We start from the raw sequence: 72,089 nt of genomic DNA, 5'->3' as shown, positions 1-72,089 counted from the left end.
GAAACCCTTCTCTAGAGAGGTGTTATCCGGAAGGCAGGGCCTCTGTCTTGTTTCCTCTTCCCCTCTGAGCAAAGGACAAGGCCGAGCTCTGTGAGGGAGCCAAGTTCATTCTGGCTCATGGGTCAGTAGTTACCTGATGGAACGGGCAAAAGTCAACAGGCCATCGTTTCATCCAGGGAAGTCTTTACGTGTTTCTGCCCCCGTGACAGCCACCAGGGCCCCCAAATAATGCCATGAGCATTGCTCTAATGTCCACTGATGAATGACCCGAATGACCACAAAGTACATATGTGGCCAGGGTGAACCCTCCCCAGGAAGGAACGTGAAGGTCTGGGTCTTTCCTCAGCCTCTCTCTGGCCAAGTTCCATTTGCCTTCCACCCAGTTCCGTCCACCCAGCCGCACGAGGCCTCAGAGAAGAGCATCTCGGGCAGGGAGGCGGGCAGTTGCCGTGGTGAGCCGTCGTACTTCCAGCCTGCACATCTCACAGATTCACAGAATGAGGATGCGGCTCTCGTAAAGGGCTGACCACAGAGCCTCAGAGGCCTGTGTCCTCTGCCCGGGTTACCTGAAACGCCGTGCCCAGGAGTCCGTGATGCACAGAGAGTTTCAGTAAGAACGCCTGGTGGGCAAGCTCCCTGTCCAGGTCCTTATTAAGCATATTATTTCTACTGGAGCACATCCAGTTACATAGATCTGTCAGACTAAAGCCTTAACTATGCAGCACCCAACTCCCTGAAGTGTATTTCTCCATGACTGGGGGAACGACGTTGCTTACTCTAGGAAAGAGATGTTAAGCAGCCATGTTAATGTCTTTAAAAACTTATTTTTTTATTTTTTAAAAAAGTTTATTGGAGTATAGTTGATTTACAATGTTTAAAACCTTAACTGTTTTTAAAATGAGAAAATTGCCAATCACCTATTCTCCATACTCACAGAGGGCAAAACAGAAGGAAATAGATTAGCAGTTCTGAACGGAGATTTTGAGTAGATGGATTGGAGGTTTTTCAATGTAAAGATGACTAATATACAAAACAGCTCCCGAGAACGCGTATAACACCTCCCTCACCAGAGAGATAAGACAAGGTACTTGTATATTCATTCAACAAGCATTACGATAAGCCCCAAATAAGTGCATAACACTAAGCTAGGTGCTAGGACAGACATAAAAGAAATGCAAAACAGGGGCTAATGGGAGAGATGGAATTCACACATGACACAGCAATCTCACATACATTCAACATACATGTAAGTGCCTTCCAGGCGAAAGAAATAGATTCGAGATTGGCGAGCAGGTTATAAAACTGAATCAGAGTTCTGCTTTTAGGAAGAAGGTGGACCAGAAATCCTGAAACCCTCCTGCTACAAAATCTAAAAATGTTAGATAAAATTCAGTATTTTAAGGGAATGGATGAGTTTGCAAGAAACTGAGGAAGCTCTCGTAAGAATGAAGTAGAAGCACAAGTTCGGGGAGACACACCAACATTGACCTTGTGGCTGATCCAGAGACATTTATCACCCACGTTGGTTTAGCCTCTGTTTAGCCTCGTTTAGGGACAGAGGAGACAAGACTTCTGCACCATTTGAAAGGGAGTCAAGTCAATGAACACCCCCTATAACCTAAAGACACACAAACATGCACACGCACATTGCCCAGACCCAGGAAAAGACTAGGTCCCCGGGAAAGGGTGAAGTAAGAAGAAAAAACTCTACCTCATGGGAGCATAGAACAAAGGATAGGTCTACTTCTGCTTTGGCTCTGCGAAAAGGTTTTTAAATCCCCCTTGAGTATTCCTAGCCACTGACCAGCCCTCATGTCAGCAGGGTTTGCACAGCCTGGAAAGCCACGAGTGGAGACTTTTGATTTAAAGTGGACATGATTGACAATGTCTTCACTGCCGGGAAGAAGCAAATGCAAATCCCTCTTGAAAATAAGTATACTCGAACCAACGAGGGCTTAAATAATTCCCATAGTAAAATGACAATAGCAAGGGCTCACATTAAAAAACTATAAACACACATGGAAGCAAGACACCATAAGCAAGAATGAGCAAAAAGAAGAAACAACAGGGAGCTCTCCAAAAGGACTTTGGCATTGCAATGAACAAAAAATATAATTACTATAAGCAAAATTTGAAGAGTGAATACCATATTAGACACAATTGAAGAGAAAATTGGAACCTGGAAGATAGTTCTAATATACATACCCTAGAAGGACAGAAAATGAGAAGAAGAAAACATTAAAGAAAGGCATAGTGACATAGAGTGAGAGGGACCAACATACATTCAATCAGGGTTTAAAACCAAATATAACAGAAGTAGGGATGAGGCACTATTGGAAAAGGTAAGTCTGAGAATTTCCAGAATTGATGTATATTCAATAAGTCCAACAAATCCCAGAGTAACCTTTAAATGCATACCTATAGAAACCTTATAGTAAACTTCAACATTACGAAAACTAAAAGATCTTTTAAGAAGTGAGAGAGAAAAGACAGATTATCTGCTGAGGAATGAAAATAAAATGAATAGCTATTTCTCAACAGCAAAAGTGGAAGTTAGAAAACTGTATTAATAACAATATAAATACTACAAGAAAGTGAATATCAACCTAGAATTGCCTGAAAGAAACTATCTTTTAAGAAAAAGAGAAAAATGGGGACATTTTCAAAAAAGAAAAAAAAAATGAGAATGTTTAACGTAACAGATCCTCAAAAAGAAATTCTTAAAAAACAGGCTTTAAGAAAAAGGATATGATGACAGAGAGAAGGCCTGAGATACAAGAAAGTTCAGTGAGTAGACAAAGGGTAGGGAAGCCATGTGGGAAATCTAAACTATAGACTATACGAACCGCTATACTGTTTAACATGTGAAGTTCAAAGTGATTGGACAGCATTCGTACGGGAACTGGGAGAAAAGAGACTGGTGTTAAAGCATCAGGAGTCTTTGATTTGGGAAGAAAAGAAAATTATTACTTAACTTTGGGTTTTGTAAGCTATTCACGTTAAATCATCAAGGGCAACCAATGAAAGAACCAATAACTTATCAATGGAGGGGGAAAAATGAATGACAAACATGCCCTACTTCACATGGTTGCGACTCAGAAACACAATTTTATGCCAAACCAAGTTCACACAGTAGAAGTTGATTTATATAAAGTTAAAAAAAAATAAGCAAAACTAAGCACTATCCTTGTTTAGGGATTCATAAAAAGTTGGTAAAATTATCTTTGAAGAAGGCGAAGAAGTGATCAGGATCATAATTAGCTCTGGGAAAGGAATGTAGGAAAGGTATTTGGTAAAATGCTTCGTTCTTAACTTGGGGTCATGCATATATGCTCTTCTGTTAGTTTTGATGTTAACTGTGAGTGTTATTATTATTTGAAACGCACATAGGCATTATAGGTATTGTTCTAAAATCTGAAGTGGGTTTACACTTACATTAGCTTGCTGCTGCTGAGAAACACACCCAAACTCAGTGGTTTTAAACAGGAATCATTTATAACCGCTCATGCATCTGCAGACTCTCTGGGGCTCAGCTAATCTAGGCTGGCTTGACAAGGGACAAAGAAATAGGCTCTGCTGCTTGGAGGAACTATAAAGTCAGATGGCAGAAGTTATGAATAAAGAGAGAAGTGAAAACTTGAGGTCAAGGATATATCATATCACAGCCCTGAGGGGATTCGTTCAATAAACCAACACATTTTTTTCCCTTTTTACTGTGGTAAAATACACATAACCTAAAACGTACCATCTTAACCATTTTTAAGTGTACAGTTGTGTTATTAAGTATATTTACATTATTGTGCAACCACCTCCAGGACCCCTTTCATCTTGAAAACCGAAACTCTTTCCCCATTAGGCAGTAATTCTTCATTCTTTCATTCCTCCAGCCCCAGGAGACCACCATCCCACTTTCTGTTTTTATGAATTTTATGATTCCATAAGTGGAATCACATGGCATTTTTCTTTTTGTGACTGGCTCATTTCACTTAGCATAGTGTCCTCAAGGTTCATCCGTGTTGCAGCGTGTATCAGAATTTCATTCCTTTCTAAGGTGGGATAATATTCCGTTGTGTGTATGTGCCACATTTTTTTCAGCCATTCATGTGTTGATGGACACTTGGGTTGCTTCCACCATCTGGCTATTGCGAATAATGCTACTACGTACAGGGACGTACAAATACCTCTTCAAGTTCCTGCTTGCAATTATTTTGAGTATATACCCAGAAGTGGAATTGCTGGATCACACAGTAATTCTATTTTTAATTTGAGAGGAACCACTATTCCGTTTTTCATTGCGGCTGCACCATTTTACATTCATTCCAACAGTGCCCAAGTGTTCCAGTTTTTCTGCATCCTCACCAACACTTGTTATTTCCCGGGTGTTTTTTTTTTTAATAGATGTATACATTAGCCATCCTAATGAGTTTGAGGTGGTCTCTCGTTGAGGTTTGAATTTGCATTCAATCAATGATGAGTGATCCTGAGCGCCTTTTCACGAGCTTGTTTAGCCATTTGTGTACCTTCTTTGGAGCAATGTCTCCAAGTCCTTTGCTCATTTTTTAACCAGGTTGTTTGTTTTGCTGTTGCTGAGTTGTAGGAGTTCTTTATATAATCTGGACGTTAATCTCTTATCATATAAATTATTTACAAATATTGTCTCCTATTCTGTCGGTTATGTTTTCACTGCATTGATTGTGTCCTTTGATGCACAGAAGTTTTTAACTGTGTTACAGTTAATTTATTCTTTTTCCTTTGCTGCCTGTGCTTTTGGTGTCATATCAAAGAAATTATTGCCAAATCCAATGCCATGAAGATTTTTCACTATGTTTTCTTCTAAGAGTTTTATAGTTTTAGCTCTTACATTTAGGGATTTAATTTTTGTATATGGTATAAGGTAAAGGTCTAATTTCATGCTTTGCATGTAGATATCCAGTTTTCCCAACATTTGTTGAAAAGACTGTCCTTTCCCCATTGAACGGTCTTGGCATCTTTGTCAACAATAATTTGACCATATATATAAGGGTTTATTTCTGGGCTGTCTATTCCATTCCATTGGTCTATGGGTCTGTCTGTAAGCTAGTATCACAGGTTTGATTACTGTAGCTTTGTAGTAAGATTTGAAATCAGGAAGTGTGAGGCCCCCAAGTTTAATCTTCTTTTTAAGATTGCTTTGGCTATTTGGGAATTGGACAAACTCTAGTGAGATTTCATATAAACTTTAGGATCGATTTTTCTATTTCTGCACACATGTCGTTGGAGCTTTGATAGGGATTGCAGTGAATATGTAGGTCAATTTGGGTACTGTTGACATCGTAACAATCTTAAATCTTCTGATTCATGAATGTGGATGGCCTTTCCATTTACTGTTATATTTAATTTCTTTCAGCAATGTCTTGTAGTTTTCAGTATACAAGTATTTTCCTCCTTAGTTAAGAATATTCCTAAGCCTTTTATTGTTTTCTTTTCAGTTTGTTTATTGTTAGCTGATAGATTAACTTCCTTGTTTTAGGCATAATGCCTTAAACACATGCCTAAGTAGCTAATTCATTCATTTATCAATTATTTCTTGAGTACAAAAAAGTTAATGTTGAAAGTACATATATTGTATAGTCATAGAACCCTTAAAGAAAACTAACCAATAATTGGGTATATTCCCACAAAGAAAATTCAGGACCCAAAGTTTTACAGGCAAGTTTCACCAATTATTCAAGGATTCAAACATTTGAATATACTAATTCCTTAAGAGAATATATAAAGTCAGGAAAATTACCCAACAAATCCAATGAGATTAATATGACCTCCTCCTCATCAAATCATACAAGCAGTATGAGAAAGAAAATATTAACCTTGAACACAGATGCAAAAATGTTATACAAAATATGTGCAAAATGAATCCAAGAACATATTTAAAAAACAGATCATCGGCCTTCCCTGGTGGCGCAGTGGTTGAGAGTCCGCCTGCTGATGCAGGGGACACGGGTTCGTGCCCCCGTCTGGGAAGATCCCACATGCCGCGGAACGGCTGGGCCCGTGAGCCACGGCCGCTGAGCCTGCGCGCCCGGAGCCTATGCTCCGCAACGGGAGAGGCCACAACAGTGAGGGGCCCGCGTACCGCAAAAAAAAAAAAAAAAGAAAAAAAAAAAAAAACAGATCATCACCGAATTCATTCCAGGAATGCAGCCAGATGGCTTAATTTAGAAACAGTCCCATATTTTATCACTAAATACATTAAAGGAGAAAACTATGTTTATCTTATAAAAAGGATTTGATCTTAGTAAAAACATTTGATAAAAATTCACCAACAATTCATTAAAAAAAAACACCTCAGCAAACTTGTCGGGATCCAAGCACACTCAATTGGGGCAATTTGAAAGAGTTTAATGATTTACAACAGCAGAGGCATAATGAAGGGAAACCAGTTGAGCTAGTACATACCTTAGGTCAAGTTCCCTTAAAAGTAAGACCTGAAACAGAATTCAGATGCATGGATTGTATCGAGAGTGTTTTCGGGAAAAAGGAAGGAAGGGAGGCAGGATACGGCAGGAAAAGAAACTAGCAAGAACGTGATCTACCTGGAGTCTAGTTTTGGTCGGATCCCAGAGGAATTTCTGGAGCTTCAACTGCACCAGAGTTGGTCTTACCTTTAGGCAGCCTAGGGAGTCAGCCTCAATACCACTGGGTATGTTCATTCCCATCACACATCCGGGAATCCAGGCAATCGCCATTGGGTGAGTCTGTGCACTTAGTGGACCCACTACGAGACGGACCTGGGCTAAGACTCCATTTACCACCTGATTTCCAAGTGCCCCTACTCAGGATGGCAGTATCAGCTCAACCTGCCCTGTATCCAATAGTCCTCAAAAGGTGTGACTGTACCACATTCTTCGGTATTTTGTACCCAAGTAAATTTGGGGGGGAAGGACTAGGAAAATCACTACTTTATGCAATTTCCATGATGCTTCAGGGTCCTTTATGGCGAGCCAGCCTCTCCTTCAGCTGATAAGTTTTAGGTCTAAAAGCTACTTAGAAAAAAAGCAAAAGGGCCCTAACTTTCCACTGTGGTGACTGACCTCAGGCTTCTGCTCACCTATTTTTGAGGGTCTTTGATTCTATATATTGACTCATACTCTTGAAGTCTGTCCATCTCTCTTGTCTGAGGCCCAACACGTTCTAGTAACCATCGCTATGGACCTCTGTGGATAAGAGCTATTCAAACTCTGCAGCCCTTTCTGGTCATTACACGCACCTGGCTTCTGAGGGTTAAATGCTAGGGATCCCAATTCTGGAACGATATCTCTCCCCTTCAGCCCAGGCGTACAGAAGACCACCTCCACTGAGCTTGCCAGCAAAGTCGGTGCTCCCCTAGCCAGCACATCCCTCATTATCTTAGTAAACAGGTGTCCTGCAGGGGCTCCCAAGAAGCAACCTCAGCTGGTGGTTTCCCCATCTTACATAGCAAATCACTGCAGCAGGCCCACGTCTCAGGGCGTTTGACCCCTCCCCACACGGTTGCCATGGCAGCAGCCACTCTGCTTCCCCATCACTCTTTCTGAGCGAAGCCAGGCAGCCAGGTCCTCACTCCTGGGCCCTTGCCAAGGTGGTCCCTCCTACTTAATAGGAGTCTCTCCATATTGACAAACCCTCCCTTATCCAGACACACACGGATCCACCTTGATTCTGAACCCTCAAAAGCCACTCCCAGATACAGACTTCCTGCTCCTGCCCGGGCTGAGTAGCCAGGGCCTGCAGTGACTTGAGGTACATCCTTCTCCGGCCTTAGCACACGCCAGGCTGGGATTTAGCCTCGAATGGGTCTGGTGGTCTGGAGGGGAGGGAAGGGCAGATGCTGAGGAGGACAAGCACTATCCCGACCAGCCTCTGCCTCATTTAAGGCTTCCGCACGGTCCTCGGGAGGCGAGGGGTCGCTATTCTTTAGAAGGAGGAAAGAGCCCTTTTCTTTATGAGGGGGCGTGGGCCACTTCCCGGCTGCAGACGGTTTAGGGGAATTTGTGTCTTGGTGGTTTATAAATACCAATAACCAGATTGCCCCATGCAAAGCTTTAAGGTTCTACTTCTTTCCTACCAGACCCCTGACTTTGGCAGGAGGCTTATCAGGGCTGAGAATGTGACCTTCCGTAAAGTTCTGCTACTCAACCAATTGGTTCCTGAGCTCAGAACTCAGCTTGGGATACCCTCTAACTTTAGGAGAAATTAAGATTTGTTTGATGCTGCCAAGGAAACCGTGCTTCCACACTTTGCTTTGAACTGATGACTGATGGCCCCGAGCCTGACATTTTCTTCCTTCAAAGCATCAATTCAAGCCCCCTATTCCACAGTTCTTTGATGACTAAGGTATACCGTTCAAACAGATGAGATACTGTATAAGCCAATGCATCTATTTCCACCTATATCCCAGCCCAGTGTAAGAGAGGTAAAAATCTGGGCAGCTGCATTGGTGCTGCACACCAGGGACTAGCAATACTCAGCTTCCACCGGGGCACTGCAAATAAATGTGGAAGAAATAGACCCTTCGTTAAAAGGCGCTATTCATTCAAAGGGGTAGGTATGCATTACAGCTAGAAAAGGAGAAAATGGATTCCTACATTTTATCATACACAAAGTGAATTACAGGTAGATTAGAAACTAAATGTCAGAGGCAAAACAATGAGCTTTGAAAAAATATTCTTACAACCCCAAAGTAGGAAAGGATTTTTAGACTAGATACACATCCACACACATGCAACTGAAGCCCAGAGAATCTCTTACACAGGTGCACCAAGGGACAGGAAAAGAATGTTCCTGGTAGCGTTGTTGAAAAAGCAAAAAGGCCAGAAACAACCCAGTTGTTTCTTGATGGGAGAATTGATCAATAAATCATGGTATTTTCTTATAATGGAACACCGTACATCCCAGATTCATAATGAAAATGAATGAACGACAGCCACAGACTTCAGTATGAATGAAGCCTCGAAATTTTAAAGACAAGTTGCTGCAGAACACAGACAGTCCGACCTTGTTTCCAGTTAGCTCTGGTGGCGGGAAGGATGTGGGATCAGAGCAGTCTGCAGGATGGTTCATAATCTCCGCCTCATTAAGAACAAGTGTATTTGATTCTTTTCTACATATGTAAGAGTTCACCATCTTTTAATTAAAAAAATGAAACTTATTGGACAGGATCCTTTGCCTCAAGCTGTTCGAAATCTAGGGAGGGAAATGAGACATATAAGAAAAGAAAACTCTGAGACAAAATGTTCAAGAAAACTGCACGAGGGAAGAATGACTAGAACTAATATCATAACTGGGAAGATCAGGAAAGGCTGGTGACGTTCAGGATGAGCCTTGAGAAGATTTTTAAGGACTAGAGAGAAAGGGAGGAAAGTTGTCATCCAGGGTGAGTGCAGGTTTGGAGAACTGCAGAGGATCCTGGGAAAATGAGGGCAATACTACATGACCAGATCCCCTAGGAATTCCTACCACCCACTTCTTTAGAACAGCCTCCACCATAGCCAGGGTCCACCCATTTTCTCCAGTGAAATAGAAAGAGCACGGCTTTGGAGCCTAAAGAAAGGTTTAACTGTAGCCCCGCCATGCGCCATCTCTGTGATCTGGGACGGACTCGCCTCCTTCTGTGGAAAAGGGAGATGCCACAGTTGCCCCACAGTTATTTCAAGGTACGAAAACTGCGGGCAACTATGAGAACAGCATGGAGGTTCCTTAAAAACTAAAAACAGAGCTACCATATGACCCAGCAATCCCACTCCCGGGCATATACCCTGAGAAAACCACAATTCGAAAAGATACCTGAACCCCAGTGCTCACCGCTGCACTATTCACAACAGCCAGGACATGGGAGCAACCTAAGCGTCCATCGACACATGAATGGATGAAGAAGACGTGGCACATATATACAATGGAATATGACTCAGCCATAAACAAAAATGCAATAATGCCATTTGCAGCAACATGGATGGACCTGGAGACTATCATACTAAGTGAAGTCAGACAGAGAAAGACAAATAGCATATGATATCACTTATATGTGGAATCTAAAATATGACATAAATGAATCTACATACAAAACAGAAATAGACTCAGACATAGAAAACAAACTTATGGTTACCAAAGGGGAAACGGGGGGGTGGAGGGAGAGATAAATTAGGAGGCTGGGAATATCATACACACACTACTATGTATAAAATAGATAAACAAACAAGGACCTCCTGTATAGCACAGGGAACTATACTCAATTTTATGTAATAACCTATATGGGAAAAGGATCTGAAAAAGAATATATATATATATATATATATATATATATATATACACACACACACACACACACAGATATATACGTATAACTGAATCGCTGTGCTGTACACCTGAAACTTATAGGATATTATAAATCAACTATATTTCAATAAAAAAATTTCTTAAATGTGGGTAAATGTTGGCTCTCCTTTTCTCAGGACACAGTTGTGTCAATGGCTTGATTTTTATCTTCGGCTTGACTTGTATCTTTAAATTCTACGTAGAGCAAGTATTGCTTCCTTGGGCCCAGAGAGGGGTGGCCTCAAAGCCAGCTTGGCCACGACCCGGAAGGCTTGAGGGAAGCGGTTTGTCCCTGCAACTCCTGCCCTGAGGCTCAGTTTCCAGGCTTGAAAAGCAGAAGACTGAGTCAGGGTAGGAAAAGAGTCCATCTCACTTGCCCCCCAGGGCAGCGGCTGAGTGAGGCGCACTGAGTGAGGAAGACTTCTGACTTTGCTTTTGGCCTCAGTGGAAGAGGAAGTCCTGACCTGTTCATGTCTGATCACTGGGCCAAGATCAAGGGCGGTGGTCTGTCCTGTTCTATGGTCTCGTGAAGTCAGAGGCCAAGTACCATAGCTGGCCCACCGTCCAGACCCTCTAAACAGCCCCAAGGTTACGATGAGCTCCCTGTTCACCAGACGCTTCTTTCCTCTAAGTAAACAAGTCAGTTTATGCTTTAGGCAGATTTTAACTCTAAAATGAATGTCACCAAAGAGCTTAGCGTACTTTTAGGAAACGTCCCCTTTTAAGTTCCTAGCTAGAGTGACATCAGACAGAAGCTCCCAGATGGAGAGCAAGCTTCTCTGGAGGAAAGTTGTGACCTTTCAAGAGGGGTATTAAATAGCCTCCCCTCATTTCAGCCAGGCCTGGGTGTTCCCACCTTGATAATCCAAGCCCATAACAGTCAGATGTGAACCTTTGATGTGGTGTGTGAGTCACCACAGGCCAGCATGGGACAGGGGAATACCCCGTCCACTAGACAAAACCTCACTACGGCCCGGGGGACGGGGTGAGTCAGACAACAGCTACCCTCGAGAATCTCTGGCTTGATATTTCCCCCACTTGGCTCAAGTACTTGAGGGGCTTTCTCCTTGTTTATAAAAGCAAAAGCAAAAAACAAAAAAAAAGCGCCAAGACACCAAATGGGATTTCAGAAGCTGGTTTCCAAATTGTTACATCCTGAATCCTTTGAAGGACTCTTTTGCTTGTCTGTTTTCACTTTGTGTTACGAGATATTTCCAAATTATTTAGGACAAACCGCCAGGTACTGACCACTCAGCTTCAGCAGCTGTGAATTCAAAGACCGTCTCGTTTCATCTCTACCCTCCCCACTGCCCCCACTCCATCCCCTGGGTTATTCTGAAGTAAATCCCATATATCACATCATCTCATCCGCAAATTCAATGGGGTTTTTTAACTTTTGTTTCAGAAATTAAACAAGCTATGGCCAAGCAAGTGGGCTCTGTCAGCAGTAAGAACCCATGTGTTACTACTCCCCCCTTACGGACGGTAACTTGTCCTAGGTCACGGTGGTGGTAAGTGACAGAGCTGGGGACAAACACGGGCGGTCCAGCTCAGCCAGAAGATAAACGCTTGGAACTTGGAGCCCTTGTTAAACTGCAAGTGACTCTCTAATAAGAAATACTGAGTGTGCAAGCTGGCGGCGGGCTTGCCTAATAGGCTCAATCAGTATTTTTTCAAGCACCTGCTATGTTCAGAATAAACACTTCTCCATAGCAGAGTTTTGCAATGTGCAAAGCCCTTTGGACTTCCTGATAGCCCTCCAAGAGTTATTGTTGTGCATGCTTTAGGAAGGAGTAAACTAAAGTTCTGAACAGCCAACCAAATCTCCCCAACATTGGCTGGTAAGAGGCCAGTTCCCTTCCAAGGGGCAGGCTAGGTGTTGCCATCAGCAAATGTGCCCGGGAAAGCAAGAAGCATTGTAGAAATGTAACTTGTGTGTCTCCCTCTCTACCGAAAAAGCAAGCAAACAAGCAAAGAGTGAGCAGTTCTTCCTGAAGGAGAGTGAGCACAGTGTCAAGTCCTGAACCCACTACAAGTTACCTAGGATAACTAAGGGGCTGCATGACGCGCGGATGACTGCACCCGCGATCCATGCCGTCGTAATAAACTCCAGTCTGAAAAGACGACGTGTGCCCTGGAGAAAATGAGAGCTCTGATTCGAAATTCTAAGTTACTAGAAGCCTCCGTCTCAAGCTCAGCCACTCTCCCCAGACCCTCTCCACCCTCGGGCTGCTTGGCCCACACTAACCCCGCAAGGAAAGGGTGTGTTTGGATTCAGACACAAAGTATAGGCACAAAAAGTCCATCAGAGGAGCGGCCTTAAGAGGCGGAAAAAAATGCAATAGATAAAGGAATCTCAAGAAGCCACAGGAAAGAAATACGAGCACTGAAGTTACGTTTCCTGTAGTTTCAGGGAAAACATTCACTGTCATCATTCTGTGAAGCATGTCCACAGTCCTGCTTGCGCACAGGGCAGCGAGGCTGGGGTGCTTCCTGCCATCTTCACTCTTTCTGGGAAGTCTTACAAAATCACCCATCTGCGTCTTTTTTTTTCGTTGAAGTCGAGTTGGTTTACAATGTTGTGTTAATTTCTGCTGTACAGCAAAGTGACTCAGCTACACACACACACACACACACACACACACACACACACACACACACATATTCTTTTTCATATTCTTTTCCATGATGGTTTATCACAGGATATTGAATACAGTTCCCTGTGCTGTACAGTAGGACCTTGCTGTCCATCCATCCTATGTATAATCGTTTGTATCTATTAACCCCAAACTCCCAGTCCAGCCCTCCCGAGTCTTATATCTTGAAACCTCTCAACCAAAATATTTGTCACCTATTTAATAAAGTGCTCCTTCTACATACTGAAAAACAAGGCGTGCATTAATTATTTCAGTGTACCAAAAGGAAAAAATGTTTACATGACTTACTAATTGACATGTTTGCTTGGACTACCTTTGCATGAAGTACTTAAAATCTACTTCTAAACAATCAAAGAATTACGACATGCACATTTTAAATCAATTTAGGGTTTAGTCTGTTCTAGTGAATGATTTCTTACATGATAGATTTAACCAAAAAGTCCTTTAGGAAGCCAGTGTTATTTTTTAACACAAGAGCTAAATATTCAGTCAGATTTCTGAGTATCTTTGTCAAATCATGATTTTTAATATTTGTTTTTACTTGGCTTTTTCCCAGATACAATAGAAGCCAAAAAAATCTGCTTACTTGGAGATACTTCTTAAGCTACAGTAAAATTACCAAGTCCTAGGAGGCAGAGACCAATTCCAAGTAAAATTAACAATTCCAAGGAGTCAGTTTCTCCTTTGGGAAGGGGCTAAGGGGTGTATCTTCTATTCCTCAGGCCCAGGAGGAGATGATGGGGGGAGGGGGAATCAAAGCAGCAAGGCATTATGGGAAAGTCTTTAAATGATAATGAACCTTGTGTTTGGGTGGTACCACCTTGTGTGCACCATTGATCCTAGCTTCCAGTCCTCAGAGGGTCATCCCCTGCTGATTTCCTTCAAATGGAATGTCAAAGCCATCCCAACTTCACCCCCTCGCCCTCAAAAAACTAACAACCTAGATTCAGTTTTGTGGTTCTTGTTGTTCTAAGGAATCTAACCAGACACTTTTTTTCTCACATGAGCTTTGTAAACACTCACTTACTGCTGTCCTCTGGTTCTCTTGAGCTGTGGAACCAGCTGGGGACCTCTTGTCTGAAAGAGTTCTTAAGGGCCAATAGGCAGTTAATGTGGATTCGGAGTTTAGATTCTATCCTGAAGTTTAGACGATGCTGACCACGAATTTATTTTTAAAATACACTCTTCAGGAAGAGCTGTTGTTTGTTTTGAAGAGCAGAGCTCTGATGACTAAACTAAAACATTTATTCAAGATGTACCTCTGCTCCGAAGGAACCAGAATCAATTTTCCAACCACATCTGCTTAAACTCCCCAGCAAGGAAATGAAGGAGTGATCTGGTGATGGTACACCCTCTGGGATACTGATAACTAACTGTGAGCGAGGTCGGGCCACAGCCCCAGCATTTTATGTGCATTGCCTCATTGAACCTTCATAACTCTTTGAGGCAGCAAAATTATAATCCTCATTTTACAGATAAATAAAACCAACCCATGGAGAGGTTAAATAACTGCCTAAGTCACAGAGTGAGTCACGAGTGGTCCAGCCAGGACTCAGACCTGGGCTGTCCATCCCAGGGTCCACATCGTTACCTGCTCCTCCCTGACAGCTAGCATTATCTACACAGGGGCCACGGTGAGTACTTGACGTGCATTATCGCACAGAAACCCCTCAGCAGCCCTATGAATTAGCCCCATAATTATCCCCATTTTCCATATGAAATTCTGAGGACCCCAGCTTGCTCAGAGAGCTAAGTCAACTTTTGAAGCCACGTCTATTCCTACAAAACCCAGCTCTTATCCAATGCACCCATCACAACCCACTGGGCTTGGAGAACTTTGTGCATTCAGGTAACCTAACACCAGGCACATAGATTGTTCCAGTGATATCTGTGCTCCATTTAAAAACTGAAACAAGAACAGATAGCATATGAGGAAGCACAGGAATATGGAAGTTTTACTCTTCAAAGTTTTACTTTTCAAAAGTAAAAGTTTCATTACTTTTCTGTAATTAAGGATTGCAGACTGAAGATTAAGTTGCTCCGAATAATTACTTGCTGAATCATCTGTGTGTTCATCAAAGCTTAGCATAAAGAGTAACCCTTTAGTGGCAGAATGTAGGTAATAAATACTGCATACTCTACCTACTGCCGTTCAGTGGTCCTCAACATTATACCAAAGGCTTCCTTTACTACTGAAAAATGAAACCGATAGACAATAAAACCTACACACATATCCAAAACACTTTTTAATGCATAAGGATTTGTTTTGGATTTGAGAGAAATTAGAAATCAAGTTTTTTTAATCACTCATCGTGCTCGTACAGCTGACTTCCAGTTAAAGATGGTGCGCTGAGCACATGCCTTAGTCTCCACACTCTTCTAAATCACCACTAATATAACAGCAAAGGATTTTCTAAAGGCATAAAGACCAGAAAAAAGTGGGGAGGGGGGAATTGGGAAGCAGACAAGTAGGTGGTAATTGACTTAGCGGAACAAAGAAATTGAGCACTAACCCAGTATTGGGAAAAGTCGAGAAAGTACCTTACATAAGCTACAGACTTCCAAAGGTTGAAGACGTGACATCATCGGGTACTTCTGAAGAACGGAAGACTGGAGATTTGGTTAAAAGTCTGTTTAAGCGCTTCCCTCGTGGCGCAGTGGCTGAGAGTCCGTCTGCCGACGCAGGGGACGCGGGTTCGTGCCCCGGTCCGGGAGGATCCCACATGCCGCGGAACGGCTGGGCCCGTGAGCCATGGCCGCTGAGCCTGCGCGTCAGGAGCCTGTGCTCCGCAACGGGAGAGGCCGCAGCAGTGAGAGGCCCCCACTCCTTTACTCCTAGGACTTCCCTCCCTGCCCTAGTGCAAGACTGGAGGGTTATTCTCTGGAAGGAGGAAAACAGAAGGCTTCTGGCCTGAGGGAAGCCAGGCATAATCATCAAGGGTGATGCTTAGATTCCAAGAAAAAAGGATTAATTGAAGACATACTGAACGTTGAGACTCCAACCATCTTCCATGCTTGGTTCCCAGAAGGCTGATAGCCAGGCTTGTCACCTGAAACAAAAAGTAACACACAATCTAAAAGGTGAGGATTATGTTTTATTCAGTGGGCACACTGAGGACTTCAGCCTCTCGGATAGCTCTGAGGCACTGTTCCGAAGAGGTCAGGGAGGAGCCAGGATGTATAGGAGTTTTTGCAACAAAGACCAGGTGGTCAGAACATCAAAAGATTACTGTTGGTTAATTAAAGAAAACCAGACGTCTCAAGTTAATTAATTTAGCACTTGTGTATTTATGGGAAGGCGCTGGAGTCTGGGCTCATTGAAGTCATTCTTTGATACGCACCTTAACTATCTAGGGCCAGTACCCTGTTTTTGTCCATCCTGAATGCCCTCAGAGTGCACAGTTAGGGGCAGCTGTCGTGGCTGATATGACAGGTGACATTCTTGTTCACAGGCTTATACCATCCCAACAGGAGACCAGAAACTTCAAAGTCTACTCCAAGCCTGCGCATCCGGAGCCTGTGCTCCGCAACGGGAGAGGCCACAACAGTGAGAGGCCCGCATAGCACAAAAAAAAAAAAAGAAAATCTACTCCAAAAGGAAAGACGTAAAGATACAAATATTGATACAAATATTGAGTTTTTTCCAATGAAAGAGCACTTCCAGATCATGCTATATTGTATCGCACAGTTAAAAACCATGCCTGTACGTCCAGCACAGCCAATCAGCTTTGAGCATCCAACGGTTAGACACAAGTGAACAGCCAACGATCAGCAGACATTAGAAAAGCCTCTTAATAGGAAAAACAGAGGTCAAAGCAAACGAAGCAAGAATAAAAATGTAAAGAAAAAAGAAAAGAAACATTTGTCAAAAACCTACCAATTTCCTCAGAACAAAATAAGATAGTCTATGCATAAAATAAGAACAATGTTTTAAAAGAAGTTTTCCTGAGAAAAAACATTGTGCTTTAAAATTAAAATATAATAGGAGAAAAAAATTCTGGAAGGTTTTGAAGTTAAATTGAGAAAAATGTCCCAGAAATTAAAAAGAAAAATAGGAGGAAAAAAAATCACAAGAAATTTATAGGAGCTAATTAAGAGTCCAGAGAAAGCTACCTGAGAAAATAAAAGAGAGCATAACATTAAAGGAATTATGCATATAAATTTCCCCAAGGCTGAACCTGAGTTTCCAAGTTAAGAGTCCCAGGATGCCAGAATGATGTGCCGAGACACATTACCGCAAAGTTTCAGAACACTGGAGTTAAGGGTCAAGAATCTGAATGACTTCAAAGTTGTCAAGAGCAGTACTGGAAGGCAGGAGAAAACAGAACAAAATTTTCAAGGGAAATTATTTCTTATCTAGACGCCTATACTCAGCTAACTATCAATTAAGCATGAGAGTCATTGGGGAAGAAGAAATTTCCTCTGTCTTTCTAGGTCCTTCTGTCTGGTCTAAGAATTCAATTGACATGAAACAGATCAACAGGAGAAAATCAAACAGAAGTTTAATAAAATGTCTACATGGGAGAGACCCAGAAAAACTGAGTAACTCACCAAAATGGCTGAAGCCCGCACCTTAAGTACCATCTTCAACTGAAGACCAAGGAGGATGCTGGGCTAGTGGTTTGGGACTTCAAAGGGGAGAGGACAGTCGACATGAGGATGGAAAAGCAAACGTTGGTAAACAGATATTTGCTGGGCCACGTGGAGACAATGGGACACAGAGTGGACTCTGGTCTCCAGGCCCGGCTGGGGTTTCCCCACTACACCTGGCACATAATCGTTGCAGACATCTCTGGTAGTAACTCTATTCTGGAAACAGGACTTTTATTTAAATTCTTCAGGCAGCTAAGGAGCAAGGTGAAAGTTACTTTCTGAGTCTTTTTGGCCTTGATTGTTTTCAGCTCAAAATAATCTGCCTTTCAAGGAGACATTTTAAAAATATATATATTTATTTATTTGGCCGTGCCGGGTCTTAGTTGCGGCATGCGGGATCTTTTAGTTGTGGCATGCAGACTCTTGGTCGTGGCATGCATGTGGGATCTAGTTCTCTGACCAGGGATGGAACCCGGGCCCCCTGCATTGGGAGTGTGGAGTCTTAAACACTGGACCACCAGGGAAGTCCCCAAAGAGACATTCTGGAGTGGCAAATCTTGCTCCCCTACAGAGTAAAATAAAGACATTTTCAGAGATGCAAGTTCTCAAAAACTGTCTCCCATGCACTCTTTCTCAGGAAGCTACAGAGAAATACTGAGATGAAGATGTAAACAGGTAAGAAAGAGGATGGAAACCGTGTGGTGGTGAACGTTCTCAAGATCTCCAGCCTTATTTGGTGGCTCTAGGGACCAGAAGACCAGGAGTTCCACCGACCTGTGAAGACGTGGGTGAGCCCCTCAGCCCTTCCTTCAGGAGAGAACCTGCTGGAAGGGAAGCAGCCAGTGGCAGCCTCCAGCTGCCATGCTGGGCTTACTCTCAGCAGGCTGCCCCCAGACAATGCCTGAGCTCGGCAGTGCTAGGGAACCGTTGGCTGAAACCTCCTGCCTTGGCCAGGTGTGACAACATGAGCTGTCTCACGGGAGGAGCTCCCAGCAAGGACCACAGTGCTGCCGCTGAGAACTAACTGGGAGAATCGGGGGGCGGGGGGCGAAAGGAGGGAGGAGACCCCAGCCCATCACATATCCTGCCAACCTCCCAGAATCCACCTTGGCTGAGAGATGCACACTTCACCAGGAAGGATCCCGAGTCACCAGATGTGGACCAAGCAAGACGACTGGCCAGAGACAACCCGGAAACTGCCCCCATGACCATAAAACCCGAGACTGAACCGCACGGCAGAGCCATTCCCTGGGTTCCCTCACCCTGCGGCTCTCCGCCCGGGCGCCCCTTCCCAATAAAGTCTTTTACTTTGTCAGCTCGTGTGTCTCCTTGGACGATTCATTCCTGAGCGTTAGACAGGAGCCCACTCGCAGTCCCTGGAAGGGGTCCCCCTTCCTGCCACAGCAGGGGCCCTAGAGCCAGCCACCTCCCCGACCTGGCAGCCCTCTAAGGGGACTCGAGCTGCCGTGCTGAGATTTCCTCAGAGCCACACTGCAGTCTGAGGCTCTTCCTCCCCCACCTTCCTTCCTTCCCCTCTCCCTCCCCAGGTGCCAGGCCGGCATTCTGCTCTGAAGGCTCTCCTTACCTCTTCCAGCTCGGCCCTTCATCTTTCCCCAGGTGTTTCTCCCAGTAAATTCCTTGCCCTTTAAATACCATCTTGGTGTCTGTTTCCTGGAGCACCCAAACAGGCACAAATGCAAAACAAATTAGGTTAGAAGATTCCTGGAAAAGATTCTTCAAGAAGACAAAATATTAGAACACCCCATATGTTTGACTTTATTGAGCGATATTAACACAAGTGGAAGGGAGTTGAGGATGAGTAGTGATGAATACATAGACAATGATCTCCCTGCCTGTCCCCAGTAAAGGCAATGGTTAACTCCAGTGGGGAAAAGCCTAGTTTACCATGTCAACTGAAAAATTAACAACCTAGAAGTCGAGAATTATGTTTTATTCTGTGGACTAAAGAATTATGTTTTATACTGAGGACTTAAGCCTGGGAGGCAGCCTCTGGGGACCATCGTGAAGAAGTGAGGGAAGAGTCAGGATATAAAGGGGGTTCTGCAACAAAGATCAGGTAGTCAGAACATCAAAAGATGACACTTAATTAAAGAAAACCAGACACCTCAAGTTAATGAATTTAGTACTTTTCTGTGTATGGGAAGATGCAAGAGTCTGGCCTCATCGCATTCATTCCTTTGATATGGACCTTAGCTATCTAGGGCCAGTATCCTGCCTTTCTCCATCCTGAGTCTCTTCCAGGTGCACGGTCGGGGCAGCTACGGTGGCTGCTGGCTTGCTGCCCGCAACATCCTTTATTACTGACATGGCAGGCGACATTTTTCATCCATGGCTACATGACTCAGCTCTAAAAAGCACGATAATAATAGAAACACCACACTGTGTAACCTAACTGAAATTATGACGTATGTTGGAAGAATAGGGAATCAGAAAGGGTCGGAGGATGTCATAGAAGCTGGTGCGGAAGGAGAATTAAATCGTCACCTTCTATATGGAGAAATCAATAGATAACGCCTAAACAGGAAAATCAAGGAGTAAGTATTTTATTTAGTGATGAGGTGACTGTTACCAAAAGAGTCAATTAAAACTTTTGAAAGTATTAGATGCCCTTTTAGGGAGCAGAAAATGGAGGGGGTAGTTCGGCCAACTGGGATTTGGGGGTTAAAAACCATAAAGAACAATCTAACTCTTAAACCATGCACAACTATAGCTTTCGTTTCAAAATACATTGCCAGAGACTTCCCTGGTGGTCCAGTGGTTAAGACTCTGCGCTCCCAATGCAGACGGCCCAGGTCCCAACCCTGGTTGGGCAACTAAATCCCGCATGCATGCCGCAACTAAGATGCGGGGAAGCCAAATAAATAAATAAATATTTTAAAAATAAAAATATGTTGCTGAACAAAAGAATACAATAGGAGGAACCCAAGTATGAAGAAACAGGAAGGACCCAAGGAGACCTTGGAGGAGAGAGAAGAGTTAGGTGGGTGCAAGTTGAGGGCAGAGCATGCGAGCTGGACCGAGCATCGCGGACATGTCTGACCCCGGGCTGTGCAAGGTGAGCACGGCTGGAGCCCGGCGATCAGTAAGGACAAGGACGCAGATGCGCCGGGACAGTCAAGTGGGGACACGGATGACCTTGTGAGCCACATCATCTCAGGGCTTCATCTTAGGAGCCATGGGAAGACTGAATCGTTCTCTGTGCAAGGATGTCTCAGACTAACGTTTACTATTCATGTCTAGGATGCTGAGAACTTTTGAGAGGTGGGGCCGGGAGCCGGAGGGGGAGAAAGAGGGGTGTCCCGGACGCTGGCCGGCATCCTGAGGTCCTGAAGGATGGCTGTGCAACTTGATAAAGCACATACCTCAGTGCAGGGTGGAAACAAAAGACGTGAATGTGTTCTGTTTTAGCGACCATAGTTGACCTTGTCTGAAAGTCCTCTGGGTCAAGACGTCAAGGAAGCAATGAGATTCATAGGTTTAACGGAAAGATCTGGCCTAGACGTGCAAATATCAATCATTAACACATAGACATCGGTAATTGAAACCCCTGGGAACAGGTGGTTTGGGAAGAGAGCTTGGAGAAGATAGACCTTGGGCAGAACCCCAGGGAAGCCCACAGCTTAAGGGTTGAGTACTGAGCAGCAAAGGAAATAGAGAGGGAACAGCCAGAGAGGAGGAACCACCGAGAAATGACACATGTCCGTGGTTAAGATTAAGTCATTTGAGAGTTTGCATCAATCTGTTCAAATGAATGATGAAAAGCCAAAGAAATCACTCAAGCTAGTGGTCTAGAGGAGTGTGTGTGTGTGTGTGTGTGTGTGTGTGTGTGTGTGTGTGTGTCTACACTCTCGCGCTGAAAATCCGCTTTGACACATAATTCAGATATCCAAATGGAACTCTCAGGATCACTTGAGTTTGGCTACATAGAGAGAGGAGCCTCAAGGGTAGGCAATCATCAAACAAAAAATGGCCACAGGGGCTGCAGACTGACAGAAAAGAGGCACCAGTGCCCAGCAAGTATGTGCCAAAGAGGCGTGACGCTGCTCACAAAGGCTGAGGCACAAGGAGACAACGGCGCAAAGGATACAGAAAAGTCAGAGAGGAAGGAAAAAAATGCTATTGTGACGAACTGGAAATTAGCTAAACTTTCAGGAGTTTTCAGACCTGTCTTAATAGGTGACAAACGGTTGTAACCAACGAAGGGTTTATAAGAAACCGTTTGGTGCATAAACACTAGATTGAGCGAGTTCTCTGGCTTTTCGTCATTCATTTGGGCAGATTGATGCAAACTCTCAAACGGCTACACCTTACCCACTGACATGTGTCATTTCTGGATGGTTCTTCCTCTCAGTGGGCTGCCTGGGGCAGGTATTGTCAGAACCTCCGGCTTGGTCAGGCCTGCTTATCACACCCTGCGACTGAGGTCTTTCCAAGTGCTGAAACCACTTCCTAAGTACGAGAAATGAGATGTTTTTCTACTCAGGTAAAGTGCAAAATATAAACACAAGCCCTCTTGAAAGGGTAACTGAATAAAATTATGCCAAACTGGGACATCTACTTTGAAAGCCTGAAAATAATGCCCCCTTTGTTGAAATGATCTTATCAATTGCTTCTTTTCCTCTATACACTGTCTCAATAAAGCAACATCAAAAAACCCAATGAGGGGCTTCCCTGGTGGCGCAGTGGTTGAGAGTCCGCCTGCCGATGCAGGGGACGCGGGTTCGTGCCCCGGTCCGGGAAGATCCCACATGCTGCGGAGCGGCTGGGTCCGTGAGCCATGGCCGCTGAGCCTGTGCGTCCGGAGCCTGTGCTCTGCAACGGGAGAGACTACAACAGTGAGAGGCCCACGTACCGCAAAAAAAAAAAAAAAAAAAAAAAACGATAGGAAGGGGTTATCATTTTTTACTCTAGCAAAAAATAAATAAATGAAGTTCCTGGTCTTTGGAAGGTCCTCTGGGTATTTTCTGCATATATTCTGAATATTGTCTTGCTTGCTGTGAATGTTATATAAATAGTAAATGCCTCAGAAGAACAGTTAATGCTAATAAATACTAACTCAAAATAGGGCATCAGGAAAATCACAGAACAGTGGTTTTGACACGTAGGCCGTCGTTGGTGTTTTCACCACTGCAATAAAAGGAAATGCTTACTTCTTTCATTTCTCCTGTCCTGAAACAAAGCTTGTTAAACCATACCTTTGAAAAAATACCTTAAAAGAATATATATTTTTCTCTTTTCATCTATTTCTTTTTTTAAAATTTTATTGAAGTATAGTTGATTTAAAATATTATATTAGTTTCAGGTGTATAACAAAGTGATTCAATACTTTCATAGATTAAAAGTTATTTATAGTTATTTAAAGTTATTATAAAAGATTGGCTCCATTTAAAGTTATTATAAAAGATTGGCTCTATTTAAAGTTATTTATTTAAAGTTATTTAAATAACTCCATTTAAAGTTATTATAAAAGATTGGCTCTATTCCCTGGGCTGTACAACATAACCTTGTAGCTTATTTATTGTAAACCTAGCTGTTTGTACCTCTTAAGTCTATTTCTTTACTTCTTTATTTGCAACGATACATTTTGGTTGCTCGAAAATTTAGGCTTAGGGGATGGGCGAATCACACCCGAAGTTCAGCACCCCAGGAAAATGAGTGTATCTTGGTCAGAGTTATTGGTGGCAAACAATAAACATTGACTTGAGCAAATGTATGCAAAAAAAGCAATTTATTGGAAACATACTGAATGGCTCATCAGAAAACAGGTAGCAGCCAAAAGTGGTCGGGCATCTGAGCACATCACAGAGTCATGCTAGTTAGAACGCTGCCACTAGCCTTTGTTACTGTCCACCTTCGACTGGTTGTTCTTCTGCAACTCAACCCCATTCTGCCACCGTGAGGAATCTCTACCTGCCTGAGCCTCTCCTTCACCCCATCAAGATTCCAAGCTTTAGTTGAGAAGCAGCAACTGGCCCTGCCTTGCAAATGAGCTCATACTCTGTATCCCAGGGAGAGCATGGACAGAATACTTTTCCCACTTTGGGTTCTGTAGAGGAAAGCAGGACGCTGGCCCCATCAAGATTCCCACAATTAGGCATTCCTCAACACCAGAAAGGGAGCTCCAATGCTGGGCAACCAAAAAATGACACACGACGACAATAAGAGCTTTCAAACTTTTTTGACTATGACTGTAAGAAATGCATTTTACAGCACACATAAGACCCACCTCCTACTGTCCCATGAGTGGTGCACAAAACTCCACATAGACTATAAAGTAAATGACATTCATAGAGTGTGCAGTGCGCAACCTGCACATCTGTACCTAGCAGCCCTGTGGGCAAGCCATTTCATTCTGTTTACTTGGATTCAATTTCTTACAAATGTTCATTGCAATCCACTAAATTAACTACATACCCCATGCTGTGGACTGAATTGGGTCTCCCCCACCAAAATTCAGGTGTTGAAGCCCAAACCCCCAATGTGAGTGTATTTAGAGATAGGGTGTTTAGGACAGAATTAAGGTTACATGAGGTCATAAGGGTGGGCCCTAATCCAATAAGACTGGTGTCCTTATAAGAAGAGGAAGAACTCTCCCCATCACTTCCCCCAGGTGCGCACACACCCGGGAAAAGCCATGTGATCACACAGTTAGAAGGTAAGAAGGCAGCCGTCTGCAAGCCAGGGAGGGAGCTCTCACCAGAGCCCAACGGTGCTGGCGCCCTCATCTCAGACTTCCAGCCTCCAGAACCTGTGAGAAATAAATCTCTGCTGTTTGAGGTACCCAGTATATGGTATTTTGTTATGGCCGCCCTAGCAGACTAAGAGGTCTCAAAACCACAATCTGAAAAACACTAAACTACACTCTGCCTAGAGGAAGGAGTTAGAAATATGTGGGTCCCTTTAGAACTCCATTTCTAGCTTCAGGAATTCCCTGATAGTTCCAGGCTGCAGCTGTTCCAGGGAAAGCCTACCTGTTCTGAACTTCCACCTCCCATTTCCCTCCCTCGGGCTTTGTTCTCCATGTGTTTCTCCTTTGACCACTTCACTAACTCCACGTGGGGAAATTGAAGAGGCCATCTTCCTTCCTCCCTCCCTCCCTCCTTTCCTTCCTTTCTCCCTTCCTTCCTTTGCCCCCTTTTCCTTCTTTACTTCCTTAAGTAAACAGATTTTTTACGATCGCAACACTTCCTTAAGCTGCAGTATCTGTTGAAAGCATTTTCACCAACTCAAAGTGGATCTCAAGTATCCAAGGATCAACATGGAATGTTTGGCTTTGAAAGCTTTGTTAAGCCTTATTCTCCTCTCATTACGAGCAAAATGATAGTTTTTACAAATAAAAAAATAGAAAGGCCAGTTGTTTTGAAGACAAGTCTAGCCCCACCCAATATATAAAACCTAGTCTAACAGGGGTCTAGATTAGGACTCTACACCTTAAAATGTTAAAAGGGTAGAGAATAATCTTACATTGACTTTCCTACATTCCTGTTACTTTGTATGTATTATCCCATCTTATCCTCATACCCATGGGGTAAAAACTCTGAACCCCACTTTCCAGGTGAGGACTTGTTCAGTCAGACAGCCTAAGTTCACAATGTAGTAAGTTTTGTCCAATTCTAAAGTTTGGAATTCTTTATTCTGTACAGCACTGTCTTCCGTTTTCTTCAACTCCAAGCAGAGTACTATCTTTCCAGAATTTTGTATTTGGACATTGGAGTGTCCTAGACAATGGGGCACTGTGACAGCTACGTTTTGAGCCCCTGTGGCCCAACTTCCCATGGTGGGCACTGCACACAAGTCCCCTGGATGGTAGGGTTTGTCCCCTGAGAATGTATAGTCTCTGCCCAAATGGGCTGCCACTGAAGCAGTCTGCTGAATTCTGAAGATAAATCCACCAGGCTGAAATCTTCATAGTTTCCCTAATTACTATCACATTACACTTCTTATATCTCGCTTTCAAAAATATCTGTAATTTGAATCCATCCAGCCTCAGCCTTCCATTCTAAACTGTGATATAACAGGCTTTTCTTCAGTGTCTTGTGAACCATGTTGTTCTAGAAACAGGACAGGGCCAGCGGTCAGAGATACCTGGGGTCTTCTGGATTTGACCCTTGGCAGCTCTGGGGTTTTTGGACCATCATCTTACCTTCTGGGAAGGTCATCTCTACAGCTCTAAATTAGCAGAATCCTGCTAAATCTTCCCTAAGATCTCTTTCTGCTATGATCCCTTCACCTTATAGCATATTCTCAATTCATTGTTCAGGGATTGGTGGCCACAAAATCTAAAAAAATACATAAGATGGTGCTAAACTCTCCTATTTAGGTCTAAACAGCTATTTGTCCTAAGTAACCAATTCTACAGGCGGCAGTTTAGAATTAAAGTTGTTTTTTAGATGAGGATGACTCATTTCTCCAAGACTTAGGCGTTAGTACTGTAGTGTTTCTAGATTGGCAGAGAAGGCAAGGGAGGGCATGAGAAGGAAGTGGTGAGGGCAAGGTGCCCAGAGTCCCTCAAAGAGGTAAACAGTGGTCAGCGCCAGGTTGGGGAAATTTCTCTCTCTGGCCCTGCAAATAGAGTTGCACGCTAGAGTGATTCCCTGACACTTCTTCTGGAAGTACCCTGGGAGGCCCTCTGCTGGGACCCAGTTGTGGTCTTGACTGACCAGGTGGTTTGTTGCATCACATTGTAGCCAGGAAGAGTCTCTCTCTCTCTCTCTCTCTCTCTCTCTCTCTCTTTCCTCTCTTCCTCTCCTTTTGAAATGGAATTTCAGCTTTACAAGCAGGAAAACTTTGAACAAAGTTTGGTACAAATCCTGAACATCAAAGTGCAAGGTGAAGTCACAAGTGCTGGTGTAGAAGCTGCAGGAAGTCACCCAGGAGATCTAGCTAAGATCACTCATGAAGGTACCTACACTCAACAGATTTCCAATGTAGATGAAAGAGCCTCCTATTGGAAGAAGATGTCATCTAGGGTTTTCATAGCTAGAGAGGAGAAGTCAATGCCTGGCTTCAAAGCTTCAAAGCACAGGCTGACTCTCTCAGGGGCTAAGGCAGCTGGTGACTTGAAGCTGAAGCCAATGCTCATCGACCATCTGAAAATCCCAGGGCCCTTAAGAACTCTGTGCTAAATCTATCTACTCTGCCTGTGCTCTGTAAAAGGAACAGCAAAGCCTGGATGACAGCCCATCAGTTTATAACATGGTTTACTGAATATGTTCAGCCCACTGCTGAGACCTACTGCTAAGAAAAAAAGATTCCTCCCAAAATATTACAGCTCACTGACAATGCACCTGGTCACCCAAGAACTCTGATGGAGATGGACAAGATTCGTGTTGTTTCCACGCCTGTTAACACAACATCTATTCTGCAGCCCATGGACCAAGGCTCACTTCAACTTCCTGTTCTTTTTTGAGAAATACATTTCATAAGGCTATAGTTGCCATAGACAGTGAGTCTTCTGACTGATCTAGGTAAAGTGAATTGAAAACCCTCTGGAAAGGATTCACCATTGTAGATGCCATTAAGAACATTCATGATTCATGGTAAGAGGTCAAAATATCAACATTCACAGGAGTTTGGAAGAAGCTGATTCCAACCCTCACGGATGACTTTGAGGGGTTCAAGACTTCAGTGAAGGAAGGAACTGCAGACGTGGTGGAAACAGCAAGAGGACCAGAAGTGGAGCTGAAGATGGGACAAATTGCTGCAATCTCATGATAAAACCTGAATAGATGAGGAACTGCTTCTCATGGATAAGCAAAGAAGGTGGTTTCTTGAGAGGGAATCTACTCCTGGTGAAGATTGTTTGAAATGAAAACAAAGGGTTTAGAATATTCAATAGACTTAGTTGATAAAGCAGCAGGGTTTGAGAGCATTGACCCCAAAGTTGAAAGATGTTGTACTGTGGGTAAAGTGCTATCAACCAGCATTGTGTGCGAAAGAAATCACTTGTGAAAGAAAGAGCCAACCAATGCGGCAAACTTCACTGTCGTCTTATTTTAAGAAATCGCCAGGGCCAGCCCAACTGTCAGCTACCGGTCGAAATCAGCAGCCGTCAACATCCAGGCCTTCCACCAGCAAAAAGATTAGGGCTCACTGAACGCTCAGATGATGATTAGCATTTCTTAGCAATGAAGCATTTGTTAAATTAAGGTATGTAAATTCATTTTTTAGATATAATGCTATTGCACACTTAATGTACTCCAGTAGAGTGTAAACATAACTTTTCTATGTATTGGGAGACCAAAAATTCAGTGTGACTCTCTTTATTGCAATATTCACTCTATTGAGGTAGTCTAGAACCACCCTGAGGTATCTCTGAGGTTCGTCTGTAATGAGGTTCCTTAAGACGTGAGAGGAAGAGCAGGCTTAGACAAAAAGAAGAAAAGTCTCCATTTGCCCCACCCTTGGCTCCCATGTGGGGCTCCCAGGTGCAGGTAACTAGGACTCGGATAAACAGGCTGGAGATACCTGTTTGGGGGTCTCCAGGAGGAGAAGACCAAAGGCTCTCGTCCCTGGAGCCAGCAGCCCTGTGGGATCTGGCCCCAGCTACCCCAGCTCCTCCCGGCCACTGTCCTGCTCTGTCTCACACCACCATGTGGATCTGGACACGGCTGCTGCCATGTTTTTAAACGTGCCAAGCTCTTTCCCACCTGAGGACCTGGTGTGGGAAGTGTGTAGAGAAACCATAAGGTGTAGGGCAGGGGGCATGCTGTTACCACCCCAGGGCCCAAGGGACATGGAGAGAGTGATCACCGGAGCCTGGAGAGAGAGCAAGCATCACCTGGCAGCACCTGGGATCTTGGCTTGAGGGAGGGAACCAAGGAACTAAGTGGCTGACCTCATGTTTTGCCCTCACCTCCTCTGGGTTCCCTTTGCCCAAACTGGACACCAGGGAGGAGAGTGGCAAGGGAGCCGGAGTCTGTTCATGTGGTCCATACAGGTCAGCCTCTTGGTACAGAGAAGGTGGAGAAAAGGTGGAGAGCGGATCTGGAATGGCAAATGGAAGACACACTACACAAGGACCCTAGGACCCAATAAAACCCACCAAAAATATGGACTTTGGTTGAGACGCTTCCCGACCAGAAGAGCACGACTACATGTTCAGACCTGTATTGCAAAGGCTCCTGGGAGACAAGGAAGCACCCTCTACCCCAGGGAAATCGGGTGTGTTCTAAGCCCCCAAGGACCACACAGATTGCATTTCCAAAGTATGTTCTTAGATGTGCCTCTCAAAACGAAATTCCACGTTCCATGAAAAAAAGGTATTGTAATCAAATAAGTTCAGAAAATCCTGGGTTAAGCTGATTTTTCACTTCGAGGTTTCTGAAGCCCTGTACTGTTCTAGGATACATAGTTAATCTCCAAAAGGAAGGGCTTCTTGGGAGCATCTCATGGACCACTGTGTTCTTTATGATACACACAGGTGCCACCCTGAGGATCAGGCTACTGTGATTCTAGCTGCAGGTCTGCCACTGCCGGGCTCTGTGGACACTGCAAGCCACTTAACCCACTTGGATCTCATCTTCCTTGTCCGCCCGAGTTAAGGGGTTGATCTACGATGTTCATATTTTTAAGATTTGTTGTCCACCCCAGAGTCAAAGTTGACCGATAACCTTGAATTTCTCAGGATAAAAAGCACGAGTCCTTGGGGGAACCTCAGAGCAACGGCCTCCTCAGAGGGCTCCCTGGTGACCATCTTCTCCCCTTGACCCAGACCTTAGTCCTGAACTGGTTAATCATCAGTTCTGCACAGCTCTGGTTCCTGGAAGTGACGCACGCTGACCTGAGTACCTGCAGCAAATTACACAGCCTCGGATTCTGCCCGGTCTGGTTCTACCTCTGTGACTTACTCATCTCCATCTGTGACACTCCAGGGTTCCCCAAGGTCATCCCGCTGTGCCCGGGATCACATGTCCTGTGGTTCTGAGCTCACCAGACCTCACCAGCAGCTCCACCCATTCTGTCCTCAGCACTTTTCTCCTAGCTGCTGATTTTTTTTCCATACCATTTTGTTTATTCCTTATATCTTCCTCTTTTTTCCTACCAACTATGGATAGCAGTTTCATTTTTCTTCTCTTTCTTCCTCAAACTGCCACTTCCCTCCTTCCCGTCTTCTCACTGCTCTCTGTGGCTCCCCTGTATTTTTCAGGGCAAAAGTTCCCATTCCCCTTCCTCAGTTGGGACCTTGAAATCTAACACTCCCGTCCATTGTGACACGGTATTCACTAGGGTGACGGTAGAATTGATCTTTCAGACTGAGATACTTTTGAGTGTGAAGGAGGGTGCTGTTAACAATTATGCCAAAACAATAGGTGTAAACCAGGACTGTTGCAGGCGGGGTTTTATGGTCACCCCGTTGTGCGCAGACATATGATTTACCATACGGCTGACATTTTATATAATTTTCTCTCGAGTTGCATTTCTGTCCTAATCCTGCAGATTAGAAGCACTATTCCTGATGCATGTTTTCTTGAGTCACATGCGTTGCATGTCTGTCTCTGACCATCCCCTAGATCAGCCGAATTTCTCCTCTAAATGATGAGCTCCCTGATTTGGAGGTTAAACCTGCTGTCCTATTCATGGTCATGGTCACTGGAGTTGCCATTCAGACACCAGTAGCATCTGCATCCTTGCCTTACCCCTATCAACGTCCCAGCTTTTTTTTTTGTACCTTCTTTATCCACCCTGTCCCAACTTCCCGGCTCGATCTGATTGTCTTTCTTCTAGTCACCTATAGCAGCATTCACCAGCATAGCCCCAAAGTCGAGAGCAAGAACCTCTGGGTCCTAAACACCCGAAACCTCACCAGCCTGCTTCTGCTGTGAAGTTTGTGCTCTTCCTCCTCAGCAACTAGGTGCTTTTCGGCAAGTACCCACCCTGGTTTCACCAGCCTCTCTGTATTGTTTTGATGGTAAGAGATAGAACCCCAACTCAAGCCAGTTTAGCTCCAATGGGGAATTCATTGACGCAAGGAGTTGATAATGTGATGCAGCTGAGCCTGAGGAAAGACTGGGACCAGAGACATGAGTGGCCCCCAGACCGTCTGCATCTCTTGACCTATTTGCGTCGTCAGCTTGAGTCTTCCCCCTTGATGCCTAGCGTGACCACATGCCAGGAAATGTGCTTTCTGTGCTCCCAAGTTTCACAGCTTCGTGCTGGGGAGACGGGGGACAGCCATAGCCACATTTCCATCAATTCCTAGGTATGAACTTGGGGTATGACCACCAGGAGTCCCTGAGGTCACACCTGGCTGGGAGGGCACAGTGGGTCGAGGCTTATCTCCTGGAGCATTGACGAGATCTCTGTTTGGATGCAGGGGAGAGATCTCCCAACCGCTTGGTTCTGAAGGCAGGAAACAGGTCTCTTGGTGATCTATGTACCCGGGTGGTTTCTGGTGCATTCTCAGATCCTTCGGCCAGTTTGGGTTGATGACTGGGTGAGGAAGAGTTCATTTTGCTTAACTGGTGTGTGCTGGGTGAACGTCTGACATACCTTAGTGCTTTTGACACTGAGGTAATTAACCCCATGGCATTGGGTCCCCAGTCCAAAATTCCAGGCAGGAACCAGCTCGCGTCTGATTCTCCATCCCTAAGTGGACGAGCTGGAGCCAGAGCGAGAAAGGCAGGGGCGCTTTCCGGGAGGAGGGAGGTGCTGGTGGAGAGTCCCACAGATTCCTCGACGCTGTGTCTCCTGGACCCCACGGGCCATCCATCATCTTCCCCGTTTCTTCTCCTAACCCCTGGGAGATGTGCTTTCTCCTGCTTAGTGTGCAACGCTCTATCAGTTAAACTCACTCTACTTTCCTTTTTTGTTATTGTTTTATTTGTGATTATCAGCTGCTGGTGAGGTTGTTATTTTAAGAAGGTCCTTGGGAGTTGTCATTATATAACTGCCCGAGCCACCGCCCAACAAGCCAGAGATTGTCGGGGACACTCACCTCCACCCCGTTGTTCTAGCACAACAAACAACTTCTCATCTCTGCCCCCGCACCCATCTCCCCACTTCCTCCCCCGTGTCCCTTGCTGCTCCCTGGATTAGTCACATGCCTGTCAACTTTCAGCTGAGTTTTATCACGTGGGAGATCGATTCATTTGAGTTGAACTCCCAAGTTTCCTTCACCTTTGACACCTTTCTTTTGTGCACCTTGAGCTTCTTTTCAGATAAAGTGTGGCTGCTCCCTTCGGTCAAGTGGAGTGTCTCCTTCTTCAAATTTCTCTTGGGGTCTTTTCCGAGGACCTTGTTGCCCACGTGCCCTAGATCCACAGACCCACACACATACACCCACCACCACCTCCATCACCTCCACTTGGTGGATTTTCCCTCGTGCCTCCCCTTCCCTCTTTCTCTTTAGGGATCTGAACCGCACAAGCCCATCCTTGCCCCAGTGGGGACTATCTGCTTCCGCCTGTCCTTCACTCTTCTCGTGCTTATTCCCAGCGAATTCTTCAGCACCCCTTCAATTTCTTCAGCATGCCCTGATCCACCCCTGTTCCTGCCCCAAACCTGTCCTGCAAGCTTTGCCCTAGCAGTCCCCTGCCAGCCCTGTTTCACTTCCCCTCTCGCTCTGGGCCCACCTCTCCTGTGGCCTGCATGTGAGTAGTTTATATAAATGTAACTTCCTTCCACCCAGAGATTACCCCAGGCTTTTTGTTTTTTGAAACTCAAATCACAGATACAGGCACTATGCTTAAAACCCCATTCTCAACGGCACAGTTGAATTCAGAGTGTTTCTTTCCTCTTTTCTGTAGTATTTTTAAAATAACAAAGGTATTCTTTGTTGTTGTGAAAATAATACATGGTTTCAACAGAAAATTGTCAATTGAAATATTAACTTTTGCTGTCCAGTATATCTTTTCTTCTGTTTAAAAGGTACATTTGTTTTAATTGTAATCATATCACATATGCAGTTGTAGACCCTCCCATTTTCACTTAATATTAAGACTCGTTCCTCAGATATTCATCGTGTGCATCTGTGTGTGAAGGAGTGTTTCAGGTCCTGGAGATAGAATGCTTTCCACCCTCCTTGAGTTTATGGTCTAATGTCGGAAGTCACAGGGCACTCGTGATACTGTGTGGAAAACATAAAGTCCAGTCTTGGAGGGGGTGATCAGGAAGGCTCCCTGCAGTGAAGCGAGGTCCCACCTAAGATCTAAAGAATTATCAGGGGTTACCTGGCAATAGGGAAAGACTGTTCTAGGCACAGGAAACAGCATGTGTGCAGCATAGAGGGGAAAGGGCAAGAGAAGTTTAAAGGCTGATTCTAGAGAGGCGGTAATGGACGGTGTGAGCCAGGTTATTGAGTGTGTATTTTATCTTAAGAGCACCAGACACTTCCTTTTGAGCATGATTAGATTTTCCTGTAAGACAACTGTAGCTACAGTCATGAAGCAGGGATCAACTCCTTTGTCTAATTATTAACTCTCCCTAATATACTTTTTACTGATAACATGAGATTCATAAGTGGAGGTACCATCACTTACTTAATCCTCTCCCTGCTGTTCCTGATATCTCACAGCTATAAATAACGTCGCAGTAAACATATTTCTCCTGGGTTCTCCTCTGCACAAACTGAAACCCTTTGGGACGCTAACTGAACAGCCTCTTCTACGTACTTAACCCTATGTTTTCTTTGTTCCGACTCTAGTTCATATTTCATGCCTCCAATCCAAGCACTTAACCAGCCTACAGATTTAGCAGGGCCTATTAGGACCAGCAGCTGGATAGGAGGTCCCACCCGGGCTTGACTGTCCGAGTTTACCCACCTCTCCATCCACTACCAAAGTTCCACGGGAGCTCTCAGCATTGCAGCAGAGACTCTCGCACATTTCACATCATAAAGAAAGCCCCGTGGAATGGACAGGTTCACGTGTGTTTCCAAAAGGAGCCGGGAGTCCCAGTGGGTAGAGAGCATGGTGGTGCATTGACACCATACACACTAACTGAAAATGGACTGAAAACTCACATCAACCCTTTTCACACACTTCTTTTTCTTCGGACCTTTTTTTAGTTTCCCCAGCTTACCTCTTAATTACCATCAGTGAGTGCAGGAGAGGAGGGAAGCATATGCCACCCTTCTTGAGTTGTTGGGCTATCTTAGGTCAGATGTCATGGATCCACAATTGAAGATTTGAACTAAAAGTTCTAGGAAGCTTCTCACCAGTATCATAAATTACTAAACCTCATTTCACCAGCTTGGGTATCAAAAAGCCAAAACAAGTGTTGGTGGTTCTATGACTATTTAGGTAACGTGGCGTTCCTGCTTCTCCATGTTATTTCCTACTCGTTGCAACTCTTCTTGTTATGGTGTCATCTTTCTTGACCACCTAGCTTCCTCTCAAATTAAATTTTATTCATTAAGGAAACACCATTTTCATGGTTCACAATTTCTTGCAAACTATGCTTTGTACGGCCGGGATATTAAAAACCACACCAAAGTTTATAGAACTTCCAGAAACCTTATACTAATAAACTATCCCATCCTTGGTACATTTTTGGGTGTATTTTTAAATCTCTTCTAAGTCTTATTAAAATTCCACATGCTTCTTTGTGCAGAAGCAGATTGCCAGGTAGAAGTCTTTCATTCACTTATTCATTCATTTATTCAAACAATGTTTATTAAAGAACCCACTGTGAGTGAGCTTTGTGATACACACTCTACTATACAAGGATCCGGGTGATGTAAAGTGGGACGCGGCTCCCAGGTCTAATCTCAAATTCTGATCAAGAGTTAAGAAGATATTCAGTGTTCTGAATACCTTAATAAAAAAAGACGTTTTTGTACAACTTGCAAAGATGACTCTATCACAGTGGCACACCTAACATAATGCCCAGAGCATATCATGTTTTAACACTCCCTTCCTCTATATGACAAAACAAGTATGAAATGAAATAAATTATAGTTATGACCATAAAAGAAGCACAATGTTCTTTTACTGAGCTTCAACTATATAATAACCATGCTGGTAAAAATATTAAAAGTGAAATAAATATTACAGTTCAAAAAACATAAATGTCAAATGATTAATATTTTTAATTGCATTCATTTGTTTTTTGACAGAGGTAAAAACTGTACTTTTTTCTGTTGCAGTAGACAATAATAAATTATAGCTTCTGTTTTCCAGCCATAACACCTGCGACTCTGTCAATGACAGCCTGAGGTCTGATTGATCTTCTTTGCATATTCATGTGCAATACACTCTTTATTTGTATGCATTAGGTAAGTTGGTTACATTTTCTGATCTCGGAGTTGTAGCCTTACGTAGGAGACTCCAGTGGGACCCTGCAGCACACTCCTCTCTGGTCACCAGAGCTGCACGCTCTAGGGGTGTCGCTATGTGTTCTGCGGGGGCCCTTCTGTCGTGGTGGGGCTGACTACTGTGGACGTGCTGGTAGGTGGGGCTGACCCCCAGTCCAGTGGGCTGCCCGGCCCTGCCTCATGAGGACGTTGCTGGTCTGTTGCTGGCTGGTGTGGGCCCCGGCATGGTACCTTAAACTTATACAGTGCTGTATATCAATTACGTCTCAATAAAATTGGAAGGAAATAATTTTAATAACCCACCTATGTTCTCTGTAATTTTGGTACTCGGTAGACATTTATGAAACCATGATATTGCCTGTTTTATTCTCTATTTCCTTCCTTTTAAACGGTAGAGTAGGGACCATCATTATTGTGAGAGACTCATTTTCCTTCTTGATGAGCTTACTCTTCAAGTCATATGCACCTGGTATTGGCCACACACAAAAAAGTTTTATTTTCTTGGTCCGTATTTTAGTTTTAAAACAACAATCAGTAATTTAAAAAGAAAAAAGAATTTCAATTTTAAAGATGTTTTTCAAATTTAAAATATTTCACATGTAAACTAAATCTTACACTTACAAAACAAAAATATTGTACCTCATGGTTAGCTCTTTTTTACTATTTCAAATTTTAAACACGAATAGGAACTCCAAGTGGTCACATCGAATGACAGAATTGAAGTGACTCAAATCTGTTTCTTCTTCTCTAAAACCACTGGGCTATCAGTCATTGTTTATTTTGAATCGGTTTAAGCACGGGGATGCGAAAGACCAAGGGGCTGCAGACACCAACCATGACTGAGTGACGGTCCACAGTTATGTCACATTGGAAACTTACTCTTGAAACAAGTATATGGAGCTGAGTTCTCTGTGGGGATAACTTTGTAATTAGCTCCCAAAGTCAGCACCATACGTTTATTAAATAAGTAATGACTCCACTCTTATGAGGTACTTAGAGCAGTCAATTCAGAGACCGAAAGTAGAAGGGTGGTCACCAGGGGCTGAGGGGAGGGGGACAGGAAGTTAGTGTTTAATGGGGACAGAGTTTCAGTTTTGCCAGATGGAAAGGGTTCTGTGGATGGGTGGTGGTGATGGTTGCATAACAACGTGAATGTGCTTAGTGTCACAAAACTGTACACTTCAAAGTGGTGAAAATGGGAAGTTGTATATTTTATGTAGCTTGTTTTACCACAATTTTAAAAATAACTAATTTTTTGAAAAACAAAAAAAGGATAAGTAATTAAAATGTGCTAACTTTTAGCTTACACCTGTATTGAAAAGTCAACAGTCACCACAGCAATTGCTTAGACTTTAGATCAAGAGATCATTTTTCAGGAAGGAGCGTTTTATCACCAGTCAGGGCATAGTAGTGATCAAAAGCACAGCAGCTTGTACTGATTTCATTATAGTTTGTGAGTTCTCTGTAGACAGTGCCCCGCCATCCCCTGAACCCTGGAGGACAGCTCCCAATGCCCCATCTGAAACCGAGTAGGACCCTGTGGGGCTCCTGGGTATAGAAGCCTTTCTGTCCCCCATTACTTCTTTGTAGGGGATAGACTCCAGCCTCCATGACCTTCCCTGAGTTCCGAAGGGCAGATTCAAACAGTTGCTAATCAGGGATGGGTGGGGATGCAGAGACAAGGGAGGAATAGCCAAGAAACAGAATCAACTTTTCTGATTGCCTTATCCCTCAAAAAGGATCCTCTAGAAGGTTCTCTGTCTCTTGAATGTCTGCCTTCTTCCCCTTGGAGCTCTGTATCGAATACCATTCACACGCCTCCCCAGAGCCACGTGACCCCACCAGTCTCCTGTGTCCTTGGTTACTTACTCATGGCTAACCAAGCCCCCTGCCATTGCCACACCTGCCACCACCTTATCGCCAGGTCTCCACTGAGGGAGGCGGCCACGTGCCAACATGGCCTCCATCGCTCACTCGCTGGTGGGAACCACAGCCGCTCTGGCGCCCAGGCCTGACGGGACCCAGGAGGCTCTGGTTCCTCCCTCACGTACGGATTTGAGTGAAGCGCCACACTGGAGCACGTGGAAACTGGTTTCCCAGCAACTGCTCAAAGGTGCCTGGAGACCGAACCCCGTGGCGCAGGGGAGCCAACACTCATGGGCAAACCTAGATCAGTGAGACAGGACACCTGTGCTTTTTCCTGAAGCTGCGGCCAGTTCAGTAATATATTGACTTGCTTCCCATCCTTTTCCGTCTCACTCCCTCTTCTTTCACGCTCACTGCCCTCGGATTGTACCACCCTCCAACCTCCAGGGAGGGAAGAGGGGCTGGAGGTTGAATCAGTCACCAATGGCCAATGATTCAATCAATCGTGTCTGTGTGATGAAGCCTCCATTAAAACCCAAAGGGAGGGCCTCAGAGAGCTTCCAGGTCCCAACCAGACCTTTCCAGTTGCCACCAGGCGAGGTCCCAAACTCCACAAGGACAGAAGTTCCTCTGTTCAGGACCTCGCCCTGTGGATCTCTTCATCTGGCTGTTAATCCCTTTAACATGCCTTGTAATAAGCAGGGGATCTAGTAAGGAAAACGATTCTCTGAGTTCTGTGAGCCACTCTAGCAGATTAATCGAACCCCAGGAGGGTTCAGAAGCCCAGGTGACAACCTGGACTGGCATCTGGAGTGGGGGCTGAGGGCAGTCTTGTAGGACTGAGCCCTTCTCCTTGGGATCTGATACCGGCTCTGGGTAGAATGTGTCAGAATCGTGTTGAATTGTAGGACAGCCAGCTGGTGCCTGAGAATTGCAGGTATGCGGAGAACCACCCCCTGCATCAGAACTGTTGACTAGAAATTGATTCAACATCAAAATTACAACACAATTTGCATGAAAAGGAGTTTGAATGCCATAGAGTTTGTTCACTGGAATAGGACTGTCTCTCCGCACTGCATTCCACAGCTCTGGGGCACAGAGTGGGCACCCAGCAACATATTTTGTCATTGTTAACTTTAATGAGAAGCTCATGACCTTGTTTCTGTATCAAACACCATCAATTCTTCTCCTTTAGTTTCACCTTGACGCTCCTCCGTGTACAGAGTCTCTCCCTCCTGCATCCTTCCTCCCAGAGCCTGTTCTCATAGGTCACATCTCATGACCTCAGCTGGAGACAGGATCCAGCCTCCTGGTACCCACAGAAGGGAAACTTGACGGGTCCAGTTCAGTCCTATCCACTCGGTGCACCCCACAGCTAACAGGAGTGTAAAGTGCTGTCTTGCTTCTGCTCAGGGATTGCCCAGGTCCTCGAGAGCCCCATCGTGGTCTGGGGGCAAGACCCTGATGTTAGAAGTCAGAAGCTTTGGTTCCCATCCCTGTCCTGAGAACAGTTTAATTCGGACCTTCGGTGGCTTGGTAAACTTGGCCTGTCCAACGTACAATGAATCTTAAAGATGCCAATGGCTGGGAGCAAACCGAGAGGCCCTCTGGCCCCAGCCCTCCATTTCGAGAGGAAAGAAAAGCAGGGGCGCCAGACTGGAGCCCCCCGCCTCCTGGCAGAAGCAGCTGGGGAAAGGCTTTGTCTAAGACAAATGCAAGACACATGTTAAATATGATTGCTCTTATTAAAACACTTCCTTCTGTCATCGCTGGGAAATATTCCGTCAAAAGACGAGACGTAAAACTATGTACACGTTATGCTGCCGTGTATGTATTTTGTTGTTATTGTTTTCCAAGGAAGGGCGTTGGATAATCACGTACATGTGCAGAATATCTTTGGGAGCAGCGACTGCTTCTGGACAGTGGGCTGGGGACTGGGTGGGGCTGCAGAGGAGAATGAGGAAGGTATTTACCAAATCTTTCTGTTCATTCTTGCCTGCTGGCCAGGCGACAAAAGGAACTTTGGGTTTCAGTGAGGAAACCTGAAGTAATTACCCTGTTCTCTTTCTCTCTTTCCTCTGTAACTTAATTAAGATAGAAGCTATCGGCACTTTCTTGCTCGCTGGCCCTGGAGAGGACTGACAAATAAATCCACACCCAGAAGTTGTGAGAGCTCCAGGGCGTTTCCTGGACCCCCGAGTCCCCACCCAGCCTTCTCTTCTATTGGGCAGAGCTTTGGCAAGACCTGAATTTCCAAGCAGAAGAAATACCCAGGCAGAGAGCGGGGAGGCTCTGCTGAGCCCCAGAGTTGGCAAAGACCTTGTGGGCACCAACTCTTGTCATCCTGTAACTTCTCCATTGTCCTCACTGCCCGTGGGCTCACGGCCCCTGGAGTCCACACACGTGCTTTGGTGAGAAGCAGTGTTGAACTAGAAATCAGCTCCACCCCTGGCGTGCACTAACTCTCTTGTTCCTGAGAGTTTTCTTCTTCCTTTTCATCCCCCTGATGCCTTGGAAGAATGTTAGTTAGGCTCAGAAGTATCGAGTCTATTGCAGTTTATTGATGGACCACTACAGAGACATGTTCCGATGAAACTCAAGGCAATTCCTGCTCTCTGGAATTCTACATCCACGTGGGAAAGAGAGACCGGAAGTACATGAAGCTTCAAAGAGAGAAAAATTAGCATGAATCTGTTAAAGGAAATAATAAGAGTAGCAAACATTTGTAGAGTGGCTCCCTATCTCTTTTAATCTTTAGTGTCATTCCTAGGATGATAGAATTACCAGGTCAACTCAGGGCACCTCTGCATGGACGGAAGGCTGTAATGAGAGACTATTTTGTTCTCTAGCTGATTCCTCACTGCTTGTATCTCCAGTTCACTTCCCTTGTACGGTCACCAGAATTAACAGGATCTCATGACATCAGCTTTGATGCTCTGGGCACCCAGATAAGCCAGGTTTTATCACTTCTATCTCCATAATTTCGGATGAAACAGATGTCTGAAGGTTAAGTACTCAGAACGTCCCCCAGCACTGATCATAAATGAAGCCCACGCTCTGTCCTCACGTGTGATCGCTTGCAGTGGTCATCTGTCACTTCAATTTCGGAGCGAGACAAAACAGACTTCCCATATCTAGGTGAAATATAGGTAAAATGGGGAGAAATTGTGGTCCTTACCGAGGGAGGAGCCCAGCTCCAGCTGTAGAGGTTGGGGGACAGCTGCTACTCCAGGGCCCGTGATTGCACGATGCCCCCTCCCTCTGACACTGTCACCTGAATGCCTACCCCACAGAGAGCCAAGCAAAAATCCCAGCGAGGATGCATGAGTTTGGGACAAAAGTGCTTTGCACGCAGCTACCTTGCATTTCTCCTCTCTCTGGCTCAGAGTGAAGTTCTGAAACCATGTCACTGCGATTATCATTTTCTTGTGCATTTGAGACTAAATTGACATCTGAAAACCTAGCTCACAGGCAAAAAGGTAAAACTGCAGATAAATGCTTGGCCAAAAAAGTATTTTTGGAAACAGCAAGTAATATATCAAAACAAAGAATTTTCTAACAATTCCAAAATGGGATGTGCTTCATTTCAGCAGGGACTGGATGTGTGAGAGAGCTATGACCCTCCGCTACTTGTGTCCCCTGCAGGGGCCAGCCCAGTTCTTTGCCCAGAGAAGGTCCCCTTAAGGCTTCAACTCAACTGCTCACCCACTGGGCAGCGCATTGCTTCCTGGCTGCCCCCAGGGGTTGGCCAATCTTTACTTCCAATCACATTGCAGACCTACTAAAAACTCCCCAAGGCTGTCTAGAAAACATTGTTTTCTATTGAGTTACACCACAGAAATTTGCTATCAAGGCAAGATCGATTGGCTTTGGTCTTTCAGATAGTGGAGGAACTCAGGGGCTGATAGAAAGCACCCCACTGCTTTCAGGTCCTACGGGGTCGTGACACGGCACACGTCCAGTGGAAACATCCCCAGGAGTGTGGATGCACCAGTTGACCCCCCAGCCGGGAGCCATCTCTCCGAGGCTGTGCAAACCCCCATTCGGTCCAGCTCATTCCGGGTAGGCAGTCTTCGTGATCTGTTTCAGACCTCAAGGCAAACACAAGGGGCATTGTGAGCGTGAGAAGACCCGGCTCCAGCGTTGCCTGTGTGACCCCCAGTGAGCACGTCTACATACAGGCCATCTCAGAGAGGTTTAGACAAGACCATCTCCAAGGCCCACGCTGGAAAGGTCCCATCCATCTTCCATAATGCATTCCGACGCACCTGCACAATCAGAAGCAGGAAGTACCTGGGTGGGCAGATGTTGGTTTCAGGATATGATCATTCTGTCCTCCCTACGTGCGGCCTGACAGCCCCACTGCTCACCTTCTCAGGAGGAGGTGAGCAGTGGATTCCCTCGAACCGTCTCGGGGCCTCCTCGCTTCTCTTAAGCTGATGCTCTGTCTGGTGGCCCATCTCGCTGCACCTGTGGCTTCCCGGGTTGACAGCTCTGCGAGTCCGTGGGGCACAGGTCCCAGCCCTGAACTCCCCTGGCTGTCCTCCTTCCCAGCCGCTCCAGCCCTGATCACCTGTTGGCAAACAAACATCCCCAGATCTTTCCACGAGAGCTCTAGATCTTTCCACGAGAGCTCTAGTGCATTTAAGAGGAATGTTCTTCCCCGAGTGGAATTTAAGTGGAACCCAGATCTTTCCACGAGAGCTCTAGCTCATTTATGAGGAATGTTCTTCCCCGAGTGGAATTTCACTGGAACCCAGATCTTTCCACGAGAGCTCTAGTTCATTTAAGAGGAATGTTCTTCCCCGAGTGGAATTCAACTGGAACCCAAATCACATGGGCTCTTTAGGTTTTTTTTATGAAAAGCACCAAAATTGTGCACCTTGACACTTGTACACTAGTGCAGATCCAGGTTTGTTGGGCCTGGTCTGGGAGAGTACGAAAGCAGACCCAGGGCCACGGAGGGGCCCAAGCGAGGGAGGAGCCCTGAGGCTTCATGGTAATTCCACCTCTGCCCTTATTTGGAGACCTGAATCTCGGGGACACTGTGCTTTCTCTGCCGCGGATGTTCTATCACTTGTGTTGGTCTGTCACCATCATAAGGACAACGTGAGGAAGAGATTAAGCATGCCAGCCAGAGGGGCCTGGGTGCAAACACCAGCTGCCTCTTTCCTTGCTTTGTGATCTCGAGCTAACCTCCCTCTGCTTCAGTTTCTTCCTCTGAAAACAAACAGAGGGAACCATGCCTCTTTCACGGATGTGCTATTGAGAATCACAGGGAGGGCGTGTTTATGTGACACGGAGACGAGTGTTTAATTCTGTTCATTCAGTGAATGATGGACCAAACTCCCATCCAACAGTGTTGATTAGAGTTTGGTAGATGTGGTTGAAATCTACCTTCTACAAAGGCAGGTTGGTTATTCACTTGACAATAATCGGCATGGAGAATGCAAGCAGATATTCAGAGGTAGCATAAATACGTAAAAACAAGATGCAAAACAGAATCACACTTAGCCTGAACAGGCGGCCAAGAATTATTTTCCTACCACAGTGTACCAAAGGGATAAAACACAATCCAGACGATGACAGCAGTGGCTTCCTACGGCAGCAAGAGGAGCACACACACAGTTTTCAAAGCTCTCAGGTATTGTTGCCTCTTCGTGGTACTTGATCTCCTCCGAGTTCCATTCCAGCACCTAAAACCCATTCCCACGCCAGCTGGGAATCACACCCTTTACAAGACTTCAGGCAAAATACTGAATTTATTCACTTGGTTTGACCAGTCACGTTGGATAAAAGTGTCATTTTTATTTGCATGATGTAAAAACATACTTTGAAGTAGGAATACTCACATACTTTACAGTGTTAAATATATATATATAATAAGAAAGATTCATGAAGGCATTTGATATAAAACATACACAGTATGCTATTTTAATATACAAATGCTTTAAAGAAAAGAGAGAAATAAGAGTTATAAAAGTCACATTATTAAGAATTTATAAATGGTTCCATTTTTCTTAAAGGTCACATTCTCATCCTTTGGGATGTACAGACATTATGTGGTTTAACACAGTTTTATCCACATTCAAAACATCACGTTTTAAATGTTTGAAGCATAGCACGTACAGTACAAAATGTTTCCATAGGAACGTAACAGAACCCATCTCTAGTGGCCTGCCGCCAGACGGCTCCTAACTCATCAGCCATTTTTAAGACACTAGTCCAGCTCATTGCTACAATATTTTCATTTATATTGGGGTTTACTGACAAAGACTCAAAGAGTTATCATAGAATACATACTAATATACACCAAACTATTCTGAGTTCAATGAACTTCCCATACTTAAATTAGAACCGAGAATAGTAATTTCAGGCTAATATATTATCCTTGTGATTGGTATTTTTAAAATTTTGAGCAAAGTGCACAGTGAATGGAATCAGCCACTGGAAATGATCCTTCGGTGAACTCTCAGCTTCCTTTGAGTCAGACGTACCACCTGAGAAATGAGAACCTTCCAGCCTGATGGGGCCCCGGGCAGCTTCACAGATCAACACACAGGAGCCACGTGGAGTCACGTCCATGAGTCGTGGGAGCCCAGCCGATAAACGCACAATTCACTTGACAGAGCCCCTGCGCGGAGTCAGCAGAATCAGCTTCCCAGAGACCAGCAAATGCTGAGTCCTAATTTAGGGCAAATGCCGCCATCCATCAGCCGTATTCTAGCGTTGGTGGACCCCGGACAAGGTTGAAATAGCCAGCCAGGGCCCCAAGGTCTATGTAGAGAGAACGCTGTCTCTTCAGCACCTCCGATTCCTCGGTGCTCCCTGTGCATGAAGAATCTGAAAAGGGAAACATCGAAAAAATAAAATAAATGACCAGGGGAATGTTCAATGATAAATGCCTGGTTCTTCAGCAAAAAAACAGAAACAACAGCAAACTGTGGGCCTAATGGGACGGCATTCAAACTCTGGTTTTATTAAGGAGCCACAGAGTTGAACACTATTGGCTAGTTTGTGTGATACGACACAGACAAAAGAACGCAAAAAAGAGTCAACGACCACAAGAAATCAGCTAGAAATCCTGGCCCATCTTCCAACATCCCAGATGATTCTTTTTAAATGCAGAAAAGTCAGACAAGAAGCCGAGAAATGCAAACCAGAGTTCCAGGCTTGACGTCTGGGTTTGGACCCAAACAGATTGAGAATGTCACAGATTTTCATAAGAAAAACGGAAACCCCTCTCTGTGCATATTCAATGCTCCTGGAATGCGTATTGTCTTTCCTAAATGGGAAAGCTTCACAGCTGGCAGAGAGATTTTGAGCAGAGGAAGCAGAAATGCAAGTTGCCTTCAAACTCAATATTTTATCAACACCGTGATGTTTCCAAACAAGCGCTGGTGTGGTTTACCATAATTGCATTAAAAAGAACCCGGCTCTTTGCTAACAGCAAAACTGTCATGCTTGATCTGTTTTTAAAAGCAAATGCTATTCTCTGCTGCAAAAAAGCAAGGCAGAGCAATTCTCAAAGACTGCATTATCTCCATTTGCCTGGAAACCAGTTAGACTTTGCTGATAAAGTAGCCAATTTTTTTCTTAATTGTGATTTTTTTCTTTTTGGCCGTGCCCCGCGACAGGTGATATCTTAGTTCCCTGACCAGGGATAGAACCCGTGCCCCCTGCAATGGAAGCACAGAGTCTTAACCACTGGACCACCAGGGAATTCCCAGCCAATTTTTTTTTTGTGTGTATATGCTTTAGCTAACATTCTTGCTGAAATTTCTCCAACAACTTATGGCATGCAGGAAGTCACTTCAATTTTTTTAAATTTTATTGAAGTCTAGTTGATTGACAATGTTGTGTTCATTTCTGCTGTACAGCAAAGTGACTCGGTTATACACATAGATATTCTTTTTCATATTCTTTGCCATTCTGGTTTTATCACAGGATATTGACTATAGTTCCCTGTGCTCTACAGCAGGACCTTGCTGTTTATCCATCCTATAGATACCAGTTTGCATCTGCTAATTCAATTTTTTCCCCAAGTGCTTTCGTGAGCTCTAATTCTTAGAAGTTGGACAGAGGCAGAAAAAGAAGGGAAGCAAGGGCGCTGCACACTGCAGGGCGTCCATACCGGCGATGTTCTCAGGAAGCTCCAACTCCTTGCGGCTCAGCAGCCGCTTCTGCTCAAAGAGGGCAGAGTCCAGGCTCTGACAGCGGGGCTGATCCTCCCTAGGGGGGTTCAGGGCGTCGTGTTTCAGCAGGTCTGCTGCCCTGGGGCGGTGACTGGGGTTCCTCTCCAGAGCGGCCTCCATCAGCTCTCTCATGCCAGGACTGCAGTCTTCAGCGATATCTTCCAAAGGAGGCGCTTGCTTGTGGATCTATGAACAAACCAGCTCTCTTAGCGTCACTGGTATGAAAATATACCCTCGACAGCACGAGTGGTTTAGTTACAAGACCTGCGCGGTCTTTTGTTTCGAAGCAAATACAGCTCATACCCTTCAGGAACATTTCCTAAGGAAACTGAGTGAAACCCATGTTTTGGTTGAATGCAGTCAAAGATACATGCGAGGTTTGAATAAACAGCTTTCCAGCAGAGCAGTGGCCAAAGGTCCCTGTGCAGTAACGGGGAAGGGTCTACTTCTCAACCTCTCCACTGTCAAAGGGGTCCTGCGTGTTTCACTACGTTCCAGGCTGCCGTGGGGATCTATAATCTAACCTCTTATTTTGGAACGTGTTCAAAGAACACATACGACTTCCTCGGCGCAAGGATTTATGCTACTCTGATGCTCTTCAGTGGCATCTTGTATACCAGCATAGCTATAATTTCTGCTCATGCACATTGGGGTAGGTTCCCACTCAAACAGCGATGCCTTCTTTGCGGGAATGGGTCATCGCTCCACGTGGGAGGAACTTTCAGCATCCCCTCATGGGTCATAGTTCACCATCATCCCATTCAGGTGTGTCACCCGAGAAAGAGCAGCTCTCCTGAGCAGGTGGGGTGCCCCGCTGCCCCTGCTTACTATGTACAGGTAGGAGGGGTAGGCGGAGCGTGGGTAGCGCTTCACCCAGGGCGGGGTGCCCGTCTGCATGTGGATGAGCGTGGCCCCCAGGCTGTAGATGTCTGCTTTGGTCGAATGGCCTCTGCACAGGATCACCTCCGGGCTCATGTAAATCTGAAAGAGAAGCAGGACAGTTCAGTCTGACTCCCCTCACCTGTCTAGGTACCACTTCCCTAATCCAATTCAGGAAGTTTCACCATATTCCCCGCACACTTCATCCCCTCAGAAGGGCCTGGCATTGCTGTGTTCCCTTCAGCGAAGGAGAAGCACAGACCCTCGGGGACCCAGGCAGCCTTGGCCGGGGGGCCCCTGCAGCCTCAGAACACCTCTTCGCACAGACTGAACACAAGGCAGACCAGGCAGCAAAGGACCCGCAGCCGAGAGCCCACCTGGGAGTCCCACCCATCCAAGTTCTGCAAAGCACAGATCGACGCTTCCTGTTTCTATTAAAACATCAATTCCTTTCATATCTAAATGACACTGAAATACATGTCCTCATTTCATGTTTGTCATTAAAATGCCAAACCACTAATTATCTACAGTCATCAAAGGCAGCAGAAGTCTCCATGGTATCAACACCGACTATGCGGAAGAGAAGAATTTAAAGTGTAATGATGGGAAAGTGATCCTAATTGGTCAATTCTATGACCCACTTCTTATTTCTACACACCAGGGAGCCCAGTGACTAAATATTAAAGGCATGCCATGTTCACATTGTGTAAGTTCTGTCTGGTTTTATGAGCCGATGCTGGAAAAGGAGGGCTAGTTTTAGAAATAGTTTCTCTAAGCAGCGTTTGTTTCTAAACGTAAAAAAGAGCAAACCCTGGGGACCCGTGCCTTTACGGCGGGTACAGGCAGAGAGCAGTTACTACCCTCATTGTCAATATTTAGCTCTAAGAAGTTTTGATGCTGCCTGTCATCTGAATATGGAAACGCGGTGAGTGTTCCCAGAATACATTTCAGAGTAAATAAATAAAGAACTGGCTTACAAAACCTGGGGAAATTGCCCAGTTTCCCCCTCCTAACTTGCCTCAAGTACTTGCTACAACACAATTCCAGGCTGGCTGGCTTTGGTTCCCTCGCTGATTCTCTCTCTCTCTCTCTCTCTCTCTCTCTCTCTCTGAAGGGCTTTCTTACCAAATAAAATCACAAGATTTAGCGCCATGCACAGTGGTCAGGACAGCTGCCAACAGCAGTGCCCACCCTGCTCCACCCTTGCCCGCTCCCCTAAGCAAGGATTAGGCAACCGTTACTGCGGGCATCACCACCGACCGCGATGTGCTCAGGGCCCTGGAGGGACTGGGCACATCGGGGGCGGCAGCATCCCACCCACAAGGAGGCCTGGCTGCGGCCCCTCGGGCCGTTCCCCGTCACCCCGCAGAGGCCCACAGCTCACATTCCTGGGTCCTCAAGCCACCAGAGCAGCAGGGTGTGGGGGTCAAGGGCACTTCCTTTCAGGGCTGGCTCTGTGGGGCTTGTGCGCCCGAGGGTGTGGGCACTGGAGCAAAGGAGCCTAGAGGTCAGGGGTCAAGGCCTTCACCTCTGATAACATTTATTACAAAGGGAAAGAGACTGTGTGTGTGTGTGTGTGTGTGTGTGTGTCCGGGCACGAGAGGATGACGAGTGACCTTACATAAGAACTTTACAAAAGGAAGCATGCAATCAAAGGAATTCTAATTAGCTATTCACGTTGATTTTTCCTTCCTTCTCTGTAGCAGGGAATTCAAAAACAATAGCTTAAAGATAGGACAGATGAACCCTGTCATTGTATTAACAATACATGGTTATAAGATCATGTCCCGAATTTGAAGGAGCTCTGCTGGGGGGATCAGAAATCATCTGCAGCTAAGTGATCAAGTTCTAATGGGAAGCGAATCTGCACGGGCGACCTTGACTAATTATACCTTCTTGCTCTCTAAGGATGAGGAGTCATAACAAGGTTGCCGAGAGCTTTCCTTCCCAATTCATCACGCTCGCCGTCACACTCACCGTCACTCACCGTCACACTCACCGTCACTCTCACTGTCACTCTCACCGTCACAATCACCGTCACACTCACCATCACCGTCACACTCACCGTCTCACCATCACACGCACCGTCACTCTCACCATCACACTCACTGTCACACTCACCGTCACTCTCACCGTCACACTCACCGTCACATTCACCATCGCTCCCACCATCGCTCTCACCATCGCTCTCACCATCACTCTCACCATCACATTCACCATCGCTCTCACCGTCGCTCTCACTGTCGCACTCACCATCACTCTCACCATCACACTCACCATCGCTCTCACCATCACACTCACCATCGCTCTCACCATCACTCTCACCGTCACTCTCACCGTCACACTCACCATCACACTCACCGTCGCTCTCACTGTCACACTCACCATCACATTCACCATCGCTCTCACCGTCGCTCTCACCATCACACTCACCATCGCTCTCACCATCACTCTCACCGTCACTCTCACCGTCACACTCACCATCGCTCTCACCGTCACACTCACCATCACTCTCACCGTCACTCTTCGATCGTGAGTGCCATACAGAGGGTGAACAAACACGAGTTATCAGAATAGTTTATAACTAGGAACACCAAGGCCAGTTTATCCCGTCATGGAAAGCAATTTACATTTGGTGAAAATACCTCAATCCAAATACTATCCAGGAACAGACACTGTGCTCCTATCTCATACCCGAGCACACACTCTGTTTCTGCTAGAAAATCCCAGAAAGAAGATGTCTTTCCCTGGCTATTGCAAAATGTTCAATTTGATCACCCTGCCGGGAAGAGAAAGGTATTTTCCATAAACAGCTTGTTTCTCAAACGGCTCCAGGAAAAAGGGTAGAGTGTCACATATCTGAATGTCTGATGACTGCCAAACATGCTGAAGTATTTTCCGAAAAAAACATGTCATAAGTGTTGTCTTATTAGATTTTGTGCTTTGGGAAAGTTTTCCTAAGATCTGGTGATTAAAACATTCTTTAAAAAAATAATAAATAAATAATGTTTTCTTCTGAACATTATTCTGCTTGAAGACAACTCTCTAGAATCCTCTCCCAAGTATTTTCCAGAATAAGTTCAGTGATAACAGCAAAATCAAAGATCTTTTCTGCTGCCCGGGGGGAGTCTTTGCTTTCAGAGAGTTAAGAAAAGGCTTACAGAATCTTGGTTTGAAAGGCAGACAATTTTTTTTAGCACTGCAATGAGTTCAGTGCAATACATTCACTAGCTAAACTAGAGGTTATCGTCTGATTAACACCAGGACTGACCTGATAATCTTGGGGCAAACGTCCAGGCAACTGCCCCCTCTCCATTTCCTGAGGGTACTTTCTATAGCTACAAGGGCATGGGGCTGGGAGGCTCTGAGGTTCACTCTCTGATAGTTTATCATCTCACAGTCATGGAGATGGGTCAGGAAGGCAGATTCTACACCCACGTACCTTCCCAGATGCATCCAACCCCATACCCATCATAACCAACTGTGAACTAAACGGTTAAACGTTAATAATTCAGGTAAATTTAAAATGGGTCCTCCCTCCTTCCTTATTGGCTTTGCCCTGTGCTCCATCCCTGGCACCTACAGCAGTCTTCACACAGCAGGTGCCGGATAGACACTCCCTACACAGGTCAACTGCTCAGCCTAATAAGGTGAGCGCTAAATATATTATTTGACAGCCCGGGAACGCATTTCTCTGAACCCCATTTACATTCAGGAAAGTTTTGTTTTTGTTGTTCCCGCTTCACAAATGAGTTAAATAGTATAGCAAGTTTATATCTTCAAATAAGATTCATTTGTACTCCAGTAAATGAGACTTCTTTTAAGATTTCCAGGATTCAAGAGAGGCCTGAAATGCCATCAGTTCTCAGTAAATGTTCTTAAGGACCATGACAATTATGGCTGTAACTGAACCAAAACAGTAATATTAGTTATGCTAAAACCACATATATTAGTTATATCAAAAAGTTACAGAGCCGTTACACCTTAGACTTTAGACTCAGAAAGAACTAGATTTCGAGACCCTGATCTATCAGTAGCTGAGTAACTTGGGGCACTTTATTTTAACCTCTTCAAGCTTATTTTCTTATTTTAAAATGGGAATAATAGTATTTGCCTATAATAATAGTATTGTGAGGATTAAACAATATAATTTATTTCAAGGGCTAAAGAGTATATGGCACAGAGTAAATGCTCATTAAACATGGTCCAATGATAACAACGATTTAATGTAATGGTTTTCTTCCCCTTCTTTGTCCTTTCTGCAGTAATGCTAGCACATCTTATTTTTACTCTTAGTAAGATATTGCCCATTCTGGTGTGAACATAATTACCTCTGTTCCTCGCAGCTCCTTAGGAAAATAGATCTCTTCAGTCATTTGGACACTTAGACCAAAATCCACCAAAACAGCTTTTGTGGACATGAAAACAATGTTGCTAGCTATAAAGAGAGGAAATTTTTCAGTAAAAAAATTGTGTATCTATCCCTAAATAAAATGAAAACATTATTTAAAACAACGAGTTCCATATAAAGATAGATTGAAATGCTTCCCCTACTAAAGTGGGCTTATTACGTTCAAAAGAGAAGGATGAATCTGGGTGAGAGTTTAGGTAAAAATCACTTCAGATTTGTCAAGAATTCAGCCAAGGTGGATATAAATGATTGTAGCCATTAATAATCCTCAAGATACAACAGCCAAGACACGGAAACAACCGAAGTGTCCATTGATGGATGAATGGATGAAGAAGATTTGTATATATATATAAATTTTTGTGATACATAATATATACATATAAATTGTGTGGTATATAGAATGGAATATTATTCAGCCATAAAAAAGAAGGAAACTCTGCTATCTGTGACAATATGGATGAACCTTGACGGCATTATGCAAAATGAAATGAGTCAGACAGGAAAAGACAAATACCGTATGATCTAACATATGTGGAATCTAAAAAAGAAAAAAACAAACAAACATAGAAACAGAGAACAGAGTGGTTGCCTCTGGTTGAGGTGGGGGGACTTCGGGAAGGTGGTCAAAGGTTACAAATAATAAGATGAAAAATAATAATAGATGAATATTATTTCATCTTCCAATAATAAGATGAAAAAGTTTTGGGGCTGTGACGTACAGCATGGTGACTATAGTCCATAATACCGAATGGCGTATTGGAGAGTTGCTAAGAGAATAGATTTTAAAAGTTCCCACCACACAAAAAAATTATAAATACATGAGATGGATGGATGTTAACTAACCCTATTGTGGTGATAAGTTTGCAATATATACATATATCAAATCATTCCCTTGTACACCTTAAACTCACACAATGTTACGTGTCAATTATTTCTCAGTAAAGCTGGAAAAAATATTTCTTACATTTTATATATTGAGTTTCAAATTCTAAGACATAAGCATAGTATTATCAAGCCACTTCCTAAAACAAAAAAGTGAAATACCCAATTTCTGTCAGGACAACTTTTGCCAGTCCAATTTACCCTTAGATATTAGGGGTTCACAGCAGGTCTCTCTTGTGTATTTCCCCACAATCTCTTTATTCCTAGAAAGCAGTCAGTGAAAGCTTCTTTAATGGACTATTGCCAAATTTGTATTCAAAATTAAAAAGCAATTTGTTTTTCAAAAACGTTGACTGTGTTTTTAAGTATGTTACCATTTTTAAAGCCTAGTAACAAGGCAGTCGTTAATGATAGGTGGCTATAATCTCTTCCACAACAACTGGAAAATCATCCTTCCTTATGACTTTGAAAGCTCTCGTGACCCCACTGGACTCTAAAATGTATCTCAGGGACCCAGGGAGAAAGTGGGGGAGGGGTGTCTTCCCTGCCACCGAGGACCTTCAGATTGAAGGAGGAGCCATGTGCCTAAGGTCTATCTAGTCCTTTTTAAGCCAAAAAGGGACACGTCCAAGGAGAACTCACGTTTAATGTCATGGTGAATCACTTTCTTCGAGTGCAGAAAATCAAGTCCCTTGAGAACATGCTTTGTCACCCAAATAATCTCAAATTCTCTCATGGGTCCACAGCTCTCCAGTTTCTCCAGGACAGACCCTCCCTCGCCTGCTTCCATAAAGAGATGGACGGTTTCGCCCCATAGAACCGCGCCGTATAACTCAGCGATGTTCTCGTGCCGGAAGCAAGCCTGGATTTCCACGTCAGATGGCTTAAATTGGTCTACTGGGATCTAGAACACAAAACACAAGGAAGATTCTAAACAACCCCAGGATAAAGAAAAGAATACACAGCACAGGTCAGCTCACAAACCAGAAGGCAAGTAAATGCCCTCAAGGACGTGTGAAATTTACTCCTGAGTTACGATAATGTTTACTTGAGATGTACCTTTACATTCATGTCCGCTTAAGGTAAAAAAAAAAGAAAAAACAAAATAATGAAATACTGCTTTCATTTAGAGTATAGGTACCCAACCGAAGAATTCTTCATGATGATTGAAACAAAGGAGGTAATTTCCCATCTTTTATACATGTAATTTCTATGGCACCTAGATTTTAGGCCATATTTTCAATATTCCTTGTCACGAAATAACATAATGTCTCTGGTCTCTCAGTTTGTGTTCTAACAATGCATTTAAATAAGCACTGGCCATCTACTCTACAGAAAATCGGAAGTCATTAATAAAGAAAGATGTAGCTCTTTCAGTGCAGAGAGATATGGAATGTCTCCAAAATATACTGATAGACTGAAAACAATCAAGATGCAGGAGTACATATATTCTATTCCCACTGGTAATGAACTCTTCAGCCATACACATGTCCATGGAAATTCTCTGGAAGGACATGTAAGAACCCGTTAACAGTAGTTACTTTAAGGAAAGGGATCTCATTCTTTAGCCTGCATCCTCTTGGACCTGTTTGGGGTTGTTAATCATCTTATATGTTTCTGTTTTTTCAGAAAAAATATGGCTTCAATATTAAATATCAGGACTGCAAGGAAAACAAACCCACAAATCTATTTCCCACGCCTTTTGCAATGAAACTGAAAAACAGAACACTTTGGTTCTAAGAGCTATAAATAATGTCTCCAGATTTTTTTTTTTTTAACTTGGACGTATCTCCTAAATGAACCTTCAGGTAACTTACTATATCACCTCCTTTTCTTCCTTTTTTTTTTTTTTTTTTTTTTGCAGTACGCGGGCCTCTCACTGTTGCGGCCTCTCCCGTTGCGGAGCACAGGCTCTGGACGCGCAGGCTCAGCAGCCATGGCTCACGGGGTCAGCCACTCCGCAGCATGTGGGATCTTCCCAGATCTGGGCATGAACCCGTGTCCCCTGCATCAGCAGGCGGACTCTCAACCACTGCTCCACCAGGGAAGCCCTCTTCCTTTTAATAACAGCTGCTCTGGCCACCCTTTAAGGGGGAACAAACAAGGCCCACATGACAATAAGAGAGACTGAGATGATATTCAGTAATTATTTTATGTTTTGTTTTCGTTAAATCAAAAGTGAGTTTGTTTGTTTTTTGCGGTACGTGGGCCTCCCACTGCCGTGGCCTCTCCCGTTGTGGAGCACAGGCTCCGGACGCGCAGGCTCAGCGGCCATGGCTCACGGGCCCAGCCGCTCCGTGGCATGTGGGATCCTCCCGGATCGGGGCACGAACCCGTGTCCCCAGCATCGGCAGGCAGACTCTCAACCACTGCGCCACCAGGGAAGCCCAGTGAGTTTGTTTTATTGCACTTTAAAAAAACACAAAACTTTAAAGTAGAACAGACATACACAAAAGTGCAAAACTGGTTAAGTATCAAACTCAATAAATTTTCAACTGAACACACCCATGTAACCACTATGTAGATCAGGAAACAGAAGCCCACCAGCGCCCTGAAGCCCCCTGCTGCCCCCTGCCTGTCCCTGCTCCTCATGGGCAGCCACTCATGGGACTTCCAACAGCATGGGTTTGTTTAGCTTTTTCTGGCCCTTATGTAAGAGGAATCTCATACAGTAGATCCTATTTTGTGTCCAGCTGCCCTGGCGTAACCTAACGTAGATCTATCATCGTCAATAGGAAGTTGTAAATCATTTCTTCTCTTCACTGGACAGCATCCCAGTATGTAAATACACCATATTTCAGCACTTGGAAACTTCCCAGTTTGGGGCTATTACAAATACTGCTGCTATGAGCACTCTAGCACGTGGCTCTGGTGACCATGTGTGCATGCCTGCTGGGCGAGCACCTGCAGGAGTGGAATTGCTGGGTCACAGGGCGTGTGCGCGTTCACTTTGCTAGGTCGTGCCAAACGGTTTTCCAGAGTGGGGCACCTCAGCAGTGATTGCTCAATAAGAAGAGATGCGGGACTTCCCTGGTGGCGCAGTTGTTGAGAATCTGCCTGCCGATGCAGGGGACATGGGTTCGCGCCCTGGTCTGGGAGGATCCCACATGCTGCGGAGCACCTAAGCCCGTGAGCCACAACTACTGAGCCTGCGCGTCCGGAGTCTGTGCTCCGCAACAAGAGAGGCTGCGATAGTGAGAGGCCCGCGCACCGCGATGAAGAGTGGCCCCCGCTTGCCACAACTAGAGAAAGCCCTCGCACAGAAACGAAGACCCAACGCAGCAAAAATAAATTAATTAATTAATAAACTCCTACCCCCAACATCTTAAAAAAAAAAAAAAAGAGAGATGGGTTTTTTCTCTGAAATTCAGCCCTTTAATCTACAGTCCTGAGGAAACTTACAGCTTTCCCAGGGTCTGCTTCCCTGCCTGGTCCCCTCCCCAGTGGGTGGCATTGAAGCAGCAGCAAACAGATGTGCTCTTGCAGGGTAGCTCCCCTTCAGCCACCCCAAGAGGGATGAAGTTATCCAAGCTGGCGCTAAAGAAGCTGGTACTTTCTTTGTTATCAGAGCAAACTGATTAAAATCAACTATGGCCTTCAGCAGACCTGGGGGCTGAATGGCCCCAGGTAGCAAGCAAACCTATAAAACAGAGATGCTTTTCTTGGACTCAGCACCCTTAGATAAGAGGCCGTCAAGGGGTAGCCAGCTTTGAGTAAAGTGAATAAACGAGCACACAAAAGCCCCCATGCCGAGCACGCAGGGCACCCTGTCTGCTTATGGAGTACGTACCAATTTACACGCCATTCTTTTCTTAGTTTTTATGTCTTGTGCTAAGTACACTTTTCCAAAGGCCCCCCGAGGAATAAAATTAGAGCCAATGTTCCTGTAAGTCAGCTTCCAAGGGATGAGAAGAACATCAGAGTCTATCTGATAGCGTCCGTTCTGGGGAGTGATTACCTACAACAAAACAAAAAGGCAGGAGGGTAAGAATTTCAGCAAAGTCCTTTTCTGAGACCCGCCCTTTAGAAACTGGTTACGTTAGACCGCATTCCTACACGCAGGGTTCAAAATTAATGTCACCGTATATAATCGTAACAGTGTACAGAAGCCTCTTAGAGCTCCTATCTAGAGCTTCAGCACAACAGAGAAAGCATGTAACAGAAACACACCCCTGGTCAGACCTGATCATATTTCTATCTACGTGTGAGTAATTCACTGCCAAAGAGAACTTTAAAAATGATTTACCGAATGCACCGTGACTGCTGTGACCAAAAGGCTGAAAATAAACATTGCAGACATGTAAACTGTGCTGCTAGCTGACTCGTTTCCAGTTAAAATGCGCTAACCTGTTAGTCTGCATACCTATTACTCAGAGGTGACGCACACTCATAGAGAGTAGGGAAATGAACTGATGATCACAGAGGATTCTGGAAAACAATGTGTTATGCCAGAGCTATGAGTTGACAGCACCACGTAAGCAAAGTAAGGGCAGAACCATTTCTCATCCATTCACTCATTTAATATTTACTGAGTGCATGGTATGTGCCAGGCACTGTGTTTGGTTCTGAGCAGGCAGCGATGAACAAGAGACAGATGACCCCTGACCTCTGAGGGTTCATGAGTCAGTAAACACTTTGAACAAGAGGTCTGAACACCAGCCGACTCAAAAGCTGAGAGCGACAACCTGAGTGTCCATCAACAGAGGAATGGACAAAGAAGATGTGGCACATACACACAGTGGAATACTGCTCAGCCATAAAAAGAAATGAAATAACGCCATTTGCAGCAACATGGATGGACCTGGAGATGATCATACTAAGTGAAGTAAGTCAGACAGAGAAAGACAAATACATATGATATCACTTACATGTGGAATCTAAAATATGACACAAATGAACTTATATACAAAACAGAAATAAACCCACAGACATAGAAAACAAACTTATGGTTACGAAAGGGGACGGGGGGAGGATAAATTAGGAGTTTGGGATTAACATATACATACAGCTATATATAAAATAGATAACCAACAAGGACCTACTGTATAGCACAGGGGACTATACTCAATATTTTGCAATAACCTATAAGGGAAAAGAATCTGAAAAAAATATATATATATATATATATCTATATACACAGTATAGTATAACTGAAACACGTTGCTGTATGCCTGAAACTAACACAACATTGTAAATCAACTATACTTCAATTTTTAAATAAATGAATAAAAATAACAATTAACAAAAATTAAGAGAGAGATATCCTGATAGCAGTGTGGGTTATAAGGGCATGTACCCTTGTCAAAACCCATCAAACTGGATATTAAAGACCTGTGTATTTTACTGCATATAAAGTCTATGTCAATTTTTCAAAAGTGAAAAATTGAGAGGAGAAATAATTATAAATCAAATGAAAACAAATTAATAAGATAGTCTGTGGGAGACATGACCTGGAGCACATTCCTAAAAAAAATGTGTTGGGTATGCTTTCAAGGGTTAGAGTCTCAAAAATACAGGTTTTACCTACATTTCATGAGTAATATTACGACTTCAGATTATGAATTCGGGGATTATGAAACTATCAAAGTGACATGAAGTTATTTCAGGAATGGGAGAGGGTGAAGGGGAGTGCGGATCACGTGGGTAAAGGGTAGACTCCGAGTCATCTCCAGATGCATGGGGCCTTACACGGGCCCTGCTCTGGGAATAATCCTGGTGACCGTAAGCGTTATTCACTCAGGACCTACTATTGCTAATCTTAGCTGCACCCCGTGAACAGGCGTGCTCACTATTTGGGAATGAAGCAAAGAACGCTAATACTTCGAAATGTGAAGTCACTACACTAAAAACTTTAGTATTCACTGAGTGCAGCCTCTGCGCAGGTCCCGAGAGGGAAAATGACTAAGTGTAGACCGCGACGTTGCCAAGTTTGAAATATGACGTCCTTTCAAGAATTGTCACCTCGAGTTCCTGGAGGCCACTTCTACAGCACGCTGGGAGCCACATGCAGACAGAGCCATGCTCACGGCACTCAGCTGCACTCGCTTTATTGCCTCTTCCTTGTTATTAAATATTTACAGACCCAATTTCATTAGATTCTCCAGGAATCCACTTCAGGGCTTAACTCACCTTTGGAAAAAAAAAGTTTTACTTAAAACAAAAATTTTTTTTTAATTGAAGTATAGCTGATTTACAATGTTGTGCTAGTTTCAGGTGTACGGCAGTGATTCAGTTATACATATACATCTCTATTCTTTTTCAGATTCTTTTCCATTATAGGTTATTACAAGATATTGAATACAGTTCCCTGTGCTATACAGTAGGTCCTTGGTGGTTATCTATTTTATATATAGCTGTATGTATATGTTAATCCCAAACTCCTAATTTATCCTCCCCCCATCCCCTTTCGTAACCGTAAGTTTGTTTTCTATGTCTGTGGGTTTATTTCTGTTTTGTATATAAGTTTGTTCTAGATCCGTGGGATCTGGCTCTGTCCTGCTCTGCTGGTCCCACAGCAAAGGGACAGCCAGGTTCAAGTTCGGGGCTGTAACCAGTAGGTCCTGGCTGGTTATCTATTTATATATAGTAGTGTGTAACTGTTAATCTCAAACTCCTCATTTATCCCTCCCCCCTCCCTTTCCCTTTTGGAAACCATAAGTTTTTTTTCTATGTCTATGAGTCTATTTCCATTTTGTAAATAAGTTCATTTGTATCATGTTTTTAGATTCCACGTATAAGTGATGTCATATGATATTTGTCTTTGTCTGACTTACTTCACTTGAAAGTTTTACTCTTGTCCAACCCAAATCTGCTCTAACCCCCTCTGATGCGGTGCGCTCTTAGCCGACAGGATGGAGAGTAGTAACGCCAGCCATCTACCGAGCGTTAATTCTGGGCCAGGCACTGTGCTGAGTACTTCATACATTAACTCAGCAATTTCTCATAACAGGCCTGTGACGTAAGGGCTCTTTTTATCTCCACTCACAGATGAGGAAACTGGCTTCAGGAGGTTAAGGAACTCACTAGGCGGCAACAGTCAGGATTCAAGCTCGGGTCTGTCTGACCCCCAAGCCGCAGCTCCTATTCCTTAGGTAAGAGCCTTTGATCTTGCAGAGGCTGTAATTAAAGCTGAGCTGTGATCAGAACACAGTTGTTAAATGTCTACATTTACACATCACTGAGCACGGCTTGGCCTTCTTCTCTTTAGATCAAATACTACAGTTCCTTCACTGCAGTTTATCGTCCCCAACGTTCTGGGGACCCTCCTCCAAACACCCTGCAAGTTCTCCCGGGCCACCTCAGACGACAGTCCCTGAACGTGTGGTGTGACATGCAAGTGATGGCCAGTTTGTGGTTCTGCAAAGTCCCTGGATCATAAGAGGCAGAGCAGTTCTCAGAGCTTCCTGAGATGCTCTTCCCAGGATACAATCCTCTATTTTGGCTCAAATAAAATTTTCCATTTTTTTCTTGGATGCACTGGTTTATTTTCTGGTGATGCTCTGGAAGGGGTATGTTAATTTCTTCCTTCGTGAAGCCATTCACAGGTGGGCCTGGTCAGGATGCTTCCTGGGAGCTAAGCAAAGGTATTTTACATTAACACTCGTGACAAGGGTGGCTTTGCATCCTTTCAACACGCACTGTGTGTACACAGGTCACGTGCATTCATTGTATGGAATGAAGGTGGCCATGTGCCCATTTTACAGATGAGTAAACAGAGGCATAGAGGTTGTAATGACTGGCCCAATGTCACCCAGCTAGTCCATTTCAGAGCTGAGACACATGCTGGGCACTTTAATTCAAGGGCCTGCCGTCTTCACAACTCCTCATCGTATATGTAAATACACATTTTTATGGCCAAGAAGTAGGGCTTAGGAGTCAGGGGAGTCAGAGATGGCTTTTAGTCCCCTCTAAGGAAGGACTTCCCTACAATCAGCATTGGCCCGATATGACATTAAATGCCCTAGAATATGATGCATGCTTTGTCACAGGTTTCCAGGCACAGACCAAAAGGGCCCAGCAATTATTGGAGCTGATAAAGGGGGTGATTCAAGCTTCAGACAGAGAGCTTGACTCAAGTATCTTTAAGGTTTTTTTTAACCCTGAGAAACCAGGAATCCGTGACTCGGCCTGTGGAGCAGGACAGCATCTCACACCCACATCTATGAGCAAGCTCTTTGGGGCTCATGAGTTTCCCAAACAATCACCCAAGAGTTGAGTGTTTAGAACCCATTTTAGGTTATTCATCCCCAGGTGAGGGTGACAGTTGGTCTAGATTATAAGTAACTTGTAGCACCCTCACACAAAGCAACCCCTGGCTTAGTCTCCTAAAGTTTCTTCCCCAGGTCCTGCTGGATGTTGGTGGAATCTTTTAAATATTATTTTCAGGAAAATAGCACCCACTTGCACACACATGCAGACCACCATTTTACACGCCTATGCTTCAGGATATGATTGTAACTCCTGGGTCCCCCACCCTAATTAACTCCACAGGCGCTGTGCTGGTAGGTTGCCTGTAATACACCAGGCGTCTGTGACTCCATTCTCTCCATCTGAAACATTTCCTGCTCTCCAGCCCCTTTATCTGGCTGATTCCAGCTCAGTAATTTAGGTATCAATTCCTCTCGGGGAAATTCCCTGGCGGTCCAGTGGTTAGGACGCAGCACTTTCGCTGCCGAGGGCCTGGGTTCAATCCCTGGTTGGGGAACTAAGATCCCACAAGCTGTGTAGTGCGGCCAAAAAAAGAATTTTTTTAAATTCCTCTTGGAAGCCTATCTGACATTCCTCCTTTCCACCTGCTCGCCCTCGTGGTTATGTGAGGTATCCCGCCTGAGTGTTCCCATAGCGATCAGGGCTAGCTGTATTGAGAAGTCCTACAGTGCATTACAATTACCTGTCTACTTGCCCTCTCCAGAAGGCAGAAAACTACCAGGGGACACAAACTGTATCTCCAGCACCTGGAGAAGTACCTCATCCCTTGCAGAAGTTTGAGCTCTGTCTAGCAAATGAATGGATGAATACTGGAAGGAAAGCATTTGGTCCGTATGTGGATACACTTGAAGGTCGACTTTACCTTGGAACCAAGCTGTTGGGTAGATAATTAGCTGCCACCTTGTAAAGCAGAGAAACAGACAGCAGCAAGGCCAGGAGAGAAAAGTTTTGATGGTCTTAGGGGGAGGGCCATGGGAAGAGGAAGGTCTTGAAGGTGGGATGGTTCCCAGGAGAACACACGTGAGGTTGAAGGAAGCCAGGAGCCAACGTGGCCTCCTTCACCATCTTGTCTCAGACTGGCTATGATCTGGGATGGCAAGTCACCGTTCTTGTGCCATTATTTATAAAACACGGAGCTGTGCCAGGCTACTAGCTGTCACAGGGGTGCATCTAATCCTTAAGGACAGTGACAGGAAAGCCAATCACAGCCCCCTGAGCCATCAATCACAGGGTGATTTGCCAAATAAGGCATGGTCTACTTTCCTGTGGATTTTAAGGTTAGGTCTTCTTGCTGTATTTTATATTCTTGATCACTTTTTAAAACAAAAAGACTTTTTTTTTTTTTTTTGCGGTACTGGGGCCTCTCACTGTCGTGGCCTCTCCCGTTGCGGAGCACAGGCTCCGGACGCGCAGGCTCAGCGGCCATGGCTCACGGGCCCAGCCGCTCCGCGGCATGTGGGATCTTCCCGGACCGGGTCACGAACCCGTGTCCCCTGCGTCGGCAGGTGGACTCTCAACCACTGCGCCACCTGGGAAGCCCAACAAAAAGCTTTTTGAAAGTTGTAAAGTTCCCTGCTTTTTTGATGTGTCCTATTTGCAGATTTTCTCCCAAATATGCCTTGATTCATTTCTGGAGCACAGGCTCCATGACAGGACTAACAACAATCTACTCTTACGCTTTGCTGATAATATTTTCACCTCCTTTTAATGCCTTCATTTCTCTCTTTTGCCGCATTAGCTTCTTTTTGTCCCTCACTCCAAAACCTTCAGGAAGCTACTCCTTTGTACTCTTTATATTTTTCCTGAATTCCCTCTGTACGTTCCCAATTCTATGGCCCATCTCTCATCAGTCTGGTAGTCCAGGGGAAATAAGCCCAAGTCTCTACATATTTACAAGCAAAGATAATGTGTTTATTCTGCATGTTTTCCTTTAAGACACCCATTTTAACAAATAAATATGTAAAAAGAAAAGAGAGAGAAATACATAAACAATTATGTTTCTGATTATAGATATGTATATTATTTTGAACCAGAATTCTCCAGCTATATTTTAGCTAAGACAAACAGGTATTAACCCTTATTCAAATTATGACTTCCCATTTATAAACAGAAGTACTCTTCTCAAGGCAAAGTTAACTATCAAGTACAGTTTGGTATATCCAGACCAAAGCAAGTCATACAATGATGCCAAAGGTAATCTTTTTTTTTGTGGCGGGGGGGGGGGGAGGTAATTTTGCAATTCTGCTGCAAATTGAGCTATAGCTGAACACAACAGGCTTCTAACAAAACAATTCACTACACGGCTGACCTAAATCACTGTGTTGTTTTGAACTGAACGAATGTGGTATGCAAAAAATAATCATATTAATTAAGTACTCGGTCCAGAATCTTTACTTGTTCAGCACCACCCCCCATACATTAGCCTTCTTGCCATTTAGATACACCAGAGGCAAGGAGGCACTCTCATCAATAAGCGAGTTTTGCAAGTTCCCAGCCACTCCTCTGTGAATTGTCCTTTTTAAAAAATAACATCACCTCTAGCCAGCAACTACATTCACCTTTGAGAGACTAAGACACTGACCACACCCACACACATCACCTGATCCCCTACTGTGGCAACTAAGTGTTGTCACAATATGTTGGATCTTTTGGATACTTGGGGTGACTAAACAAGTATAGCCCTTGTCATTCATACTTTGTCAATTAAAGAGAGTGAATCTGTGGATAACTATTTACTGCCACAAACTACATTTCTGCAAGAACTGAATGTAGCCAGTATTAATATCGTGACGTTTCAAGATGTGACAAGAGAGGAGCACACAAATTCAGCCTTCAAAAAAATTCAACAGACATTCTTTGACATAAATTGTAGCAATATTTTTTGGATCTGTCTCCTAAAGCAAAGGAAATAAAAGCAAAAATAAACAAATGGGACTTAATTAAACTTAAAAGCTTTTGCACAGCAAAGGAAACCATTGACAAAACAAAAAGACAACCTACTGGACAGGAGAAAATATTTGCAAATGATACAACCAATAAGGAAGTGATGAATATCGAAAATATGTAAACAGCTCCTATAACTCAACATCAAAAAAACAACAACCCAATCAAAAAATGGGCAGAAGACCTGAAGAGACATTTTTCCAGAGAGGACATGCAGACGGCCAACAGGCCCATGAAAAGATGCTCAACATCTCTAATCATCAGGGAAATGCAAATCAAGACCACAATGAGACATCACTTCACACCTGTCAGAACGGCCATGATCAAAAAACACAAATAACAAATGTGGAGAGGATATGGAGAAAAGGGAACCCTCCTGCACTGTTGCTGGGAGTGTAAACCGGTACAGCCACTGTGGAGAACAGCATGGAGGCATCTCAGAAAACCAAAAAGAACCACCATATGATCCAGCAATTCCACCCCTGGGCATATATCCGAAAAAATGGAAACACAAATCTGAAAAGATACATGTACCCCAATGTTCATAGCAGTGTTATTTACAATTGCCAAGGAATGGAGGCAATCTAACTGTCCCTCAACAGATGAATGGATAAAGAAGATGTGTTATATATATATACATATATATACACACACACACATACACATACAATGGAATACTACTCAGCCATAAAAAAGAATGAAAGTTTGCCATTTGCAGTAACATGGATGGACTTGGAGGGTATTATGCTAAGTGAAATAAGTCACACAGAGAAAGACCAACACTGTATGCTATCCCTTATATGTAGAATCTGAAAAATAAAACAAACTAGTGAATATAACAAAAAAGAAACAGACCACAGATATAGAGAACAAACTAGTGGTTACCAGTGGGGAGAGGGAAGAGGAAAGGAGTAGAGGATTAAAAGACACAAACTATTATGTATAAAATAACCTGCAAGGATATACCATGTAACACATGGAATACAGCCAATATTTCATAATCATATAAATGGAGTATAACCTCCAAAAATTGTGAATCGCTATATTGTACACCTATAACTTATAAAAAATTATACATCGACGGTACTACATAAAAAATACATGTTCATTAAAGACAAAGCCTTTATTCCCCCCTCAGATGAAGGAATCTCAGGAAGCCTTTCTCTTCGGCCTAATTGACGCATGAGCTCTTCAGTGAATTGTTAAATTAAAATTCATTCTTCTTAATTACCTATTTGTAGAACTACTCCTAAAATATGGAAAAGATTCTTTAAATGGAACTTTTAACGAAGACCGTGTTTTGCGCCTTTCACATGGAGGTGATTCTTACAGATATTCCATTTTTAAACACCATACCTGGCAGCCAGTCTGAACCAGGTTCACATCCTACTCAGCAGGAAGTGCAGCAGCAGTAGTAAGCTGAACACACAGCACTCAACTGATCAGGAGAAAACATACCATATTTAATAAAATTCCAGATTCTTGCGGTCGGTGTCCGTACAAACGCTTGGCGGTGTTGGATATGTGGTTTGCAAACGCAAGCAAGTCCTCCACGGTTCCGTATCGGACCGATGACAGCCAAGGCCCCTCCTGGCCGCTGAGCAGCACGGAGTCGGCACGCCCCTCCTCCTCGTGATTGCTGTCCTGACACACGGTCATCAGACTGGGTTCGTAGGCCACAGGCTCTTCACTCGCGTAAAGATTTTCCATAATGTCTATTACATCAGACACGTTCAAATGCTTCATTAATAAATCGATTTCTTCTTTGCTGTCACTTCCAGTGCTCATGAACTCCATCACTGTCAGGCTCTCCAGAGAGTCTGCAAAAGAAACCTCAACTACTTAGTTTGCTGTATTTGTATTTGCATTTGAGATCAACGGGAAACTGACATGAAAGGATTGGGAACAGGCTTCTATACGACTTTGTTTACAAAATAAGGGCGGGTTTCCCTGGTGGCGCAGTGGTTGAGAGTCCACCTGCCGATGCAGGGGACACGGGTTCGTGCCCCGGTGTGGGAAGATCCCACATGCCGCGAAGCGGCTGGGCCCGTGAGCCATAGCTGCTGAGCCTGCGCGTCCGGAGCCTGTGCTCTGCAACGGGAGAGGCCACAACAGTGAGAGGCCCGCGTACCACAAAAACACACAAACAAATAAAATAAGGGCTCTGGCCACAGTGTGTGTGAGGTCAAATGCACAGACAGTGAAGAAAGGGACCTTAGATAACCTTTAGTCTGGCGCTCATTTGACCGTTTCCAACCCTGCCGCAGGGGACAATCTTCCCTGCATGATCTCTGTGGCTTTTAGGCCGTGGGTGGCTTTTTTTTTAAAAAAAGAAACTCCTTGGGACTTCCCTGGCAGTCCAGTGGTTAGGACTCAGCACTTTCACTGTGGTGGCCTGGGTTCAATCCCTGCTTGGGGAACTAAGATCCCGCAAGCCACACAGCGCAGCCAATAAATAAATAAATAAATAAAATGAAAATGGAAATTTACTTAAAAACAAAAAACTCCTTTACCAAATTCAGGAGCTAACTTTGCAAATAAAATTCAGGCCCTGAAGCCAGAAGCATGTCACACGGATTCTAATCTGAGCAAATGTGATCATGGTAAGTCAAGTTTCAGGAATAATTCTGACACAAATAACAGCTCATTTAGAAAGGAGACGGCAAATCTCAAATCTTCTTTCTGCTGAGGACGGGTATGAGAAAGGAGAAGATTCCTTTAACCTGTCATCAGCTGTCCCCTCCTGTGACCAGGATTCTTTAACAGTACAAAGCATGCATCTCAAAGACTCAAGAAGGTTAACTTAATATCTAGATCAATGACTTTCTAGAAGTTGTGGTTTTATAAAGAAGCCAGGGAAGCCAAACCTATCATAAGCAAGACATGGGCAAGACTGACTAACTCTGATTAGCCAAAACCGTATTTCAGCTCTTCTATACAAATCAGGAGCCTTGGGGATCTGTAAATGAGAAGAAGAAGGTAAGTCAAGGGTAAACAGTGATGCTGTTACTCAGGATCTGGGAACAACACCATTCCAGAGGATTAAAGGTAAAAGGACTTAAGAGACCTAAGAAAATGAAAAGGTATGTATGTCTGCCTAAACTACTGTGCCCCTGGAAGCAGCCTCTCTCTGACAAGTCTTTCAGGTTCTTGAAAGCACAAGCCTTCAATGCGTTCAACACACAGGGCTAAACAAAAGCCACAGGCTCCCATCAACCTGGAGCACAAGCACAAGCTCCAGGAAATATTCCACCTTGGGGCCACCTGCCCACAAGACCCAGACATAGGCCTCTTGGTGAATTTCACTTGAGAAAAGAACCATGCAATTTAGTGTCGTTATTAAGTTACTGGACGATCCATTTCTTTCTTTCTTTCTTTCTTTTTTAATGCTCTTTTTTAAAAATATTTATTTTATTTGGTTGGGCCAGGTCTTAGTTGTGGCCAGCGGGCTCCTTAGTTGTGGCTCACAGTCTCCTTAGTTGTGGCATGTGAAGTCTTAGTTGCAGCATGCACTGTGGGATCTAGTTCCCTGACTAGGGGTCGGACCCTGGCCCCCAGCATTGGGAGCGTATAGTCTTAACCCCTGTGCCACTACAAATTGTGTATGGGGAAAGAAGTGTAGGATTACGCAGTTATGACACGGCATCTAGACTCAGGCTGCGGGGGGCCAATCTCAGCCCCTCCTTTAGTGTTTGCATGATCTTGGTCAAGTTTTGTACTTTAACCTCACTTCATGTCGATGTCCCCCACCTGCAAAATGCAAGTAATAACAGCATGTCCTTTGTAGGTGGTTGTGAGGGTCAAAGGAGTTCCAGAGCATAAGGGCGCAGAGTCTGGTGCACAGTACATAAACTATGTCTTTTGAAGCTGCTACGATGCGCATGAAATCGAAGGACTGGGTCGGATCCCTGGCTTTGCAGGTACTGCATTAGGCCGCCTTTCTTAACTGCAAACGGGCTGCGGCTACCTATTCCCCTCCAACCCCCCATCCCCCCCCTTCTTCACAGTAAGGTTTTAAAGACTGTTTCTAAAATAAGAGACAAAGAAAGAAAAAAAATAAAGGCAGAAACCAATGAAATGTTTTGATGGCTGTTATCGTTACAGTTACATCTGGAGAGCAAAGGAAAGCCCCCTCTCTGAGACCTGGCTGGTCTTTGAGGAAGACTGATTCAGGCTCTTGGAGTCTCTTGACTTATGAAAGGAATTTTTTAGGTTAACGGAGGAACATTGGACTGGGTTTCACGGGGCCATTTAGTTGCAGTTTCTACTTGTAGAATTTACAGGGGAAAAAATGGAATTGAAACAACAACAGCTCAATTCAGGACCCCACTGGCTGAAAAGTTCCAAAGCTGCTGGATTTGCTTAGCGAATGGCTGGCCAGAGAGAAAGTAAAGTTCCCAGTAGTAACACGGCTATAGAAAGAGAGGAAAAGGTCCATACAGTTTACGAGTCGGTTAGCTGATCCAGAGAGGAAAGGCAGGTTTTGGTTTTTAAATCCTGCAGAAAGTCTGGAACATTTGTATGTAAAACCTGAGAGGCGGAAACACACACACCCGTAATCTGATTGCTGGGGGAGGGCAGGGAGGTGGAGGCGTGTGTCTTCGGTGCCACTAATCCCCTAGCAACGCCAACCTCCACTCCTGCAAACCCGCGTGCAAACCCGTGTGCGCCCCAGAAAACCCTGACAACCGCCCGCTCAAGGTGTCGGCAAAGGCCTCAGCGTTTTCAGGCCTTAATTAAGCAGACAAGATGCTAACGATTTCTGCGTCCCTCACCACCAGCAGACGTCTAGAAAAGTGAATGATGAAGGGAGCTGTATTTCACTTTAGCAGCAAGCACCCTTCCCCACACAGTGTTCAATAAAAATCTGCACTAAATCCCCACTTGTTAACGCAGGAGGGGACTATACCAATTTCAGAAATGGACAAATGGGCAGATACAGTCAAAATGATCTGCTTCAAATAATTTCTGAAATTGGCAGTAAAGCCAAGAGGAGATACTCTCCTAAACAGAATGGCATACTCTTAGCTACTTCCATCTCCATAGACAAAAGGTGAGCGTTTCCCGGCAAGTGTGAATGAAAATGGCCAAGATTACTGGTGTAGGCTCCTGCCTTACAAAGGATGATTATACCTCATGTTACTTCACATTTAAAAGATTTTTCTGCCAAAATAGTACATTGCCCCTCAGGGCACACCTCCAATAAGACTTCTTCTAATAATATTTTTTTCTCAAAAAGCCCGAGAATTGGGACTTCCCTGGTGGTGCAGTGGTTAAGAATCCGCCTGCCAATGCAGGGCACACGGGTTCAATCCCTGGTCCGGGAAGATCCCACATGAGGCGAAGCAACTAAGCCCGCACACCACAACCACTGAGCCTGCGCTCTAGAGCCCGCGCGCCACAGCCACTGAGCCTGCGCTCTAGAGCCCGCGCGCCACAACCACTGAGCCTGCGCTCTAGAGCCCGCGCGCCACAACCACTGAGCCTGAGCTCTAGAGCCCGCGCGCCACAACCACTGAGCCTGCGCTCTAGAGCCTGCGCGCCACAACCACTGAGCCTGCGCTCTAGAGCCCGTGTGCCACAACTACTGAGCCTGCGCTCCAGAGCCCGCAAGCCACAACTATTGAAGCCCCTGCACCTAGAGCGCGAGTGCTCCGCCACAAGAGAAGCCACAGCAAGGAGAAGCCCGCGCACCTCAGCACCCCCTGCTCGCTGCAACCAGAGAAAGCCCGCGCAGCAACGAAGACCCAACACAGCCAAACATAAATAATAAATAAACAAATTTATTTTTTAAAAGAAACCGAGAATGAAGACATTCTAGCTGTATTAGAAGCACAGCCACTTCAAAACCTCTAGATGCCTCAACCATCCGATTTTCCTTATAGGACGTCTGCCAGAAATACCGCACACCAACCTCAACCCATCAGATCTGGGGCCGTCTGCCGATTCAGATTACCTCCTACTTGGCAAGTACCTAAAACTGAGGCCACAGATACGCAAAGCAACTGTATTACTGCTTCTTTCCCTGTTTTTGTCGGGAGCAGTCCTTTATTCTGGGCCAAAATACGTCTTTCCAAAAGTGAAACAGACGTTGCAATGTTTTCTTAAAGATAGCTCGCGGCCTTCCCCGTTAACTTTTGGGACGATCTGGACGCTGCGCTTCCTTTTTCAACGTGGTTCCCCTCCTAGAACTAGAACTTCGGAATCCTGATACTGCATTTCCACGGGGAAACATCTGTGAAATAACATTTTTCCCCTTAACATTCTTTCTTAGGCCAAAAGCCCAGCATTCGTCTTCTGCTATAACCACCCTACTGGTCGCAGAATGGGATCCGGGATGCAAGCGTGAAGTTGCTCGGAGGCTCTCGACCCTGCTAAACCCCCTCCCCTCCATTCCTCCCGGTCCTTAAGACGAAGGGAGCGTTAAAGGACTTGCACATGAGAAGAGCACCCATCGCCAGGGCCAGCGGCAGCCGGGCCCCGCGCCTCCGGGGCACACTCACCGGGTCTGAGCAGGGAGGGCGCAGCCTTGCGGGTGGCGCCCGCGGCGGGAAGCCGGGACCTGCCCTGCTCGCGCGCTAGGGATCCGGGAAGGAGGAGGAAAGGGGAGGAGTCGCGGCCGGCGCCCCGTGGGACCCTTGCGAAAGGTGCTTTCCAGCTGCGCCGGCTGCAGCCGCGACCCGCGCGCAGCCCCGAAGCGCCGCAGCCGGAGACGGGCACGCCCCCCCCCCCCAGGGCCCCGGAGCCCTCCCGGATGCTGGGACGCCCCGGACCTCAGGGTGCGAACCGCCGGGGCACCCAACAGGGCTGCGATCGAACGACAGCCCCGAGCCCCGGAACTCTTACCTGCGGCCTCCGCGCGGCCCCGCCGCCGTCCCCCGACGGCTCGCGGCGCAGCTGGCGGGCGGCCCCCGGGAGCCGGGCGCGCCGGGGTCCCCAGGTCCGGCGTCGGCAGGAGCGGGAACCAGGGCTACCGGCCCCGGAGCGTTGGCGCGCTGTTCGGGCCCGAGCGGTCGAGTGAGCCCCGCGCCTCCCGCGCGCCCGGGCTGCCCTCGTCGGCCCCTGACTCACAGCTTCTGGGCCGGCCGAGGGGCGGCGCAGCGGACTCCAGCCGCCGCCTCCCCGCCTCTTCCATTTCCCCTTTCTCTCCGTAAACAGAAAGAGCCCGCCGGCTTGCAAGGCTGCCCGAGCCCCCGCGAGGGGAAATTCCGGCCTCCCCCCGCTTGCCCTCGGGGCGCTGGGCGGAGCTGGAGGTGGGACTGGGGTGGGGCGCGCGGGGAGCGGGGTAGGTCTCGCCACGCCTCCCGGGGGCCACCGCCGGCTGCGCGGCCCGGCCCACAACGTGGAAAAACACCCCCGAGTTCCCTCCGACCTGGGGACCCGGCAGCCGGGGGTAGAGGGTGCCCCGACGCGGAGCTGGAAAGGGCGACCCTGCCTCCGCCCCCGGCCGCCGAGGGAAGCTCGTATTTCCTAAGGTGCCGGCGCCCTCGGCGCTGCTGTGGGGTCCCCGGCCCTTTCCCGCGCACCCCATGCCGGAGGGTGTGTCTGTGTGCTCGGGGCGGGGGCGGGGGCGAACAGGGGCGCCGCGTGCTGCCCCCGCCGCGCTACAGGAGGCGCAGGGAGCTTCCCGGAACCGCGGCCCGCCCCGCTCAGGTTTCGGTCCAGGTCACACACGCAGGGCGGTGATGCGTGGCCCCCAGCACGGACCCAGTTTAAGGGCTTGGGAGAGGCTGCCGTGGGAGGTGACGGGGCGCTGGACGAGGACCGGGGTCCCCGCCAGCAAAACCTGGTTTCGCTCTTTGCAGCCTTTATCGGAACTGGTTAGGTGGCACCGCCCCGTTACAAAGTGTATCTGCCCCGTCTCTTCCTATAACCCCCAGCTTCGAGTCTGGGATTCTCTGTCCCGCTGGGGAAGAAGGTCCAAATGCGTCTAGAGCGATCTTCCTTCTCGAGTGGAAAGCGTTTTCTCGCGGCGAAGCCGGAAGGAAGTTCTAGGGAAACAGCGCCTCTCTCCGCGAAATCCTCTCTGCTGGACATTGCCGATACCCACTGAGAGGCGGCACACGCTCCCCCCTGCCCCGCGCCCCTGCCAGTACTTCTTGAGTATCGGGACATTTTGCAAGACAGCCCCGAGAGGGAGGGAGAGACGCTGTAAGGCACCGACCCTCTCCATCTCGGCGACCCGGACGTTGGACGTGCCAGGTGGAGCCCAGATTCCAACGTCCTCGCTGAGTCCGCGTCCGGCCCCTTCCTGTCCCCAAGCTCGTCTCGGGCCCACGCACCCTCACACGCACACAAGGGCAAGGCTGCAGCGGAGCCGCTCGAAGGCTCTCCACGTTTCTCCTACGGAAAGTGAATTGTTATTCCCACCCAAGGAAGTCATCTGAGAATTGCCGGCAGACAGAGGCTAGCTGAGATGAGAAGCAAGGCCCTCGCTGTAGGACCTTAACGCCCATCACTTCTTTGTGCTTCTGGGCCCGCGGCGTTGGTGATAACAAGGGGATTGACAGACGCCCGAGACTTTAGTAAAAGCGAGCCCAACTAGCAAATTAAACGGTGACGACTGATTGGAGACACTGAGCCATCCCCCCAATTATTTTAAGTACTAGAGTGCAGCGGCATGAATGACGCGGGGCGAGTACCATTTCCAAGTGGTCTCAGGGCTGGACCACCCCCCGACCCTGGTCCGGGGGACTGGGCTTCTTCTGCTCTTGCAGGCGGGCGCGCTGCCTGGACCGACCCTGCTGCCCTGACTCGGCAGTTGCAGCCCGCGCCCAGGCGGGGAGAAGCCCGGCTGGCCTGGCCGCGGACTCCGTGGAATTTGGCCGGGACTCAAAAGCAGATTATCCCAATCTCGGCTGAAACTGTAGCATCAGCTCCCTTCGCCTTTTCTCTGGGAACCAGATTGGCCTGGTTGTTGCCTCTGATCATAACGTGAGAGACGTCTCTCCTCTATCTGTTGTCTCTGACCAACGAAGGATGATCTTTATAAGCAATTTTAAAAATAGAAACATGGAACCACCCCCTTGATGAGCTAATGAAAACCACACCTAATCTTCTGGGAACTAAGTATTAGTCTTACTTCCTACACAGAGGTCTTCCAAATATAGTTGCATTTTAGGGAGCTGGTGAAATGGCTGCTGCAGCGGGGTTCTCTCTGGCTGTTCATTGCTTATGCAGTAGCAGAGTTCATCTGGTGGGGTGGATTAAGAGATTTTACTCAAATACATTTTTAAAGTCTAGCAAAGATTGGATCTGGTGACCCGGATTACCAGAGAGAGAGGACAATTGAAGAGAAAGAAAAAGTTTGCAGACTACTTGCATTTTTCTCCGTCAAGACTTTGTTACACGGGCTTGCAAAAGCAGTACTGCTCAGCATGCTAGAACAGTGAGGTTTAAACTTGCCAAGGAGAAACCACCGGAGCGGGAGTGTGCACAGCCGGAGGTGGCTGATGAGAGCACGTGACAAAACAGCTCTGGAAGCTGTTTGCGCCCAACAAAATGCACTTGAAAATTGAGTTGCAGGGTTGCAGTGTACTTGAAGAGGATTTCTCCACTGGCAGGTTGGGACAATAATAGGTTTGTCACCTGTAGTTTGGAAATCAGAGCTCATTTACTCAACAGAACCAAAATGATGAACAGTAGTAGGTGACCCAGTCAGTGCATCAGCCTATGTAACCTTAACGGGCTCTAGACTAATAAATAGAATACAGGACACTGCTTTCCAGTCTTCTTCGTATTCAAAAACTATAATATTTTTAGAGAATACGGGGATAAACTGGAAAAAAGTAGGGGATACCCATATGTGGCTTGGTGAAAAAATGTATTTCTTTTTCTTAAATTATAATAAC

At 45.3% G+C, this 72,089-nt stretch overlaps 1 protein-coding gene across 4 annotated transcripts; it reads right to left on the bottom strand.

Moving 5' to 3' along the window:
• Positions 1 to 42,548: 42,548 nt before the first annotated feature.
• MAP3K8 (mitogen-activated protein kinase kinase kinase 8) lies at positions 42,549 to 71,183 on the bottom strand. Of its 4 annotated transcripts, XM_060163407.1 has the most exons (9): positions 70,881 to 71,183; positions 69,085 to 70,581; positions 63,697 to 64,058; positions 54,878 to 55,045; positions 51,730 to 51,991; positions 50,126 to 50,232; positions 45,744 to 45,896; positions 44,855 to 45,101; positions 42,549 to 43,563 (listed from the first exon to the last, which is right to left on the bottom strand). In XM_060163407.1, the coding sequence occupies exons 3-9, from the start codon at positions 64,033 to 64,035 to the stop codon at positions 43,433 to 43,435; spliced, it is 1,407 nt and encodes a 468-aa protein (XP_060019390.1). In that variant the 5' UTR covers positions 64,036 to 64,058; positions 69,085 to 70,581; positions 70,881 to 71,183; the 3' UTR covers positions 42,549 to 43,432. The 4 variants fall into 4 exon arrangements, with proteins under 4 accessions (XP_060019390.1, XP_060019383.1, XP_060019407.1 ...); XM_060163400.1 differs by having other exon boundaries at positions 69,085 to 71,183; XM_060163424.1 differs by lacking the exon at positions 69,085 to 70,581.
• Between the last annotated feature and the right edge of the window lie 906 nt (positions 71,184 to 72,089).

The sequence above is a fragment of the Lagenorhynchus albirostris genome, chromosome 1 (assembly GCF_949774975.1).
Source record: "Lagenorhynchus albirostris chromosome 1, mLagAlb1.1, whole genome shotgun sequence".
Lineage (NCBI taxonomy): Eukaryota > Metazoa > Chordata > Mammalia > Artiodactyla > Delphinidae > Lagenorhynchus > Lagenorhynchus albirostris.
The sequence above is the reverse complement of the archived record's forward strand: the minus strand, read 5'-3'. Positions and strand labels throughout refer to the sequence as shown.

Bases quoted from the DNA above. Each gene is read 5' to 3' on its own strand.
- MAP3K8 (XM_060163400.1), bottom strand. From the start codon at position 64,035: ATGGAGTTCATGAGCACTGGAAGTGACAGCAAAGAAGAAATCGATTTA. The intron at 50,233-51,729 runs GTGAGTTCTCCT...CTCTCTTTATAG, and splicing joins GATTCACCATGACATTAAAC to CTAGCAACATTGTTTTCATG. The intron at 43,564-44,854 runs GTATGGACGCCC...TTCCCTTTTCAG, and splicing joins GCTTCCTGAGAACATCGCCG to ATTCTTCATGCACAGGGAGC.